Source organism: Eucalyptus grandis, chromosome 3 (genome assembly GCF_016545825.1).
Source record: "Eucalyptus grandis isolate ANBG69807.140 chromosome 3, ASM1654582v1, whole genome shotgun sequence".
Taxonomy (NCBI): Eukaryota; Viridiplantae; Streptophyta; class Magnoliopsida; order Myrtales; family Myrtaceae; genus Eucalyptus; species Eucalyptus grandis.
Window position 1 is genome coordinate 19,315,491 of NC_052614.1, and position 70,611 is coordinate 19,386,101.

General features: G+C 40.9%; 6 protein-coding genes, 1 long non-coding RNA gene and 1 other non-coding gene across 9 annotated transcripts; 4 read left to right on the plus strand and 4 right to left on the minus strand.

The window, feature by feature from the left end:
- Positions 1-3,137: 3,137 nt before the first annotated feature.
- Positions 3,138-4,810, plus strand: LOC104420227. 2 transcript variants are annotated; one of them, XR_005549348.1, is made up of 4 exons: positions 3,138-3,447; positions 4,010-4,297; positions 4,430-4,565; positions 4,644-4,810. It is a non-coding gene; the product is annotated as an uncharacterized LOC104420227 (long non-coding RNA). The 2 variants fall into 2 exon arrangements; XR_005549347.1 differs by having other exon boundaries at positions 3,142-3,447; positions 4,010-4,210; positions 4,644-4,804.
- Positions 4,811-7,474: 2,664 nt separating this feature from the next.
- LOC104416368 lies at positions 7,475-14,443 on the minus strand. The gene is made up of 10 exons (XR_005549720.1): positions 13,357-14,443; positions 11,319-11,405; positions 11,107-11,238; positions 10,176-10,307; positions 8,864-8,929; positions 8,670-8,780; positions 8,436-8,528; positions 8,239-8,272; positions 7,999-8,069; positions 7,475-7,900 (listed from the first exon to the last, which is right to left on the minus strand). It is a non-coding gene; the product is annotated as a protein FREE1 (transcript).
- A 1,669-nt stretch (positions 14,444-16,112) lies between these two features.
- Positions 16,113-20,034, minus strand: LOC104456645 (prostaglandin E synthase 2). The gene is made up of 6 exons (XM_010071496.3): positions 19,551-20,034; positions 18,810-18,944; positions 18,563-18,638; positions 18,321-18,415; positions 16,640-16,807; positions 16,113-16,545 (listed from the first exon to the last, which is right to left on the minus strand). The coding sequence occupies exons 1-6, from the start codon at positions 20,032-20,034 to the stop codon at positions 16,355-16,357; spliced, it is 1,149 nt and encodes a 382-aa protein (XP_010069798.2). The 3' UTR covers positions 16,113-16,354.
- A 2,076-nt stretch (positions 20,035-22,110) lies between these two features.
- Positions 22,111-24,144, plus strand: LOC120291712. The gene is made up of 3 exons (XM_039309407.1): positions 22,111-22,524; positions 22,901-23,239; positions 23,638-24,144. Exons 1-3 carry the CDS (start codon positions 22,111-22,113, stop codon positions 24,142-24,144), a joined length of 1,260 nt encoding a protein of 419 aa, XP_039165341.1.
- Positions 24,145-29,027: 4,883 nt separating this feature from the next.
- Positions 29,028-32,827, minus strand: LOC104456644 (prostaglandin E synthase 2). The gene is made up of 6 exons (XM_010071495.3): positions 32,459-32,827; positions 31,713-31,847; positions 31,466-31,541; positions 31,224-31,318; positions 29,569-29,736; positions 29,028-29,474 (listed from the first exon to the last, which is right to left on the minus strand). Exons 1-6 carry the CDS (start codon positions 32,808-32,810, stop codon positions 29,308-29,310), a joined length of 993 nt encoding a protein of 330 aa, XP_010069797.2. The 5' UTR covers positions 32,811-32,827; the 3' UTR covers positions 29,028-29,307.
- A 1,808-nt stretch (positions 32,828-34,635) lies between these two features.
- On the plus strand, positions 34,636-37,152 carry LOC104456646. The gene is made up of 3 exons (XM_010071498.3): positions 34,636-34,955; positions 36,026-36,428; positions 36,566-37,152. The coding sequence occupies exons 1-3, from the start codon at positions 34,872-34,874 to the stop codon at positions 37,066-37,068; spliced, it is 990 nt and encodes a 329-aa protein (XP_010069800.2). The 5' UTR covers positions 34,636-34,871; the 3' UTR covers positions 37,069-37,152.
- A 341-nt stretch (positions 37,153-37,493) lies between these two features.
- Positions 37,494-49,310, plus strand: LOC104456647 (vacuolar protein sorting-associated protein 35B). Its single transcript, XM_010071499.3, is given in 23 exon segments — positions 37,494-37,778; positions 37,929-38,025; positions 38,223-38,264; positions 38,267-38,345; positions 39,434-39,619; positions 40,309-40,396; positions 40,579-40,641; positions 40,724-40,813; positions 40,938-41,060; positions 41,942-42,016; positions 42,092-42,151; positions 43,186-43,302; positions 43,438-43,677; positions 43,748-43,813; positions 43,967-44,056; positions 44,669-44,758; positions 46,166-46,255; positions 46,780-46,848; positions 47,819-47,899; positions 48,014-48,121; positions 48,206-48,309; positions 48,586-48,699; positions 48,773-49,310. Coding segments are annotated over 23 exon segments (2,376 nt in total). The 5' UTR covers positions 37,494-37,685; the 3' UTR covers positions 48,984-49,310.
- Positions 49,311-49,440: 130 nt separating this feature from the next.
- Positions 49,441-55,571, minus strand: LOC104456649 (ABC transporter B family member 13). The gene is given in 15 exon segments (XM_010071501.3): positions 49,441-50,053; positions 50,055-50,939; positions 51,137-51,378; positions 51,551-51,805; positions 51,808-51,900; positions 51,903-52,028; positions 52,031-52,072; positions 52,075-52,309; positions 52,899-53,122; positions 53,237-53,550; positions 53,649-53,908; positions 54,127-54,327; positions 54,424-54,599; positions 54,703-54,757; positions 54,956-55,571. Coding segments are annotated over 15 exon segments (3,756 nt in total). The 5' UTR covers positions 55,262-55,571; the 3' UTR covers positions 49,441-49,711.
- Between the last annotated feature and the right edge of the window lie 15,040 nt (positions 55,572-70,611).

A 70,611-nucleotide genomic window follows, 5' to 3' on the forward strand; every position in this document is an offset into this window, starting at 1 on the left:
GAAAAGAAAAAATTTAATAAAAATGAATTAAATGAAAAAAAAAATTAAAAATTACTACGTCGCGCCGGTCAACCAAAATTTATCGGATGGACTGAATTGGTACCAATGTAGAACTAAATTGGTCTGATTGAAAAGTTTAAGATTGAATTGGTACCAATACAATATGTTTATGACTTTTTAGTACTTTTCCGTAGGACGTGTCATCAAATTGCTGGAGTAAGTCCAAGTTCATAAGCTCTTCATTTAGCACGAATCAACAAAAAAAAAAAAAAAAAAACTTTTGGGATAAGTACAAAACAAATCCTAAACGTTTTACCCACTATCTCATAGTCAATTGATTTTTAAATTTTTTCATAAATATTCAATTGGCCGTCATCTTTCTGCCGATGCCATTTTTTTCCTAGAAAATGGAATCTACTCAATATACATGAAATTGACTACACTTTTTACTACTGAGTAAGAAGTACGACACTAGATTTTTTTAATTATAAGACTCAAATGAAGATTGAACCTCAAAAATTCATTTAAAATGAGGAAAAATTGGAGATTTACGAAAAGTAATAAAGATAATTTAAGAGAAAATTCCAAATAAGGATGCGAAGTGCTCTCATTTTCTCAAATAAGGGCAAGGAGTTGATTTTAATTTAAATAAATGCTTGAAGTGGCTATATTGATCCCAAAGAAGAGCCGTTATAGCTGTTTCAAATAAGGGCTTGGTCTCATTGGCTTGTTGATCAGAAATTTTATTGCGGCCAAAGTGATATTTTTGTCTAAACACAAGTTAAATTTAAATTAAATTAGATGAAAAAATTTTAAAATAATAAAACTTAAAGGAAAATGGAAAAACACAAGTGGGTGTCGCCGCCCCATCGCCGGTGGGGCGGCAGAAAGGCTGGTGCCTAGGCGAGGTCGGCGACCCTCACCGACCAAAGGTGAGGACCAGCACGCCCTCACTAGAAGTGGGAGAGGGCTGCCCTCTCTCAGATTTGGGCGAGGGTCATCAAGGCTAAGGCTAGGGTGAGGGTGAGCAACCCTCGCCTAGATCTAGGAGTGAGTCCCCATCCTCTCGTACTTTCGATGAGGGCTAGCGGCCCTCGTCTTTAGTTGGTGAGGGTTGTCGGCCCTCGCCCAGGCACCAACGACCCCACCGGCCTTTGTCATCGCCCCATCGACAATGGAGCAGCTCCCTCCCGTTTTTTGTTTTCCTTTTTTTTAAAAAAAAAGGTAAAAGATTAAAAAAATTCTTTGACACTATTATAGGCGCTTCAAGTCTTTATTTCAAATATTGTCTACTTCAGACCCTCATTTGAGAAAATGATAACAGTTTATGTATTGATTTGAAATAACGTTCACTTCAAGCCTTTATTTAAAATTTTAACATAAATTATTGGATTTAGTAAAGAAGAGATTAAATTGATATAACTTATTTTTAGTGTACTTCTCAATATCGATATTGTCTTGTAACCTATTTTTGACTTGGTTATCATATACACAAACAAGTGAAAAAATCAATTCTAACTAACTTGATTAAAATCATCGTACTGTAAATCTAATACAATATACTTTATGCCAATTTGAATTTTAATATAACTCATTTATAGTTTTTCATCTTATTTCCTGTTATCGATATGCTTGATGTAAATAGGGAAAGAGATATGAAACATAAATAAGATCAAATTCCTTAAAATAAGCTACTTGTTCTTGAGGATAATAAGCTTTTCTATTAAATAAAAGCAAGACACATGGAACTGAACTTCAATCTCTAAAGCTCAATCCATCACGTCTGAAACGTGAGGAGGAAGAGCAGAGCACGCAGACGCGGCTAAGGGATAGGGCGGAAGGTGGAGGAGGCGGTGATCAATTCCTCTGCCCATAACCACGAATAATCGTTTGGGAGAGTCACCAACACGGAGAGGAGGAATCAGTTTTGAGGAAAGATAACATTTTTCGGGGTGAGGAAGGATATTTGTTGGGAAAGAAAGATCTATGAAATGTAGGCCAGAGAGTTTTAGTACCGATTACGTTTTGGTTTATGACAATGAGTATCTATAAGTGTTTCGAACTTATTGAGCAGTTTTGGTACCAATATAGTATCAAGTCGCATCTAGATCATTCAGTTGAGATGCCATCGCCTGTTCGATGAAATGTTTATGAGAATTCTAGGACTCAGACGAAAATGACTTATTCAGCAGCTGTAGTATCCATATGGAATTGAGTCGTTGCCTCTACATCATTCAGTTAAGACGCCCATTCACCTATTCGATGAAATGTTTGAGGATTTAGAGGGAGTTAACCTCGTTCTTGTGTAATCTGAAAGTAAAGTGATTTAGGTTCAATGATCTTATCTGGTCTTCAAGCCATTCACGTCTAAGTCCTAGTGATTTCTCAATATCTGAATCTGTTTCTGAACTCTTGGTTCGTTGTTTTTGTGTTTTATGTTCCAATGCCTGTAAATGATCGTTAAAGGTGAGAGCTTGGCTAGAGTTGAGGTCACACTTACTAATGCTTCGTAAAAACGTTCTAGTTAATCTCCACGTGGCCATCTTACTTCATACCCTCAGTTTCCGTTCATTTCAGAAGTCGTAGTAAAGGAGGTAAAGTTCAGTGAACGGTCAAAGGTAATAGTTAAAGGCATAAGTCTTGTGATGAATATAGGGGTTCGATTTTTAAGTATATATGTTCAATACTTCAGTGTTATGGTGTGATAAGCTCCAATTGTTAATGTGCTGGTAAGGTGACTTTTGATTTTGTATATTCTCGATTGGTACAGAGGAAAAGTAGTGGTCATTAAAAATGAAGATTCATTACAATTATATAATTAATAATAGAAACATTACAATTATATAATTAATAATAGAAACAAACTTGAATAGAACTTGAAATCGACCCTAAAACTCGGATAGGTAGGTTTTAGGTTTCAGTATACAGAACAGGTTCTAAATTCCAAAATATAAGAAAACTCTTTCGAGTAAGGGCCTGCATGGTTGGATTTTATTTCGTTAAGGAATGAAATTTCTGTTCTTTTGTTCTCGGAACAAAAAAAGGAACAAACGCGTTTGTGTGCGTTTCTTTCCTTTTTATTCTTTTCGTTAGAACAAAAAGAACAAAAGCAAGAAACAAGAAAACTTGTTTCTTGTTTCTGGAACACAAATCGGAAACAAAAAAGGAACAAAATTGTGTTCCTTTTTTATTTCTGATTTGTGCTCGAACAGGCCTCCTCTCCCCCCCGCGACGAGCTTCCTCCTGCGACCTGCGACAAGCGACGAGCGACGGGCGAAGAGCTTCTCCTCCGGCGACGTGCGACGAGCGACGAGCTTCTCCTCCTCCGACCTGCGACGAGCGTCTCCCCCTGCGACGAGCGCCTCCTCCTGCGAGCAGAGAAATCCATCGTCTTCTCCGGCGCCTGTCTCCGACGAGCGCCTCCTCCAGCCGCTGCTCCTTCACCAGGTAAACGTCGTCACTGCTCCTCCTTCACTGATTGTCTTCACTTCGGCGAGAGCTCGAGTGTTAGGGCTCGCTCGAGGAATCGCTTGCCCAGATCTGCGAGCCGCTTGCTCGAGCGAGTCTCGCAGATCTGGGCGAGCGTTGCTCCCCAGATCTGCGACAGCAGCTCGTCTGCTCGCTCGAGATCTGGGCGAGCGAGCAGAGCAGCGAGCTTCGCTGCTGCTTCGCTCCTGCTCGGGCTCGGCTCGAGCGAGCAGAGCAGCGAGCGTCGCTGCTGCTCGGGCTCGGCTCGAGCGAGCAGAGCAGCGAGCTTCGCTGCTGCTCGGGCTCGGCGACGCCAGAGCAGAGCAGCGAGCTTCGCTGCTGGTCGGGCTCGGCGACGCCAGAGCAGAGCAGCGAGCTTCGCTGCTCCTCGGGCTCGGCGACGCCAGAGCAGAGCAGCGAGCTTCGCTGCTGCTCGGGCTCGGCGACGCCAGAGCCTCCATATTTTAACAAGTAAGGGTTTTTTGTTTAGCCTTTTGTGCACTATTACTATGATTGGTTTTCTGATTGATGGATTTTGCAGGTTCGTTTGTGCTTAGATCGCCAGGATTATGTCTGTGCACAGCACATATCCTTTCCAGGAAGATCAGCCCCAGAATGTTTGATGCAATTCCTTCCGAAGAGAAAAAAAAGCCTAAAGAAGGTGAAAGCATTGTGGAAGAAGCACTAGCTGATATTTCATCACTTCTGGAGTTGAAATGGATATGCTATGACTCATGATATGGTAAATTGGTGTTCTGCTTTTTCTAGTGATGTGCCCACTATCTTTTAACTGATGTTTTTTGCCGATCAAGTGCCACCTAGTGTTCAGGTCGTGGTTCAAACCACGGCACATTCTCTTGTTCCTTTCTAGTTTTAGTGCAAACTCTGACGTTCCAGATGTAATTGATAGATTTGTACTCGCATCTCAGTTTACCCTGCATTTATGTGGTTAACGATGTAGGTATAGGTATTGCTTGCCCAACAATGATTAACTTGAGATATGTCGATGCTACAAGGCAATAGTTGAGATTCCATCAGTGAAAGGAAACCCAGAGCAGTGGACATTGGTGAAGGGAAACCCGGAGCAGTGTACACTGGTGAGGCTCTTTCATTGTTAAGTCTTCACTGTGTGTTTCAAGGATTAGCTGTTGATTCTGCGATTTAATTTACTGTAGATTCCAGGGAAAATCTGCTGGTGCTTGGTTCTATCACCACATGATCCTATGCGTCAAGCCTTCTTAGTGCCTCTTTAGAGGATACAAATCTCTCAGAAAATTCCAATTGAGGTACCATCTATGAATTGTTGTGGGTAATTGGCTGTACATCTTGAAATATCACAGTAATGTGCTGTAGAATTGGTTGACCATGCCTTCAATATTTGAACGCAGTTGCTTCAAACAATTGAAGTTGGAGGTTATCCGATGGCCTCGCTTTTTGGAGTACTTTCAAAGATGAATTTGAGAATGAGAAAAACATGCTTTGGAAGGTCCACCTGTTGAGAAGGCGGCGAAGTTCTTAGACAGAGAATCGTTGAACTTGGTACTTGCGTAACTGTCATTTTCTTCTTTTCGGATCATCATTCGGATGTGACTCAATCTATTTTCTGCAGAATATTATCTTCATTTCAAAGTATTACTCGAGGATTACCTCGAAGAGACTTGCAGAAATGTTATGCCTCGGATCTAGGCTCGATTGTGTTGAACATTTTGTTTATATTCTATATCAATGTCAATCTTTTTGAATTGTTGCCTAGACCCCTCATTTAGCTTTGGTCAACCTACGCCTTCAATCCCCGATTGGGGCATGCTTACTCGGACTTGGATATAAGTTCCGAATTAGTGAAAAAGAGTTTGGTGCATTGAAAGCCGAGGGCTTGTCATGAATTTCTGACCCGACAAATATGGGTACTCTCAGCTTAGTCGATTTCTTCTAATATATTTGTTGGGGCTATAAGTGTCATTGTCGGCATCATGAAACCATTTCTTGTCCCACGGAGCCTGAAATTCTAATGCGCTTTTGAAGGGTGGAGGAGCTCGCTATATTGCTAGTATCAACACTCACCACTGCATGTGTTACAAAAGTATATCTCGCTACTAGAGCTTTCTTAATGTGTTTAGAAATTCTGCATAGATGATTCACTTGAGGAAAAGAGCTCTGTTTTTTTTGGGTTGTGTTACCACTGTTGTATGATTCACTCAAGGAGAAGAGCTCAGTTTTTTGGGGTTCTGTTGTCACTATTGTAGAGGGCTTTAATCAAAATCACATGCCTCAACTAATTAAATCAAGCTTGGATGATAGACGATATGATGATATTTATACAAGCTTGGATGATATCCTATCGGCATGGCCTGTTAATTCTATATTATCAATTTAGGAAGCCGAGAAGCATCTCTCCTACATGGTTGTTTCCAACTCCTTGGTGGCAAAGATAGACCGGTCAATGGGACTCATCTGGAACAGATGACAAAAGACAGCAATGACATCTTGAACTTGTGGGCAAAAATTTTGGGAAAGCTGCTTGATCTTGTCGAGAAAAGTTGTCACCAAATGTACAAGGAAACTATGGCTTGTATGGCTATTTTGAGAGCTTGAAGATGCTCTTGATTGAATGGATGATCTCTCTCCCCTTGAGCCCCCTCCTCCCTCCCTCCCTCCCCCAAAAAAAAGAGAAGCTGAATGATGCTATTTCACATTGTGGTCTCAAGTGGGACCGAAGATGTTCATCATAGAACTCTCGCGTAGCTGGCTTCAATTTGATTGCATATTTTGCATAGGGGACCGAGATCTAGGCCTTGTTCCGACTAAAATGATATACTGAACACTGCATATGAATGTATTCTGTCTTTTCATGCTTCCTCTTTCCCCTCTCCTTTTAATAGAAGATATGTAGGCTTTCAAGGTCCAAAACTGGTACCAACGAAATAGGTAAGGCCACAAGATCGGCACTCATTCAGATTGAAATAAGCGCCTCATTACTAAATTCTGTTTTGCATTACGAATTTTGCCGGGCGCTTATGAGGCTAATGCATGCTATTTGTCATTTCCTTCAAGGGACAACGTTTTTCTTGAAGTCGATACTTCAATAGGGGGAGGGGCCTTTGTTCTCTGCAGTTCTAGCTCTTGCATTCTTTGTCATGGAAGCTGAAAATATTGGGAAGAGGAAACGATTGAGGCGACCCTTGGTCTATTTCGGCAATAGGCAATCTACATACATTGGGAGTTTTGTTTGTTCATCGAGAAAAAGCTGTAGGAACATCTTTAGCTTTAGCTGTGGAAGTAGTAATGCCCAATTACTGGAACAGCAATTTTGTACATAACCAAACGTGTTTTACTTTTCTATTCCAAACATAATTTTTTAACAATTACCAAACGTGTTTTACATTCTTTTTCTATTCCGTAAAACGAAATTTTATACGATTCTGCAAACGCGTTTTTTGTTCGAAATTGTTCCTGAACAAACACTTTTTTATTTCGTTTCCTAACAATTTTTAAACGAAACGCAAACAAACGCGCCCTAAGTTCCAAATGGAACTTGTATTGAACCTAGAACCACTCTTAACACTCCCTATTTTCATCACTCTAATAGGTATTCCCTATTTTCATTCCAGGCATAATTCCATGATTAGAAAGAGCTAGAGTGCTCATTTTAGAGGACGAGCATTCCCTATTAGACTTTGTCCAATTTCTTGGACCATTTGAATACCCTGTAGCGGAACGGAGTCGACTTTTCACTAAGGGGGGGAAGCGCACAGATTATCGTCCTCGGTGTCTCGCTCACAACCACCAAGAAAATCCTCAGACAGTGTGGGACGATGAATACCTTTCTATAGTATATAAAAACACCTGACCCATGGCATAAATGAACATGATTAAACTGCATCCCAACACAATTAAGCCACTTTATTGCAACTTATCCATTGGATCTTGATGATTATGAGGTATGTTACAGGGTACGCCCAAGCAAACGGTAGCTATAATTCAAACTACAAAGAAGATACTTGCAAGAAGAAAAATGCAAATAAGTCACAGGATTAACATGATCAAATATTTTTTACATCGAAAGGTAACTTGCAACAAGCCACTGGCATGCGATATGCATACCACAATACCCGCACCAACAATTCTGCAGTTCATCCATGTACAAAAGTCACTATCACACTCAGCACCAACTCAAATCTCAATTTACAGTAATATATCGTGAACTACCAACATTGGCTCAAATTCTCCAAAGAAAGCAAAGGAATTTACTAAATAGGTCACTAATCTCATTGTAGCCATCCAAAGCCCTTTTCCACATGCTAAACAATTCAAAGAAGTTATAATGCAGAAGCCTCATCGCCCAAACAGGGTGGCACTAGTGGGCACTCACGAGGAAGGGATGCTGACATACTCCACATTCAATAGTCTCAGAACCAGAGGTTGGAACCTGGACCTGCAATTATTCCAGAGCACACCCCTTTTAATATCGAAGTATTTAACAATAGGACCAACATAACACATCCGAGCTGTTGTTGGTGAAGGGTCTCATACCTGCAAATGAACAGTGCATATGGGACAGGCAACTTCCTTCATCCTCCTTCCAGAACCATCAGACTGGGAGCCTGTAAAAAGACAGTTCCTCTGTCAACACTAGACAGAAGCTCAACTAACAACGAGCCAAAAAAGGGTACTTTCATGACAGAATCCATCAGGTACATTAAAAGAACGGATCCTCTGAAAAGAAACAGCTGCGTTGAGAACACATGTATCCAGTTAAGATTAGAGAATTACCCGCTGATCCTTTGCGATTCCTCTCCATTTCCTCCTGTCACATACAAATAATGTCAGAAAGTTATAGCGTGACAACACACTTTCTTCAAAAGAGCCTCACAAAAGATTGCGCAAAGTTGTCCGAAGACTTTGCCACAAAGAAATTACAGGGAACATGTCTACCTGAAGCTATCTATGCAAAGGATCAGAAAGACTACCTGAAGCTTTCTTGCAAGGTCCTCATGACTCTGAAATCCCACCGGTTTACTGGATGCTTCCTTCGCATTGCTCAGTCGCTGAGTAACTTCAGCCTACAAAACCCCAATGTTTAGAGTGACAAGGTATGAGGAATGTAATATGCCAGCCTATTGCAAGTTGTAACAGGTCTCAGGCCCATGCACATACTAAGATACATGTGGGGTACATTCACTTCAAAGAAACTAGAAATATACCAAACAACGGTCACAAACGCGAACTGGTTGAGCATTTTCTTCAGCAGTTAGGGCAATCCTACCATGGGTACATTTATCGCAGAAAATATCTCCACAATTCCTGCAGTGGTGCTGAATCCAAAAAAAAACCAGACATGAGGGAAAACAATACATATGAACACTGAAGAGACTAGTAGTGATATAAAAGTATGTACCCTGCGAATAAAAGCACTAAAATCCGATCCACAAGCTGTACACTTTGAAACTGCTTCATCGGGAACCTAATAAGGAAAAACCAAGGAATGTGAGTAGCTTTTATGGCAAACAAGGCTGATGTGAGATTCTAAGGAAACCAATGATTTGATACTTCCATGCTTTTGATAGTAACTTCTCATTCTTCTCACTAAGATTGAGAATAAATGCATACAAAACGCCTGATAAAACACGATATAATACTATTTCAAAAGGTGATAACTTTTTACACAAAAAGGATTTACTGAGAGACATCAGCATTTAGTGACTATGATTAATTCAAAAACGACACACTTGACATGTTTTGATCCATATTTTCACTTTATGTTGATGACATAAATGACCAACACAAATACAAAAAGAAAAACACTATTTTGATGGCATGGCACAAGTTGCTAGCCAAGTTTGGTCTGCACAAGATCTCTATGTAGCTAGTCTAAGCCCTCATAAAGAGGGAGATCCAGGATACAAAAGGATGTCAACATCTATAATTGTCAGATCTTCCATGAAATGGACAATAAAATAGGGATGATGAAGTGCAAAATCTTGTAGAGCACACTCTGGAAAATACTCACGCCAAATGGATTTCAAGGCATCAAATATGCATAAGCAATTTGAAGATGTTTGGAGCATGTGTGATTGCTCGAGAATTGATATAGCTCGAAATGGAAATCCTTAAAAAAGCTGGAGGGGCCACATAAAATAAGACGATAAAAAACCTCCTTAAAAGTCCATTTCAAAGACTACCACTAGATGCTTCGAAACAAAGGCAATTTTATGGTTAGGCCACAAGAGAACCAATCAAACAGGTGTGCAAAGACGTAAGGTAAGCATATCTGTACAGAGACTCTAGCAAAGCTGGAAGAATTCTAAATAGTTTAAAATTTCCATCCCATTTGCCTAATGGAGCTTCCAAGTTCATGTAAATGCATGCGTTCAAGTCCACATGAAGCAAGTTTGTTTCTTCAATAGAGTTCCACAAATCTAGACAGATCAGGATCTCCAAACAATCCTGTTTTCCCAAAAGCCTACTTGCAAACCATTGCAGCAAAAATTAAACCAAAGCTTAAACAGAAGCTGCCACCGACTGAAGGAACTTTTACCTCAGCATCAGGGAAAATGCCACAAGCAACAAAAAAAACTAACGCATGCTTGCTCAAATAGCCAATGCAACAAAATAACATCAATTCCATCAGCATACGCCCTGGGGGAAGAGAAGGGGTTGGTGGGGGAGTGGGGGGGATGAAGAAGATAAAAATGAATTTTGCATTATACCCAGTGATCCTTCTCCTCATTGCCAGGCTTCATCAAATTCATCCAGTCAGCAATACCTTTCTTCCTATCTGCAGGCTGTTCACTTGTCTTTACAGGATCAGAAGGCCTGGTCCTTCCACCCATTTCCTTTAACTGGAGCATGTAAAACATTTACTTTCAGTCCAGAAAGCACATAAACCATCAGCTGAACTATGAAGCTATTTAAAGTTATATAAAATATATATATATATATATATGGAGCTATTTAAGGTCCACAACCGACCAAAAAAAAAAAAAAATTAACTATGGAGCTATTTTCTATTGATGGTCCAGTGCAGGGATATGGATCATTAAATGAATTCATCTCTTTGCAAGTATGGGCAACGTGTGGTCTAACAGTTCAAGCGCACAAGTGCATCTCAATCCTTGGACCCCGGTCAAAGATTCAAATCCACAAAGACTATGGTTCAGCCAATGAACGGCTGGTGTGAACAATGTACATCCAATAGTAAGTCCCTGGATGAAAACTCTAAAACATCCAATGCCAGTTTAGCCACAGAAAATTTAGTAGTCTAAATCTGACCAGACCTAAGACCAGTTCCAGTCAAACCAGCCAGTCCAGTGAGGTTTCAAAGTTTAGAAATGAGTGAAGGCCTGACTTGCATTTCTGCAAGGCCTTGCAAATCCCACTAATATGCATGTGAAAGGAAGGACTTTGGCCTTGCGCCAGTATGCACATGAAAGCAAGGAAAAAGGCAGGAAATACTCAATATCTAAGCAACGGTGATAGAGTGTGAGAATTCATTCATAAGCAGCTACAAATTATAACATATTAACATAACAGGGTAAAAAGTCTTCTTCACACACACATTGGACAAGCGTTGTCAGCCCACTAATTTATCCATCCACCACATCATGCACATAATTGGTAAATGCAGATGTAGCATTCTACCTGAACAGTCGCAGCTGTCACCGTATCAAGGAGTGTGTTAGTTGTGTAACGATTTGATTGTAATCTAATACGTCTGGGTTCAATATCCACAGAACTCTTTGACCAAAATGAAAATATAGATGAATCTGTCACCTGCGTGGCACAATGCATCCATAGGTCAACATTAAGTTATAAACTGTAAAAGAACGTGTAAAAGAGGACAATCAACTCACTTCACATCTGGTGATGGTCTCTAAAGGGTATATCCTCAAAGTCCGACTTGTTGAAGGATCAAGCATACGAATTCCATCCAAACCTATCTGAAAGACAATACGTAATATCAAGAATCAGTTGCAATAGAATCAACCACCAAATGACTGAAGGATAAAAGCAAGAAAGAGACAAAATGATCTACTGTATTGGTCACAGCTCTTGTTTACTATAGGTATCTTACAACAAAACAAAGAGATGTTTAAGATCTTTGAATTAATATTAAGAACGTGATAAGGAGATACTATGAATAGTAACGAAATCAGTGAGTTCAATTATGGGTGTTCTCCACCTCATATTTCCCCCCAGCTGCGCGGGAACGAAACACAGAGTGCACGTACACCATGATTTATCAATGCCAAAGGGAATCATATTGATTTACTAATAGGTGTTCTATTCCTCCTCTTGCAATAATTGGCACTCAGCAAGAGGGTGAAAGTAACTATTGATGAGATTGAGAAATCAATGAACAGCTTGTATGATAAATTTGAAAAATAAGTTCTCAGAATTTAGACACTGAATATGTTTGATTTGTATGGATTTTAAGTTATTTTTTTCCAAATCCTGCAGTGCTTATAATTCGATTTTTATTTTATGCAAAACACGACATCTTTCAAAAAAATGCAAATATCGACATGTATACACCTATAAAATGTTAAATTTTCAAATTAGTAGTAAAGAAAATTTTTAAAGCAAACAAAACAAGTACTTAACAAAAGATTGTTTAATATAAGCTTTGGAAGATAAACATTGCATCTTGTTAGTTTCTCAGCAAAAAGGAGTTGCAGATGTGATAATAGGCTTTGGCAATATAATTGGTAAAGTTCTAACTCCCACAAAAGTTTTTCCATCAGACAAATTAAGTAACTGCTTCCTTACTTCATCTTGAGTGAAATTTTTGCTTAAATGAATCTGTCTAGTCAAAATTAGTCAGTATTACCAGACTATTTTAATCTTATTAAGTGTCAAAGTTTTCAGTTATCGGCATTTAATTAAGCTGTCAAAGAGGACCTAACTATTTGGGCTAATATGGGTACTAAACAAGAAACCTTCAAGGTATACCAATTTTCACCATTCCTCTTTTAGCTAGTCTAGGTTGTTTACTAACGTTTTCTACAGCAAATGCAGTCAGTGTCCTTCCCCCATTATATAATTTGGTCAGTAATAGTTACATTATTGATTGATTTTATGGTGACTTATGTAATTTTTATTATATTAGTCTTTTGAAGGCATCTACAAACAGTGATTGCTAACATCGCATTTATCTCTAACATCTACAATCCTCATAATCCACCATTTTATGATAAATCCACATAACACATCTATCAAGCAATTATTTCGTCAAACAGTGATCTTCAAGACATTTAAAGATCAAAAGGGCATATCTTCAACTTCTTAAGACATGAGCTAATGGAAAAAAAGAAATTAGCATTAGCATCTAAGGCAGGCAATCCTTTTACTTGCTTCAGTAATAAGCAATAAGCAAAGAGTATAACAGGAACTGGAATAACGAAGACAGTACAAAACTACAACCTTGCATCTCTTACAAGCTATTAGTGTAAAATGTGCTAAAGTTTTCCAGAACAACAACAGGTGTTGCCCGATAAAGGAAAGCTCTTTGCTTTTTATTTTAAAATCATTATGGCGGTTTAGCCAAAACATCAGTTACTTCAGTTCACTTGCAATGTAAAATCACAGTGAAAACTATCATAATATTACAACTCGATCAGTCAAGAGATGTAATATATTCAGTTGCATCAGATGATTTGTACCCATACATTGCAGATTTATTTTTTTGTAATGAAACACTTTGATGCTCAAACGGTCTATCTGTCCTAGAACACCCCCAAAGAATCTTAGGTTAGCCTCTGATTTAAGACGAACTAGGCATTAAACGAGTCAAATTCAGTAGCGCTGAAATAATAACGATGAACTTACTACTCCGCACGCTATAAACTTCTAAAGGTAGAAATTAAGGAAAATGAACAAGCAAAGACAAACCTGACAGAGAACATCCATTGTACTTTGAGAACCACTTTCAGGCAAGAGCTTCACCCTAAACTTCTGGACCCCACTCTTTACATCCTGCTGCGTCTCCGCCTTGGGCACTGCTCTTACAATCTTCGGTGAGCTGACTGAAGACTCCTTCCCAGAGGGAAAACTGATTGGTCTTCCATAATCATCGAACGCAGACCAGGTCGATGATTTCGAAGAAGTGCCTCGAGCACCATATGGCTCGACTTTCCCTCCTTCGTAAGCAAACACACCATCTCCATACGCGTCCTCCCGCCTCGAACCCGAACCATACTGCGAAACATCCGATTGCTTCCTGTAGAAATCCGACCCGTAATCGGACATGCTACGACCGTATCCCCCGCCATACCTATCATCGAGGAACGATCCCCCCCTGATCGTACTTCACGGAATTATCATACGTCGGCTCATACGGTGGGTTGTACGGGGCCGACGAGGCGTAGATGGACGAGTACGTCGAATTCGTGCTCTGATTGGGGACCGAGCTAGGGTTCAGGGCGGGGGCGCGATCGAGGTCTGCGGAGGGTAGCTCGCGGCGGCCTGAAGCTGATCGTAGGGCCCGGGCGGGGAGGCGCGGGCGCGGGGGCGGGCGGAGGGGGCGGGGGCGGCGCGTAATAAGACTGCTGCGGCGGCGGCTGCGGCGGGGGCGGCTGGTAGGGGCGTGAGAATCGAAGGGAGGGAAGGAGGAGGGGCCTGCGGGGTAGAAGGGACGAAGGAGGACACCGGCGGCGGGGGCGGCGGGGGCGCTTGGGGGTTGGAGCTGGAGATCGGGGGCGGGGCGTAGGAGGGGGCGGTCGGGGGCGATCGGATCGGGGGCGGGGGCGCCGTAGGGGGTAGGCGGGGTAATCGGAGGGGGAGTAGCCGGAGGAGAAGGGGGCGCGGAGGCGAAGGACATCGGCGGCGGATCAGCGGCGGCGGCGGGGTTGGGGTTCGGCGGGAGGTGAGGGTAGTGGAAGTACGGGGCGGAGGAGTAGTCGCCTTGCTGCATGATGAGGGGCAGAGAGATTGGATTGGATTGGATTTTCGGTCGAAGAAGATGGAGGAGGAAAGATGATTCCGGTTGCTTAGGATCGCGGAAACGAGAGGAGAGAGAAAAGAGGGAGGGGTTCGTTCTGTGGGGAGAGGAGAGATCGGGTGGAGCCCGGCACACGCCGAGTTATGGTGAGCCCGCGTTGGTTGAGTGGTTGCTCCACGAGGTCAAGGTCAAGATGGGAATTTCGGGGTTCCGGGGCGGTGGGGAGGGCGTGGACACGCGTGCCGACAGGAGAGGCCGGTGGCGGTGGGGTCCATAGCGCCGGTCTTTCCACGGCCGTCTCGTCTGGCGTCCGATGGTGTGGCTCGGTTGACTTTTGATGAAATTTTTTGTAGAGGCGGTTCCCGATTCGATTCTTAGGGGCTGGATCGGCTGATCTTAAGGTCGGGACCAGACTGAACCAATAATTTGGTCTAGTTCCAATCCGATATAATGAAATTGATTGCTTATTTTTTCTTATTACTTTTTTTCCATTAAATTTTTTCTCATCATTTGAAACCAAATTGAGGTGGTGTTTAGCTTACATTTTATTAATTTTTTTAAAGAAACAATAAAATAAAATAAAAAATATACTTAGTCGGTTCGGTTTGGTCTAATCACCTGGAAATGAATCATCTAGATACTAATTCCACTTTTAGAAACCGACACTTAAACAAAACCGACTAATCGATTCATTCGGGAATTCTATTTTATTTTATTTTTGTCCGAGGAATTCTATTTTACACACCTCTAATTTTACCACTCCGTTTGGCGATTAACACAATGGGTTTGGTATGTAAATTTGGAATATTAAGTAATAAAAATCTTCAAATGTTGGATATGCTAAAAGGCAATAATTTTATGAATTTTTTGTAAAACTTTACTAACCATAAGTATAAAAACTAAAATTTTGAAAAATAATTACCATTGAGGATATGTTTTGTAATTATCTTTTTTTCTATTCTTTTATTTCTCAGAATAAAAAAAATAGAAATTGTCAGTTAATTATTCTATTTTATTGGAATAGAAAAGTAGCCAACAAATAGATATAGAATAGAAACAAAAGGAAAAAACAAATATATTTATTTGTTCCCAAGAATAGAAATGAATAAACTATTTTTGAACAAAAATTGTTTCTAAAGATAAAAAAGTTATCAAATTACATCCTACTAAGGCTTTCCGTTAAAGAGAGTCGTGATCATGAAAGCAAGTTCGAAGAGGAAAAAGCAAAATAAAATTGCACTAAATTCAGATTTCTTATTATCTTTCACTGAAATTTGCCAGTGAGAAAATATTCAACCGTGCGAGACTAAAATTGCTAGATGTGAAGGGCCGGTTCTAACTTGTCATTTGTAAGAACTTATCGGAGAATTATAACTATCAAGTATAATCACTAAATATAAGTACCTTCGCTCATGACAATTTGAGGATTTTATTATATTATCGTTTTATTGGGTGCAGAAAATGCAGAAAAGTGAATACGAATGATCCCTGGAGTTGGTTGGCCCGTTGACTGTTTAGGAACCAAAGGATCCAATCAAGGGTCGAAATCCCAAACAACTCGGTTAGAAGATGCATACACTCTGCTATCATTTTCTCGACAAGGGTCTGACTTCAATGTCTCACCACATGCCATGGCGACTTCTGTGATCCTTAGAAAGCTTCTCCACAGTCGAGCAGCAGCAGAGGGCGAGCCGCGGAGCATAGACCGCAAAACAAGCATCAGGTCACCAGTGCACATACATTCGTAGAACACTAACCACCGCTTGCAGATTTTATCACCGGCTTAGAGTGCAATCAGTGCATACAATTCATTGAAGTGCGTGTCAAAATGGCGAAAACAACTTATTGGCACGGTACTCTATCGACGCTATAAGAACAGAAAAAAAGAAGGGGGGGTGTTCTTTATGAGACTCAGGGCGTTGCCGACTCCACAACATCATTTGCCTTGCTCTAAATTTTTTCCCTAGACTCCTGCCACGACTGAGTCATTGCTCTAGTAGAATTCCCCACGGCATGCTGCATTCTGTCATACCATTCACCTATCCGAGTATGCTCAACCATATCTTTCCCAGATTGGAGGTGCCGGATCGGCCTCAGCACGCCAAAAACAGCAAGATCAGCTAAATTAGGCTCTGCGCCACCTGTTGCAGATAACGACCAGAAAAGAGAGTCAAGTCTTGCAGCATTCTTCTCACTGCTTCTGACCAACCAATGAGCAGAACCATTCGAGCTTACCACAAAATGGCCTCCCCTTAAGAGCATCCACCCATGTTTCAGCAGCTTCATACAAGGCTGCGCGTTCGTCTGTAATGTTGTGTCTCTTCTTCAACTTCTTCGACACCATATACATAGCTGCAGCTCCGCTGTACTTGGCAATTAACCTCTCCATGAAGCTGAAGTTGCCTATAATTGTGGATCCTCATCATACTATAATCATAATTTATTGAAGTATATAGAGCAAGTTCGATACTCAATAAGTAGATATTCATCACGATTAGCAGGAGAAATACACCAAGGAGTACAGAAAGGTGCACTGTAAACTGTTTGTTTAGAATAAGAAACATCACCAAAAGAAATGGTGCAAATCAAACTAGTATTTATTGAAATTATAGGACACAAGAAATTCACAAGATCAGAGAGAAAAAGAATTGACAAACTAAAACAGGCAACAATAGAAATGATGAAAGTAGAGTATGGATCTCATAAAAGCTTAGAATACACTAGAAATAGATGAAACTAGAGTATAGATATTGGATCCAGTAAGCGCTTAGCAAAGACTAAAGATTATGAAAACTAGTGCACTTCAACTACAGGTCCTAGAGCCAAACCCAACCCGACCAATGAATTACAGTGAGTCTAGTACTAAACATGATTAAAAGAAATGAAAGATCGCGATCAACTGCAACATTAGCTCAACCACAAAAGGTTAGATCAGTCATATGATGGAAGGAAGACCATGTGGATGATGACTGAGTCTTTGTAGTGCCTTTGCATGCCTAATGTTATATCATGAATCAGTCGCAGACTTTTGCCACAGTGTATAACTCTTAGTATCCCAATTGTCTACACATTTTACTGGGTTGTATGTGTCAAAAGATGTGGGCATTCAGAAAATCTAAACTTGTTTATCTTTAAAAAAAGAAACTTCACAGATTCGCAGAAAGCTCTGGATATGCTCAAAACAGCTATGATCTGGGAATAAAGGATGGTTTCTGGATTCAAAACCCTCCTATGCTCAAAACAGCCATGATCTAAGAATTAAGGATGCTGTAAAATTGATGTCCTACAATAGACAACAAGTGTGATACCATATCACTGCAGAAATAAATGAAAACTTGAGCCACTGGACCAAGCTCCCTACGGGGTTGATTGGAGTTTACTTGCTTTTTCCTCAAACAAACACCTTGACTCATTGTCAACTCCTGCTGCTATACCAAAATAAACCATTCCAGAAAAAGGGCACTGCCAAGTCAACTACTGTGAACTAAAGCATAACAACCCACATAGCTTAGCCTCACTACTCATGTCTCAGGAAAAGGTAAACATTGATCAACAATGATCATGCTCTTCGGAAAAATAGATGCTTGAGCACATCCATAGGTTGAGCTTCCAATTGTTTACTTGCTAGCTACCAGTAAAGTGCACAATGCTTTCACACAGCTTGTAGACAGCTCTTTCACTTGTAAAGCAATAGCAAGTACAGTTAAGTAATAAAATAACAGTGCCAGCAAATTTTTCCACACTAATTGGTTCTTTTTGTTGGAATTGGAACAAGAACAGTTAGCAACTAAATGGTGTAAAAATAAATAAATAAATAAATAAAGGAGGGGGGAGCATTCAGCAAGCTGCTTCCTCAAAAGACACAGATATGTTGCCAAAAACAACTCAGGAACACCAATGCATATGTTGTCCTTACCATGGGTAGTAATATAGTCGAATGACTCCAGGGCCTCTGAAGGAGTTCTGTATATATTTGGTGATAAAACATGAACCAAATGATTATCAACCCACCTACATCCAGTCATATTACACACCAATGGTGAGTCGGTACATTGCGTGAAACATAACAGGGAGATGTCCAAGGTAACTTGGACGAAAGGAAATGAAGTCACAGAATCCCCAGAAACAAAAAGAGAATGGCAGAGAAGTTAATTGTACCCACGCCACTTCCTCTCCTCCTCATTTTCCGCCAACTCATCAGGATGAATTTTTTCGAACAACTGATCAATAATAGCTGCACACACCAAAATGGGTCATTGCAGAGTGTAAATGAAAATCAAAAGACCTCCAAAAACTTGAGCGTTCAGCAGAATAGGCTTGAATGCTCCAAAGTTAGATATCGCTAATCACATCAACATGAAAGAACAAGCAAGAGATAAAAAGGATAAGGGAAATGACCAACAACCTGAAGAGTCATTCATCTGCTTTCCATCTACCATCAGTATAGGCACCTTCTTGTAATCAGACCATTTGATCTCTTTCTTGTTGATGGGGTTGACCTCCACAACTTTGTACGGTATTTTGTAGTAATCCAAGAACGCTGAAGGAAAAGAAAAAAGAAAAAATCAAACAACATCATAATGAAGTTAATGATGCTCAAATGCGAGATTAATTATTTGACAACAACTGACATACTAACAATCGTGAGAGATACCGTAATATCGGCAGCACAAGCAAAGCCACACTTCAGCATCTTAAATTCGCTCACTTTAGTTTGGTTTTCCTGGTTAATAACTATTTTCCCGCATATTCTGTAGATACTGGTTATGCGATCCGATTAACTTCATCGTTATCATTTTACATTTCCCCAAGCCTCAACTTCCCTTTGTGATGATAAGAGGAAAAAAGGAATGCTACAAATACAAAGAAACCACTGTGAGCGAACAAAATCTCGAGGACACTCTGATTCGAACCAGAGAAAGGGATCCGCAAAAGCGTACATCCCCAAGATGCATCTCTCAGTGCATACACTCCACTAGACTGAACTCTCTTTCAGCAAAACTTCGCATGCTCAGCCTTCGAGGGCCAAAGAACACCGATTACTTCCCTCGCAAACAAGAAGCGGCACCTACAGAAACGGCGAAGCGCTTGACTCGCTGAACGATTCTAGCTTCTTAAGAGATTCTAGAGAAGCCCGGTAGCTAACCTTTAACTTTGTTGCAGAAAGGGCAAGCCTCGTACTGGTAGAGGATGACGTCGCCGGGGAGAAACCTCGCCCCTCGCGAGCCCTCTTCCCGAGCCGCAGACGACGCCGCGGCGGCGGCGGAGGACAAGAGCCTGGCCCCCGCGGCGCCATTGGCAACGGAGGGGATCGACGGCCAGCGCCGGGCGGTCAGTACCTCGGAGAGCCACGGGAGCTCGTGCCCGCCCGGGGATTGCGGAGCGCGGCTCGAAGGAGGCGGTGCTGGGAGGCGCCGGCGGAGGCTGCTCCGACGGCCGCGGCGGCGCGGGTCAAAGCGGCGGCTCCTCTGATCGACCTCGTCGTCATCGTTCGAATTCCGGAACCGGTTTGAAAGTGCGGCAGGGAAGAGTCCACACGCCGTAGAAGGTTCTCCACGGAACTGGCGCGTGACGGAAAATGCTACGGTGACGCGTGTTGCTGCAATCTGGTACGTTTGGCACCGATACATTGAATATCACGGTACCTTAGGAAAAGAAATTTACATAAACGACCTCAAAATTTTGATGAAAAGTACAATTTTTTAAAATTTTATTTGTTTAATATAATTTATGAATATTAGGAGATATCATCTTTAAAATTTAATATTTATGATGCAATCCATAAACTTTCAGTATATATTCAATCTAGTCCAAAACTAAAAATGTTTAATAATGACCTTTCATTAATTCAAGTTAAAAGATAATATCGAACATTTTTATATAATTCAAAAAGTATATTAAATATATGCTAAAAGTTTGTGGACTTGTTAAATAAAATAAAAGTCTATAACTGACATTGAATATTAGTTTAAAATTCAATAACATGCATTGAACAAATAAAAACTTATAAACACATTGATCCAAAATTAAGGGACCATTTGTACAAATATCCAAGTACTGAAGCAACATATAGCTTTTTCTTCTTCTTTTTGGTAAGTAACATATGGCTAAATCACATGGTGCAAATTAAGAATATAAAAGAAAAATCTATACAAGTAAGTACACCTATGCTCAAGCTTACGAGACATCAAAAGAGCACCGCATTTATTTTGTTAATTTAAGCAATTAAATTCGATTTTTTAGGTGCCTTATATTCGAACAAGATTCGAAATCAGTCTCGACATTTTAATCTAACCTTATCCTTTGGAACTTTTCCAATAATGAGAGGTGGTCATGAGCCTGAAAACCCGCTTGACTCGTGTAAGCCTAATCAATCAGCTGGGAGGATTAATTTGGAGAGCCTGGACGAGTAATCTCTTTGGCGGAATGGAGTTCCACTTGTCCACTTCGATCCGTCAAAGGATATTTTAAGGCATTAGTAATCTTCGACAATGGGCGGGCCCAACTAAGAAATCGTCAGGCCCAATGCAAGGCCCGACCCGGCGGCGCTCGGGTCTCTTTCTTCGGGAGGCCGCCGATGGTAAGGGCATTATCGGCACATCACAGCCACGCAGCCTTAAGTCGGTCAACCTCCGCTATAAATACGACCCCTGCTCCCTGCATAAGGCGGTACAGAAATCAGAATCTGTTGGGGGCTAGAGTTTTCTTCTTCCTCTCTCCCGCGTTCTCGTTTTCTCCATCTTCCTCCTCCTGTCGCGCGCGCCTGCAGGCGGAATCCGTCCTCTGCTCGGTTTGCCTTTGGGTTTTGCTCCGGCTCCCATGATTGGCGGGGATCTGTTTGGCGAACAAAATCCAATTGCAGAGAGAGGACACTAATAAAAATATTAGCATAACTTAAGTCCCCGAACTTAAGTATCTAATTGCATAGAAATCGAGGAAAAATACACTTTTTTAGTATCTAATTACGTAGAAATCGAGGAAAAATACACATTGTAAAAAGTTCCTAATGAATAATAAGGTGTAATGGTAGGGTTATCTGTAAGTTCGAACTCCACACCCAATCTCTTCGGAAGGGAACTCGTACTCTTAAACTTGATATTTTCTTTCTTTCATTTGGGTCTTGATAAGGTTAGGTCGCAACGTAAAGATGTTCATTGACTTCTCATTGCCCGTTTCTCCCCTCCATTTGGGTCTTGACAAGGTCAGGTCGCGACATAACTTCATTGGCTTCTCATCGCCCGTCTTACCAAGAGCAATATTGAGGGTTAGCTACATTGATCGATAGAGATCCAATATCAATAGGAGATAACCTGGTACAGAAATGGAAATGGAATTTGAAATCCACGCTGTCACTTCTTAATGGCCAAGGCGAAATCGGTTGTAAGTTGCGGATGAACTTCTGACCACGACCAGCTCGTTGACTACCCAAAAATAAACCAACCAAACTTAGCCCTGAATTCGTGCCTGCACGTCAACTACAAAGAATGCAATGCAATTCTCTCTCTCTTCTTTTGATTCGCCCCTTACAACTTCCAAACCAAATCAAAACCAAAGCCAAAACAATCCAGAAAAAAACTATTATATTCTATCTCAGAGAGGGGAGAAGAAACCTTCCTCTCTCCTCCTCCTCCTCCTCCTCCTTGGAGGGTCAAAAAGAAAGACGAGAAATCCTTCGAGCGAAAAGTATATAGATAAAGAGACAATCAATGTACGCGACGACGACGTCCTCTTGGTCGTCGCTGTCGATGAGGAAGATGTGCCCCAACTTTGACAGGGAGGACGGCCTTGACACCGTCCTGGAGGTGCCCATCCCAGAGGAGATGTTCACCAGCATGGGTAGCAATGCCGTGCTGAGATGGCAGAACCTCCGCGCTCTGATGAAGGCCCAGTCCTCGTCCTCATCCGCCATCGATTATTGCAACAAGTCCTCCTCCTCCTCCTCTTCTTCTGGTTCGTATGCTTCGTCTTCTTCGTCGTCAGAATCGCCGCAACAGCAGCGTCTGTCATCCGGGTCGAGGAACGAGTTCATGGCTCTGCTCAAGCTCGTCGGGTCGCCTCTCATTCCTTTCCAGGTCCAGTCAGATCAGGCTCTAACCCGACCCCTCAAGGGTTGCACCATCGTAAGCCTACTCCTAACCTCCTGTCATCACTAACTTTCCCGCCAAAAACAAGAAGAAGAAGAACGATTCTTAGTTCTCTTTCAGATGATTAATTCGTCATTGTGCTTGGAAAGCAATATTTTGCCCTCCGTTCGACTTTGGTCGCTGCAAAAGTTTACGCACCAGAAGATCCTGTATCGATGGGTCAGGAAATCACGTTTGATTTATTTGCAAATTATCACGTTCTTTTCTTTCATTTTTGCCCTTGAGAAAAAGTCTTTTCATGATAGGGTATTCGTGGCTTGCATGTGTAATTGTTTGATATCTTCTCCTTTATTTTCCTACTGTTTTGAGAATGAAATTAAAGTAAATCTCTCTGTGGCATTATGATAAACAGGAAGCCTCGACCGCGCAGTACATAATTCAGCAGTACTTGGCGGCCACAGGAGGGCAAGGGGCATTGAACGCTGTGCACAGCATGTACGCGGTGGGGCAGGTGAAGATGGCGGCGTCTGAGATGCGGCAGGGCGATGGCAGCGTACACGCCACCGGGAGTAATGAGGTCGGCGGGTTCGTGCTGTGGCAGAAGAACCCCGATCTCTGGTTCCTCGAGCTGGTGGTTGCGGGACTCAAGGTGAGCGCGGGCAGCAACGGCAAAGTCGCTTGGAACCAGTCTTCCTCTCAGCCTTGCCATGCCAATCGCGGTCCTCCTAGACCCCTTCGCCGCTTCTTTCAGGTATCCTTTTTATGATTACTCTTAAAACTTCTGGCTTTAGAAATCAGTATTCTCGGTAAAACGTGTGTCGGGCTCGGGTAGCTTCACGGTTCGAAATCTTGGTAAAAATTGACTACATTTGTGAGATATGAGCGTTCTCATAGAAACAAAGCAGGAAGAAGTCATTTTTGAAACAAGGAATGATTGGAGATCCTTTTAGCAGAACCAGAAAGGATCAGATTTTCCAGGGAAAGAACTTCAAATCAAATGCCGTAAAATAAAAAATAATCAACAATTGTCATCATCGATGGTGAATTTATTGGAGTTGGGGGATCGTATTAACAATCAATTTGTTCAGTTTTATTGGTCCCTTTTTGGAGTCTGATCTAAATTTTCTAAATTTCATTACTTATCATTAGGGCTTGGACCCAAGATCGACGGCCAACCTATTCCTGGATGCAGTATGCATTGGGGAGAAGACGATCAACGGTGAAGACTGCTTTGCTCTAAAGATCGAGGCGGCCCAAAATATCCTCAAAGCACAGAGCTCGCCAAACACCGAGCTCGCCCATCACAAGGTGTGGGGCTACTTCAGCCAGAGGACCGGCCTCTTGGTCCACTTCGAGGACACCAAGTTAGTAAGGATGAAGTCGATAAGGGGGAACGACAGTGTTTTCTGGGAAACCACAATGGAGTCGACCATCGAGGACTACAGAAACGTCGATGGGATCAACATCGCTCATGGCGGGAAGACTTCGGTGACCATGTTCAGGTATGGAGCTGCGCAGAATCACAAGCGGAAGATCGAGGAGACTTGGAGGATCGAGGAGGTAGACTTCAACATATGTGGGTTGTCCATGGATTGCTTTTTACCACCTGCAGATTTGAAGAGGGAACAAGAAGGTGGAGATCAGGGAATGTCATGAGTCAAGCTGCTGCTTATTGAATTGAATTACATAGCAAATACGTGGACAAAGAACAAAAGAAAGGCAATGTAAATACAGGAAAGAGACTATGAATTAAGAGGATCGGTGAAGCTTTGTCTTTTCTTCAAGGCTCCGTTCGCTTACTTTCAAGAATGTTTTCCGAAGTTTTCAATGTTCAATTCATGAAAAATAAGGAAAACGCATTCTTTCACTACTCATTTTAATTATTTATTATTTTCTATTTTCCTTTTTTTCTTTTCCTTTTTTGATTGAATTTTTAATTATATTTTATTTTTGTCCTTTTCTTTTTCTTCTTCTTCAACCAATTGCTAGCTACAACATAGGTTGGCGACCAATCATAGGATAGCTCGAATGGCCCCAGAGGACAGCAAGGCTCGAGCATAGCTTGAGAACAGGAGGCTCAAGCCTTGCCAAATCAACGGCACTCGATCATCATTAGAGGGGCAATAAGGCTCTAGCCTTATAGATCGGCAATGCTCAAGCATCATTAGAGGCTGGCGAGCTCATCCCTCAGCTTGCTAGCCATCGCCTTGGCTGGCAACTTCTTTATGAAAGGGAAAAAGAAAAAAATAATTAAAATTTTGAATTTTTAAAAGAAAATAAAATAAAAAATAAAAAATAAATGATCAAAAGGAGTGCATAGAGGAAAATTAAATCAAATACCGAATGGCAAAGATAATTTTCACTTCATTTTCAGGTTTGAGTCGAACGACTAAATATGTTGTTATTTTCCTGAAAAATAAGTTTTTGAAAAATATTTTCTAGAAACAACACATTTTCATGAAATTAACAAAGCCTTAATTGCTTGCACAATGCCGGTTGAATATCCTTGAACCGAGTCAAGGCTACTAGCTGCTTAATGGGGAAAATTATATTTAAAAAAAAAACATTAATCTATTCAGTACTAAATCTTTCAATTGACTTTTCATGTTTTGTCAATTGCATTCATCTAGTTGGAAATCGCTAACATATATATTAGCCATCCTACGTGTATATAGCACGGCTGATATTGATAGAGAGAATTCTTAATAATATTTCAATGCTTTTTCGATTTTTTTTCTATTTTCTTTTCTTATTTTTTCAACTGTGACTAGGGAGGGCTGCCTAGACGGAAACAGTAAAAAGAAAAAGAGAATTAAAAGAAAAAAATGCAGTGACTTCCAACCATTAACAAAACGTAAAAATGTATAAAACTTAATTGATATAATTAAAAAATTAGGATTAAATTAATAAAAATTATAATAGGGTTTAAAAAAATTTGGTAATTTTCGCTTGTTAAGGTAATAGTCCGCAGCTGGATATTAGGGTTTACTATTGTTATTAACAAATCAGAAACTTCAGAAAATTCTTGCATTACAGGTCATAGGACTCCACAAAAATTGACTTCATCGTTTCCACAATTTTTGTCCCCATTCACCCTCCGCAAAGCTGCACATCATTTTGAATGCTGTGTTAATTTTTACGTGATGAAACACGAGATTTCGATAACAACGTTGTCCACGGCTATATATCGCACCGAAAGCGCTTCAAAAATTCCAAGAACAGAAAGGAAACGAGTTCCCTTGAAAATAAGTTACAAGTTTGACACAGCTAAAATGACTAAACTACAGAGTGCACAAAATGGCTGGAGCAGATTAAATTAGTGCCGCAGCTGTTGCTCTAAAAGGAAGAACAAAAAGGGTCAGCCATAAAAATCTGACGAAGACTTTTCAACCATTCAATCAAACATGTATTTACGTCCAACCCATGAAACCCAACTACTCTTCGACCGTTTGGATCTCGCCCATAATGATCCAATTACTGACAACAATAATAAATCCTAAAACTGAAGGGCTGGCCTTCTTCCCTTTCTTCCCCCTCTTCGTCGGGACCTCTTAAGGAATCGAGCTGCCCTAGATCATCAGAATTCACATCTCCGGAACCACTGACAAGAGGTGCCTTCCCATCATTCCGACTTTGAAAGGCAATTTCAAGCACGTCTGCTGGTAACAATTCCTTGTAGTTCAGGAATTTTGTCGATGAACTCATGATCGGGATCAAAGGATCCAAGATTCTCAATCAAGAGCATCTCGGCCTCCGATCGTGACCTGCTTCAAGCAATATTCCAGGAAACTTGTCTCTACAGAAAAATAATGATGATGATTGCATTATACTCGAGTGGAAGTAGATATCTGCAAAAATCAAGTAAATGATATTTTGCTACAATAACACGATCAAATGCACTAAGGTCCTTTTTTTATTTTGAAGCTTCATGCTCTTTACTAAGTTATATTACTGGTAAAGAAAATGTTGCATAGGCTGGAAATTGAGCAGTCATTACAATGGTTCATTCACGCTCTTGCTGACAATCTTTTGTTTCATTTGCTACCACTTATCGTATTATGAATGGTCCACAGTATGACCAAATTAAACTTTAAAGGAATACTGTAGAAAGTGTGGGGAAGTACCTTTAATCCCAATAAGCCACGGCCTCTGCAAGAGGCATTCAAAAGTTGAATATCAGTAGGAGTCAATTTTCCGGCGGCAGGGGCGGCGGCGGCGCTTGGGGGTTGGAGCTGGAGATTTCGGGGCTCTGGGGCGGTGGGGTAGGGCGTGGACACGCGTGCCGACAGGAGAGGCCGGTGGCGGTGGGGTCCAGAGCCCCGGTCTTTCCACGGCCGTCTGGTCTGGCGTCCGATGGTGTGGCTCGGTTGACTTTTGATGAAACTTTACGTGGAGGTGGTCGGTTACTGCTCCGACTCTCAAAAATCGGAATTAGGGATTGGACCAGCTGATCTTAATTTCGGGGACTGGACTAAACCAATAGTTTAGTCTAGTTCCAATCCGATACGATAGAACCAATGACTTATTTTTTCCTACTAACTTTTTTTCATTAACCTTTTTTTTTCATTATTTGGAACCGAATCAAGATAGTGTTTAACTCACATTTTATTAATATTTTGAAGAAATAAAAATTAAAAAAGTATACTTAGTCAGTTTGGTTCAGTCCAATCATCGGGAACCAAACCATCTAGACATCAATTCCACTTTTAGGAACCAAAACCGAACCGACACTCGAACAAAATCTACTAATCCGATTTAGTTTGAGCAGTCAATTTTGTACGCTCCTAATTTTACGACTCCTTTTGGCAATTAAAATAATTGGTTTGGTATGTAAATCCGAAATAGTAAGTAACAAAAATCTTCAAATGTTGGATATGCTAAAAGGCAATAATTTTAAGAATTTTTTGTAAAAAATTATTGACCATAAGTATAAAAACTAAAATTTTGAAGATAATTACCATTGAGGATATGTTTTGTAATTATCTTGATTTTTTTATTTTTCTGTTCTTTTGTTTCTCAAAACAAAACAAAACAAAATAATAGAAATTGTCAGCTAATTATTCTATTTTGCTGGAATGGAAAAGTTGCCAACGAATATATATGGAACAGAAACAAAAGGTTAAAAAAAAGTTTATTTTTTTGTTCTCAAGAACAGAAATGGATAAAATTATTTCTAGACAAAAAAATTTCTTAGAGATAGAAAAGTTATCAAATGCACCCTAATAAAGCTTTCCATTAAAGAGTATCGCAATCATGAAAGCAAGTTCGAAGAGAAAAAAACAAAAAAGAATTGCACTAAATTCAGATTTTTATAATCTTTCATTGAAATTTGCTAGTGCAAAAATATTCAACCGTTCGAGACTAAAATTGCTAGATGTGAAGGGGCGGTTCTAATTTGTCATTTGTCAAAACTTATCGGAGAATTACAACTATCAAGTATAATCACCAAAATCCCGTTTGGTTCGGTTTTCTCAAGAGATTATGAGCTCTCAATGTCCCTTGAGGAAATTATTAGGCATTTGGCAAGCATTTTTGGAAGTACATTAACCAAATGTTAGTATTAAAAATGTTGAAAGTCCAAAACAGTTTCGCACTGTATTGAACTTTCGACACTTTCGAATACAAGTCCACTCTTACTGCTCATTTGCTGACTTTTTTTTTCTTTTTTTTTGGTGCAATTGTTCATCTTATGGAGGTCCACTCTTACTGCTCATTTGCTGACTTTTTTTTTCTTTTTTTTGGTGCAATTGTTCATCTTATGGAGGTCCACTCTTACTGCTCATTTGCTGACTTTTTTTCTTTTTTTGGTGCAATTGTTCATCTTATGGAGGCCAGATCTAGTGAAGGCCAACCTTAGGTGAGGCTGTCGAAGGCTATATCTAGTGGAGGCCGACCTCAAGGGAGGCTACCAGAGGCCAACCAACCGCCGATGACCAAATCTAGCCACCGGATAGCCTCATCGGAGGTAGGCCAACGATTGACCAATTGTCAAACGATGACAATGCTTCATTAGATTTTATTTTACTTTTTTTTTTTAAATTAATAAAAGTCCTTTGTAAATATAGAATTTACCAAACAGTATTTAATTTATTAAACCAAATAGTATTTACACCAAAGTCACTTTCCAATACACTTTAAAGTTATAATTTGCCGAACACTAAAGCATTTCGGAAAACTCCTCCCCATTGCATTTTTCCAATGGGCCCTAAATATAAGTACCTTCGCTAATGACAATTTGAGGCATTTTACTATATTATCATTTTATTAGGTGCAGAAAAAGCAGAAAATTGAATGTCAATGATCCCTGGAGTTGGCTGGCCTGTTGACTGTTGAGGAACTTACCAAAGGATCCAGTCAAGGGTCAAAATCCCGAGCAACTCGGTTAGAAGATGCACAGACTCTGCTATCATTTTATCGGCCAGGGTTCGACTTCAATGTCTCAACACATGCCGTGCCGACTTCTGTGAAGCTTAGAAAGCTTCTCCACGGTCAAGCAGCAGCAGAGGGCGAGCCTCATAACATAGACCGCAAAACAAGCATCAGGTCACCAGTGCACATACATTCGTAGAACACTAACCACCGCTTGCAGATTTTATCACCGGCTTAGAGTGCAATCAGTGCATACAATTCATTGAAGTGCGTGTCAAAATGGCGAAAACAACTTATTGACACGGTACTCTATCAATGCTATAAGAACAGCAGATATGGCTCAAAATGCCGACAGAAAAAAAAGAAGGGGGGTGTTTCTTATGAGACTCAGGGCATTGCCGACTCAACAACATCGTCCGCCTTGCTCTAAATTTTTTCCCTAGACTCCTGTCACAACTGAGTCATTGCTCTCGTAGAATTCCCCACGGCATGCTGCATTCTGTCATACCATTCACCTATCCGAGTATGCTCAACCATATCTTTCCCAGATTGGAGGTGCCGGATCGGCCTCAGCACACCAAAAACAGCGAGATCGGCTAAATTAGGCTCTGCACCACCTGTTGCAGATAACCACCAGAAAAGAGAGTCAAGTCTTGCAGCATTCTTCTCACTGCTTCTGACCAACCAATGAGCAGAACCGATCGAGCTTACCACAAAATGGCCTCCCTTTAAGAGCATCCACCCATGTTTCAGCAGCTTCATACAAGGCTGCGCGTTCATCTGTAATTTTGTGTCTCTTCTTCAACTTCTTCGACACCATATACATAGCTGCAGCTCCACTGTACTTGGCAATTAACCTCTCCATGAAGCTGAAGTTGCCTATAATTGTGGATCCTCATCATACTATAATCATAATTCATTGACGTATATAGAGCAAGTATGGTACTCAATAAGTAGATATTCATCACAATTAGCAGGAGAAATACACCGAGGAGTACAGAAAAGGTGCACTCTAAACTGTTTGTTTAGAATAAAAAACATCACCAAAAGAAATTGTGCAAATCAAACTAGTATTTATTGAAATTATAGCACACGAGAAATTCACAAGATTAGAGAGAAAAAGAATTGACAAACTAAAACAGGCAACAATAGAAATGATGAAAGGAGAGAATGGATCTCATAAAAGCTTAGAATACACTAGAAATAGATGAAACTAGAGTATAGATATTGGATCCACTAAGCGCTTAGCAAAGACTTAAGAATATGAAAACTAGTGCACTTCAACTACGGGTCCTAGAGCCAAACCCTAGCCGACCAATGAATTACAGTGAGTCTAGTACTAAACATGATTAAAAGAAATAAAAGATCACGATCAACAGCAACATTAGCCCAACCACAAAAGGTTAGATCAGTCACACGATGGAAGGAAGACCACATGGATGTTGATTGAATCTTTGTGGTGCCTTTGCATGTCTAATGTTATATCATGAATCAGTTGCAAACTTTTGCCACAGCGTATAACTCTTTAGTATCATAATTGTCTACGCATTTTACTAGGTTGTATGTGTCAAAAGATGTGGGCATTCAGAAAATCTAGACTTGTTTATCTTCAAAAAAAGAAACTTCACAGATTCGCAGAAAGCTCTGGTTGTGCTCAAAACAGCTATGATCTGGGAATAAAAGATGGTTTCTGGATTCAAAACCCTACTATGCTCAAAACAGCTATGATGTAAGAATTAAGGATGCTTTAGAATTGATGTCCTAGGATAGACAACAAGTGTGATACCATATCACTGCGGAAATAAACAAAAACTTGAGCTGGTGGACCAAGCTCCCTATGGGGTTGACCAGAGTTTACTTGCTTTTTCCTTAAACAAACAGCTTGACTCATTGTCAACTCTTGCTGCTATACCAAAATAAACCTTTCCAGAAAAAGGGCACTGCCAAGTCAACTACTGTGAACTAACGCATAACAACACACCTAGCTTAGCCTCACTGCTCATGTCTCAGTAAAAGGTAAACAATGATCAATGATGATCATGCTCTTTCGAAAAATAGATGCTTAAGCACATCCATAGGTTGAGCTTCCATTGTCTACTTGCTAGCTACCGGTAAAATGCACAATGCTTTCGCACAGCTTGTAGACAGCTCTTTCACTTGTAAAGCAATAGAAAGTACAGCTAAGTATTAAAGTAACACTGCCAGCAAATTTTTCCATGCTAATTGCTTCTTTTTGTTGGAATTGGAACAAGCTATCAACAGTTAGCAACTAAATGGGGTAAAAATTCCAAAAAAGAAAAAGAAAAAAAGACACAGATATGTTGCCAAAAACAACTCAGGAACACCAATGCATATGTTGTCCTTACCATGGGTAGTAATATAGTCGAATGACTCAAGGGCCTCTGAAGGAGTTCTGTATATATTTGGTGATAAAACATGAACCAAATGATTATCAACCCACCTACATCCAGTTGTATTACACACCAATGGTGAGTCAGTGACATTGTGTGAAACATAACAGGAGATGTCTAAGATAGCTTGGATGAAAGGAAATGAAGTCACAGAAACCCCAGAAACAAAAAGAAAATGGCAGAGAAGTTAATTGTACCCACGCCACTTCCTCTCCTCCTCATTTTCCGCCAAGTCATCAGGATGAATTTTTCCGAACAACTGATCGATGATAGCTGCACACACCAAAATCGGTCATTGCAGAGTGTGACTGAAAATCAAAAGACCTTCAAAAACTTGCGTGTTCGGCAGAATAGGCTTAAATACTCCAAAGTTAGATATCATTAATCGCATCAACATGAAAGAACAAGCAAGAGATAAAAAGGATAAGGGGAATGACCAACAACCTGAAGAGTCATTCATCGGATTTCCATCTACCATCAGTATAGGCACCTTCTTGTAATCAGACCATTTGATCTCTTTCTTGCTGATGGGGTTGACCTCCACAACTTTGTACGGTATTTTGTAGTAATCCAAGAATGCTGAAGGAAAAGAAAAGAAAATCAAACAACATCATAATGAAATTAATGATACCCACACACGAGATTAATAATGGACAACAACTGACGTACTAACAATCATGAGAGATGCCGTAATACCAGCAGCACAAGCGAAGGCACACTTCAGCATTTTAAATTCTCTCACTTTAGTTTGGTTTTCCTGGCCAAGAACTATCTTCCTACATATTCTGTAGATACTGGTTACGGTGTCCAATGAGATCCGATTAACTTCATCGTTATCATTTTACATTTCCCCAAGCCTCAACTTCCCTTTGTGATGACAAGAGGAAAAAAGGAATGCTACAAATACAAAGAAACCGCTGTGAGCGAACAAAATCTGGAGGACACTCTGATTCGAACCAGAGAGAGGGATCAGCCAAAGCGTACATCCCCAAGATGCCTCTCTCAGTGCATACACACCACTAGACTAAATCTCTTACAGCAAAACTTCGCATGCTCAGCCTTCGAGGGCCAAAGAACACCGATTACTTCCCACGCAAACAAGAAGCAGCACGTACCGAAACGGCGAAAAGCTTCCCTCGCTGAACTATTCTAGCTTCTTAAGAGATTCTAGAGAAAGCCCGGTAGCTAACCTTTAACTTTGTTGCAGAAAGGGCAAGCCTCGTACTGGTAGAGGACGACGTCACCGGGGAGAAACCTCGCCCCTTGCGAGCCCTCTTCCCGAGCCGGAGACGTCGCCGCGGCGGCGGCGGCGGCCGAGGACACGAGCCTGGCCCCCGTGGCGCCATTGGACGCGGAGGGGATCGACGGCCAGCGCCGGCCGCTCAGTACCTCGGAGAGCCACGGGGAACTCGTGCCCGCCCGGAGATCGCGGACCGCGGCTCGAAGGAGGCGGTGGTGCTGGGAGGCGCTGGCGGCGGCTGCTCCGCCGGCCGCGGCGGCGCGGGTCAAAGCGGCGGCTCCTCTGATCGACCTCGTCGTCATCGTCCGAATTCCGGAACCGGGAGGAACTTTTCAGTGCAAGAGTAATGGCGAAGCGGCAGGGAAGGGCACGTTTAGGATTCTTTTCCGTAATTAGATTCCGATCAAAACTGTTTTTTTTTTTTCATTATGTTGAAACTGATTCAAAATTTCTGATTTTCGAATAGAATTGTCTTAATACCGTACTCATTAATTCTATTTCAAATCAATTTTTAAAATTTTAAATTAATTTTTTTCTCATCTTTTTTTTTTTTTTTGGCCAATCGTTAGATCGGCGACCACACGAAGCGTCGTCAACCCTCGTTAGCCGAGCCTCGCTAGTGCCGGGCGAGGCTTGTCTAGCCTCGCCGAGGCTCGACCTCGCCCAACCCGAGGCCGAGCCTTGTCGGTGGCTGGGCTTGCCTCCCAAGCTCGCCAAACCTCGCCCGATCTCGGCGAGCCTTCGGCAGCGACGATGGTGGACGGTGAGCGGCGGCAAAGGACGGTAGACGGTGGTCGCGAGATGGCCGAAAGGGAAAGTTCTTGATTTTGATTCTCAAATTTATTTTGGGACAAGAATCAACCTTTTTTTTTTTTTTTTGTCCTTGATTCTATTCCCAACTGTTAGAAACAAAAATTTTACCAAACGCCATTTCTAAACCCAAGCGATTATGGAAACAAATAATCAGAATTTGATCTTATTTGGATGGTTACAAAAGAGGGCCGAAGAGTCTGCCCCATAGAAGGTTCTCTCGTGTTGCTATAAGCTATCTGTTTGGCACCAATACATTGAATATCACACTTTATTAGGAAAGGAAGGTTACATAAAAGACCTCAAAATTTTGATGAAAAGTACAATTTTTCAAAATTTAATTTGTTTAATATAATTTATAAATATTGGCACATCATGCAACGTCGTCTTTAAAAATCTAATTTATATGATGTAGTCTATAAACTTTTAGTACATATCCAATTTAGTCCAAAAGTAAAAATGTTTAATAACATCATTTCATTAATTCAAATTAAGAAATAATATCGAACATGTTTATATAATACAAGAAGTAGATTAAATATATGCTAAAGTTTGTGGACCTATTAAATAAAATAAAAATCTTCACCTGACATTGTATATTAGTTTAAAATTCAATAACATGCATTGAACAAATTAAAAATTCTTGAACACATTACACATTGATCTAAAATTAAGGAATCATTTATACAATTATCTAAATACTAAAGCAACATATAGTTTTTTTTTTTTTGCTGGTCAATAACATATGGCTAAATTACATGGTGCAAATTAAGAATATAAAAGAAAAACCTATACGAGTAAGTACACCTATGCTTGAGATTATGAGAGATCAAAAGAGCACCGCATTTATTTTGTTAATTTAAGCAATTAGATTCGATTTTTCAATGACCTTATATTCGAACAAGAGTCGAAATCAGTCTCGACATTTTAATCTAACCTCATCCTTTGGAACTTTTCCAATAATGAGAGGTGGTCATGAGCCTGAAAACCCGTTAGACTCGCGTAAGCCTAATCAATCAGCTGGAAGGATTAATTTGGAGAGCCTGGACGAGTAATCTCTTCGCGGAATGGAGTTCCACTTGTCCACTTCGATCGGTCAAGGATATTTAAGAGGCATTAATAATCATCTCTGATAATGGGCGGGCCCAACTAAGAAATCGTCAGGCCCAACGTAAGGCCCGACCCGGCGGCGCCGGTGGGGAAGACTAAGCCGAGACGGAACCATAACAAAAGGGCATTATCGGTACATCACAGCCACGCAACCTTAAGTCGGTCGACCTCCGCTATAAATACGACCCCTGCCTTCCAGCAAAAGGCTGTACAGATATCAGAATCTTTTGGGGGCTAGGGTTTTTTTCTTCTTCCTCTCTCCCGCGTTCTCGTCTTCTCCATCTTCCTCCTTCCGTCGCAAGCGCGCGCCTGCAGGCGGGATTCCGTCCTCTACTCCTCCTCTCCGATTCGAATCGGGGTTTCGATCCGACCGCGTGCCTCGCGATCCTCTCTCGTGTGGGCGACCTCTCTCGTGTGGGCGAAAGGCGAAGTCTTTTGGAACGATGTCTCGTTGCTTTCCCTACACGCCTCGCGAGGGATGCGTGAAGAGAGGGACGCTGAGGGAGACTTTGATGGGGTCTCTTAAGGTTGGTTGAGCAAACTTCTCGGTTTTGTCTCGCAATTTCTCGGTTTTGTCTACGGCCTTGGTTTTGCTCCGGCCGTGATTGGCGGGGGTCTGGGTAGCGATTTGTACATGTGATGTGAGGTTTGCCTGGATCTTGAGGTTGCCGCCGGGTGGAAGGTTGTGTTGCGCGTAGTGGTAGACGCTGGTTGCCTGTGTATTTTCTGGATCTTGTAATTATGGGGTTCTATGTTTTGTACATGATGGGGGCAAGAAGTGAAAAGAGCAAACTTTGTCCATATTCTGTGTTTAGTGTTATAGTGAGGCAATGCTTTCTGACGTACCCAGCTTGGGTGCCATTCTTGTAAAGATTTAAAGATTGTAGTTCCTGCCTGGTGCCTTTGTTTGGTATTTGTTGCACGAGTAATTTGAACTTAAATACTAAATAGTTTGATGCACCTACGAAATATGCGAAATATGCGGACTTGCACCTATTCAAATATGCGAAATATGCGGACTTGCACCTATTCTTTTGTTGGGTTAATTTCAGTGATTTGGACTAAAACTTATGACCAAAAAAAACACTAAAACCGTTTTGTGAGATGTCTTATCGTGCATCTAATCTTTAATCCTGCTAATGATTAACAATAAACTGGGTGTATGGCTTGTTTTAAATGGCGACATCCGTTTCATGTATTCTCCAAGTTATTTCCTGAGATTGACGAGCACACTCAATCTTGTCTGTTTATTTTTGGCATCCTTGTATAGATTTCCGAAATTGGTTTATTATCGATCGGATTTGATGGTGCCGAAAAATTGTCATATTGGCTGCTGATGCTAGCCTTTTTAGATGTTCACTAGCAACAGGTAGAAATAATGTTATCTACCTCTGCCTATGTTGTTTTTTCTGCTGGTTGGGGGAGGGTGAGTGGATTGATTGGACCTGAATGTGTCGGTTCTTTCATGTGGAAAGAACAAGAAAACTTGTCTTATTGCGACCAATGCTTTATGATAATGCTTGGTCGTGCTTGCTTCTTGGTTTCCTGGTCCCCTGGTTTCCTGTCTCTGTGCTAAATGTCTTCTGGTGCTTTAAAGCTCCAGAAGGAAAAGCAGAAGGTGGCTGAGACAAAAAGAAGTAAGCCAAACAAGAGGGAAAAGGAGGAGACCGAAAACCCCATGAAACCCTTTGCTGGTAATGTTGGTAATGTTAGCAAGGTAAAGAGACTATTTCATGAGAAACCACCGACACCGGCAGGAGTGAGGAAGAGAAAAGTTTTTGATTCAGACTCCCCTCCAGTGAGTAAAGACTCCAAATTGGGGAAGAGAAAAGTTTTTGATTCAGACTCCCCTCCCATGAGTAAAGATTACTCTGAGCAAGGGGAGAAGAGTTCAATTACAGAAGAGCATGAGCAACCAGTTGGTTACCTATCTGATGGGAGCAAGAGCAGCAGCAACAAGAGTAGACAAGATGCCTCGACTTCTAGCATTGAACGGCGTGGTAAAGTTTTGTTCATTTGCATTTGTTTGGTTCTGGTGTTTGGTCACTTTGTTCATTTGCATTTGTTTGGTTCTGGTGTTTGGTCTTGGTGATTATATTTGACGTATCTATTTTTTTGACATTATTTGACATTATAGGCAACATTCTGAGAATCCGGTTGAAACGAACAGCAGCACCTGAGAGTCCATTTGTTGGACAACCTGAGTGCACTACATCCGGAAGAACAGATTTTCCTTCTAAGCAGCATTTGCATGAGACGAGTCATGCGCCTTGTCAAATAAACATCCCTTCGGCTACTGCGAAGGAGGAAGCGAAGGAGACTTTATTGGTGAAGCCAGAAGTCTCTCCTCAATTAGATACAGCATTTCAGACTGTCCCTTCATCGGCCAGAAATGAATTGTCAGAGCTTGAATCCACATATGAAACTCTGATAGAGCATTGGGTGCCCCTTCCTTTGGATCACGGACTTGGTGAACCTGATGATGAGGACTGGCTTTTCAAGACGAAATGCGTAGAGGGTAAATCTCCGAAGCGGCCTAAAGTAGGGGACGACACAGCAATTTCTTTTACTTGGCCGCTGCAAGCCCATTATTTACCTGAGGCCGAGATTTACGCCTTGCCTTATACTGTTCCATTTTAATTCTTTTTTTCCGTTCAAATTACTTTGTAAAGCGGCACAGATGTACATAAGTTGAGCAAAACGAAAGAGAAATTTTGAGCAAAATGAAAGAGAAATTTTGTCCCTTTACCTTATCTAGTAGTATGGAAATTGTCACTCTTTGATTCAAAGATGATGAGAAATGGCGCTTGGATAAACCTGAGGTCCGTCGTACGATCTCGTGGACCCTGCTCAAAAACCGAACTGTGCTGAATGTCGACCCTGCTCAAAAACCGAACTGTGCTGAATGTCGCTGCTGTTGGACGACAATGATTCATGATGTGATGAATGGAAGTGATTTGCGTTTCATATGCAACTGGAAATGTGGGCGTTGAAAAACGGTTATTATGTTGGTTGGTAGATCTCGACATCACATTCTCGAAGTCTTACCGACTCGTTTTGTAGGCCCGCCGCGCGGCGAATCATTTCGTAGCGCAGGAAAAATTGGCTTCTGCTAATTCGGGAGTGGTGACCGATCAGGGTAGCGTACGGCTCCCGGCATCATTCGTTCTTCTTCCCGTTTGCCCGTGATTAAGCACGAACAGCTCCTTCTCCGTCTCTCTCTTCCTTCTGGGGTCCAATCTCTCGGACCGGCGTCGATGGTGCTGGAAAGACCCGAGGACGAGGAGAAATGGCTGGCCGAAGGGATCGCCGCCATCCAGCAGAACGCCTTCTACATGCATCGCGCCCTGGTACTCTCTCGCCGCCCCGTCTCCGAACTCCTCCTCCCCCTTCCCCTCCGATCGCCGCCGCCGCCGCCGCCGCCGCCGTCGCGTCGGGGTGTCGTTTAAAAACCTGGCTTTCTGATCTCGCTGTTCTCGCTCGATCCTTTCTCGTTTCAGGACGCCAACAACCTGAGAGAAGCTCTCAAGTACTCGGCCCTGATGCTGTCCGAGCTCCGGACTTCGAATCTCTCTCCCCACAAGTATTACGATCTCTGTACGTCCTCTCTCGATCTCTCTGTCCCCCTCCCTGGACTTGCTGGCGTGGAGTGATTCTGTTGCTATCGAAATTGCTCTCTTTCGATGTGGTTCGGTAGATTCTGAACTTGGAAGGCGATTGAGCAAGGTGTGCTCGTTTGGTTTGGTTTCGTTTTGTCGGTGATTTAGCCGTTTTTCGGTTTGGTTGACCACTAGATATGAGAGCTTTCGATGAACTGAGGGGGCTGGAGATGTTCTTCAGGACGAGGGCAGGCACGGCGTTTCCATAGTCGATTTGTATGAGCTCGTGCAGCATGCTGGCAACATATTGCCCCGACTGTAAGTGACAGGAATGTGCATAAACGCCATTTGGTTGGCAAAGCTTTTTGATTATGGCCTCATTCTTCTCTTCTGCTTTTCCATTCTTTTTGGGCGGAACTTCTTTCTTTTGGTTATTTGTGTCTTCTCAGCTTTGCTATAACGTGTTTGTTTTGATTTGCTGACCATACGAATTTAATCCATGATCTTCATAACTGAATTTAGCTGTTACAGCATGGTAGCTTCTGGTGTGTGGTTTAACCTTCTCTACCCCTGCAATCCATCTACAAACCCTTTTTATGAGTAGCCATGATGTATTAAGTCAGGTGATTATTGGAAGTTGTTAAGTGTGAGAAAAAAGCATTAGCTCATACTGTCCTTTGCATGAGCTGGAGTAGTCCCAATTTGATAGAGAGATCGATTATCGGCCGATATATAAGTGAGCCCCACCCTGAAAGGCCACCACCTCTACCTCTAGTGCTCCTTGGGGGCTTGGCCCACATGAATCGGGCTGAGTCGTTATAAACAATATCTGAGCAGTGCACCAGCCGAAAGTGTGGGATTACCCTACCTGAAATTTATAGTGGTACATAAGTGCGCAACCCACCACCAAAAGGCACTACCTTTAATACTTCGTGGATTGGTAGCCAGAAAAAATAAAGTCTGGATGTTTGTAATATGCATGAAGGTGGCATTGACATTCTATTTCACACAATGACCATGTGGATCAGAGAACTATGTCTGAGTGCGATTTGTTTCGCACCATGTACGCAAATCAATCTATTCATAGCATGTATGTTAATCAATCACACTTCACTGTATTGCCAGAGAAGAATGCCAATCAAGATTCTCATATGAAATGACCCTTAATTCCAGGAGTTGATGTTGCCTCATCCAATGCACTTGTTACATCTGCAGTAACTTTTTCTTTATTATGACGCTTCGTTTCTAACTCCATGGGAATGTATCTTTTTTCTCGATGACATTTCTGTAGCTGTATTACTATCTTCATCTTGTTATGTGTATCCTTCACTCACACTTAGATCACATAATTGTTTCCCTGCCAATGTCTTCTGAGTGCATTTTGAGCTTTTATCTTGGAATTTCAGCTATCTCCTATGTACTGTGGGATCTGTGTACATCAAGTCCAAGGAAGCACCTGCCAAGGATATCCTTAAAGATCTTGTTGAGATGTGCCGTGGTGTTCAGCATCCAATACGGGGCCTGTTTTTAAGAAGTTACCTATCTCAAGTCAGTAGAGATAAGTTACCTGACATTGGTTCTGAATATGAAGGGTATGAGTACTTGTTCTATGCTTTTCCACTTCACATTCAAGTTCATTAATAGGACCAGCCTTCTCTTCCTGGATACAGATCTGCATGCGAGACAGGCTGACATTATGATGAGGCTTGTACTCTAATAGGCAAATATATTGGTATCTGCTCGCTTAATGAAAAAGTCACAAAATACATGTTAATCACGGATGCTCTATTTCTTATTTCTGTCCCTTGTTGGTTCTGTTCAAGGTGGAGATTGACTCTTCAAGAAAGTACGAAGAGACAAAGAATCATGTCTGAGTTTGTACTTGTAGTGAAATTTCACTAAGATGCAAACTTTTTCTTCCTTCCTTCCTTTCTTCTTCCCATCAGGATAATGTGGTCAGATTTGATGCATTCTCTCTGTATACTGTGTTTGGCAAGCTTGTAGTTCAATAGTACTTCTTCTACATACATTGAGTTGTTTATCGGTAATTAAATCCTCTTATAGATCCAAACTATAGAATACATCTAGTGCTGAGGTATTGTGGCTCTATTAGTTTTGCCTCATAGTTATATCTTTTCTGGGAACGTCAGTTGCTTCATATATCCTTATGTGGTATATAGTGGTATATAGTAACAAATTGGACATGATTGGTGATTGGCTACAAGTCAATCGTCTTGATCAGTTGGCCTCTTGATTTATCAGCTTTCATGTCAACCTGCAGAGGTGGCGACACTGTTATGGATGCTGTTGAATTTGTGCTGCAAAATTTTACTGAAATGAATAAGCTTTGGGTTCGCATGCAGCATCAGGTGAACCTTGCTCATCCTTATGATATACTTCAATGACATTTATGGTGCCATGGTCTCTGCAATTACATGCTACAAGTGAATCATGAAATTATAATTTTTTTGGCATGTAGGTTTTATGGTGCTTGTCTGTCATTCATTGTCTTTGGTGATCCTGGGTTGAGGCATTCAATTTGACATTCTAGTCGCAGGGTCCTGGTCGGATTAGAGAGAAGCAGGAAAAAGAAAGGAGTGAGCTTCGTGATCTTGTAATAACCTGACATTGTCTCCATCCAAGGTTCAGCTCTGTTATATTAAGACACATAAATTAACCATGACTAATTTTCGCAGGTAGGGAAAAACCTCCATGTTCTTAGTCAGATAGAGGGTGTGGATCTTGAAATATACAAAGAAACTGTTCTTCCTGGGGTCTTGGAGCAGGTATCATGATTGATTATAGGCATTGACTATTATTTTCATTCTGGTTACTGACTTTGAATTTTGTTTCTTCCAAAGCTTGGATCATAGTCTTTGATAATATCATGATAAAATTGTCTTTGAACAGGTTGTCAACTGTAAAGATGATCTTGCCCAGTATTATCTGATGGAATGCCTGATCCAGGTCTTCCCAGATGTATACCATTTGCAGACCCTTGAGGCGTTATTGGGTTCTTGCTCTCAGCTTCAGGTGGGCAGCTCTTTGTATACTTACCTTATTGATTTTATTAGCATGTTTGTTGCTATGAATAGAACACAGCATCTTGCCATCACCACCGCTGCTGCTATGATGACATTGCTTCTACCACCTTTTCCCTTATCCATCTGTATTGACTCTATTTCTCGCAAAATTGAACTTAAATGAAGATTACTTATGTATTTGAAAACGAGTTTACTGTTGCGAGACTGGCATAGAGTTCCTGGTCGATTATTTCAGTGTAGCAGTCATACTATTACAGTTTCCATGAGACTTGCCTGAACATCCAGATCTTTTAGCCAGTAAAAACAACTATTGCATAGGAAGATCAAAGTATCACTAAATTGGATGGGAAGCTTGCCAGCTTTGCAATTGGGGGCTAGTTCTATCAGAACTTTGAATTCACTGATGAGTATCAGAACTTCCTTTCAACTGGCTCTATGGCAGTGCGAAATTGTCAGTATCAATTTACATGCTCATTTTAAGATACAAAAAAAATTTCCTTTCAAACTGGCTCTTTATTACTGCCAAATTGCAAATATTATTTACAGCTCATCTTAAGATATAAAACAGTGGATCTTGGAAAAACGATGGCTTATTTATTTGTTCTCTAAAAGAAAGAGAAACTTGACCTCTCCTGTGGTCATCCTGCACTGAGCAGTATACTTTCAAGTTTTTCCTTTCCTTTCCTTTCCAACTGATATTATGCAGGGCTGTGTGGTAGAGCTTCTCATAAGTAGGTATTTGTCATCTTCAAGAACCCATTAGTACGATATAATTAATGCTGCTAGTCGTCGAAGAAAGATAAACTGATAGATCCCGTAGAGATTTGAACTTTTATTCTTTCATTCATCTGACTTAGTTTTGGTACTCAGCCAACTGTTGATGTCAAGATGCTGCTGTCTCAGTTGATGGATAGATTGTCAAATTATGCTGCCTCAAGCCCAGATGTAAGTTAGCTTAACAAAAGCTTGTGCAGATCTTCTTTCCCCAACTTTATTGACATTTTCTTCGGTTATTGTCAGGTATTACCAGAATTTCTGCAAGTGGAGGCATTTGCTAAGTTGAGCAGTGCCATTTGGAAGGTGAAAAGCTAAGTTTGTGTCCTGAAGGAAATTCAGGCATCAGTTTCTTGTAAAGATCCCAAAATTCAATTCATGATAGTTCTTTTAGCTGTTCTGAGCTTACACCAAGCTGCAGAATCTTCCCAAATTTTAGGTAGTCATATGGAAAATATAGATCTGGATTTCAAAGGACATTAAGACTTTATGAGAGTAGCTGAACAATTAATCACAAAAACAAATTTAGGGATATAGTGCCAGTGGCCGTTAAAAAATTCACCCAAACTTAATGCTCTTTCTTTTGCAAACTATCCCTTAAGTATTCGTTTTGACAATAGTTGGTCTTCATCCTCATTTAGGTGAATTTGAGTAGTGTGTTTTGGATGGCTACTTCCTGGTTGGAACCCAAGATTTGCAGTTATATTTTACTTAAATTTCTTGAACTTCTCCCATTATATGCTTCACATGGAAGAAACACTATCAGCATGTACTTAATATGAGGTCTAGGGTAGGGACCAGTTGATTCTAAATGATTATTGAGGGAATTAGATGTTCTAATGTATAAAATTTGGGACTAAAATTGAAGTGGAAGTTGATAAATGGGGAGGCAAACAAAAACAGAGAGATTCGAGCAAAGGACCTATTTTGATACTATGCAAAATATAAGGGATGACAGTAAATTGATTTGAAAGCTTAGGCTATTACATGAAAGCATTCTTTTTTATACTTAAATGAGGTAACTATAGGAAAGAATTTATCCTAGTAAGGATGTATTCTAGAACATGTAACTGCTAATTGCATGTACTTGTTTGAGTTTGACAAGAATGCATTGAAACAGCGAACAAATATGTGGAGACGAAGGATTCATATTGCTTGAGAGCACTAGATTACAACTTTAAAAGTCTGAGTAACCATATAATCCAAGCTTATAGGAAATACCTAGAGCAAACCAAATCTAGGTCTTCTCTATTTCCTTCAATGATTTTATGTCTTCGTGGAAAAATTTTGGAACTTAAAGTATGTAGGATCCAGGTTAACGAGTTACAATCTAATGGCAGGTTATAGATGCCCACACTGAGATGCCAGTTGTTGGAGCAATTTCTTTGTATGTTTCTCTTCTCACATTTACTCTCCGTGTACACCCTGATCGGCTTGATTATGTGGATCAAGTTCTGGTATGTGCTCTTCTGATACTTATTGGACTGATTTCAGTGACAATGGATCATGTCTTGAGATCATAATTCGTGTCACCATCAATTTAGAGAGGTATGTGGGCATGATCTATCAATTCTGTGAAAACTGTTGTGCAGGGAGCATGTGTTAAGAAGCTCTCTGGCAAACCAAAGCTTGAAGACAGAAGAGCAACAAAACAAATCGTTGCACTCCTGAGTGCTCCAATAGAGAAATACAATGATGTTGTCAGAGCCTTGACACTTCCTAATTATCCACGCGTCATGGAATACCTTGATAGTTTGACAAACAAACAAATGGCATTGGTTATAATTCAAAGCATCATGAAGAATAACACCTGCATCAAGGAGGCTGATAAGGTCTGTATCACCCTTTCGCTTTGTATTTCGTATTATGAATTTGTGACTAAATTCTGACTTTGGTTTGTAGGTTGAGGTGTTGTTTGAATTAATCGAAGGACTTGTTAAAGATGTGGAGGGAATAGCTGAGGATGAGGTACTGATAAGTATGTTATCATATTTTTATTTGCAAATTGTGTCAATAGGTATTGTTAAATAATGTTATTTGACATATATCTTTGTTTGTTCAACATTACTTCACTTCATGCTCTTTCCTGCTCACTTTTATCATATCAAACATTTACTGTAGCTTGATGAGGAAGACTTCAACGAAGAGCAAAATTCTGTTGCTCGCCTTATACATATGCTATATAACGATGACCCAGAAGAAATGCTTAAGGTAAATCATGTTCTGATGCATGTTTTATGCTAATTCTCTATGGTAATAATGACTTAGAGAGAAGAGTTATCTGTTATTGGTGTCTGCATATGTGCTTTTATGAAGAGGATGGGGATTTGACAGGAAGGGAGAATACTTGTCTTGTTTGTTAAGGACAAATGACATCACCTGGGAAATTTAAAAAAGTGGTCTGATCACGTCGCATGTGTACATCTTGGACTTGGAAAAGTTAGATTGTCTCATATCTGTTTGTGAATTACTGCCGTATATCTGTTAAGAGTTCCAGTTCAGGAACAATATTTTTTAACATTTCTATGGAAAAATTTCTTTCTGACTGATGAAGAAATCCTTTTGATAGTGTTTTACAGAGTTATGATGGTTAGCTTTATCATAGGGAGAAATGTGGTCTGGGTATCTTGAGTAGAGATTAGAACTGATCCTGATTAATGGGTTATTTAATTAAGTTTCATATGTTATTTATAATGTAACCAATACTTTTTAACTTCAAGCAACAATGGGTATCATCCAGTGTCCTCTGCTTTTATCATTGCTTAATGTTTCTTTGACCATGAAACAGCTGGTAATTGATTCCATAATTTTTCTAATTTGCAGATTATATGTGCGGTGCAAAAGCACATTATGGGTGGAGGTCCAAATCGCCTGCCTTTTACAGTTCCTCCGCTTGTTTTTTCTGCCCTCAGGGTATGCTTTATTTCCCCCTCTTGACTGACCTGTTGAAAACTTTTAATTGATTATCCACATGGAAAGTAGACAATGAGATCCGAAATGGATGAAAAGTTGTGGAAATAGAATCATCTGAGAATTGGTATGGTATGTTTCTTTATTCCTGCCCCCTTTCCATTTACTTTGTTGTTGGATTGCCCGTCAGTTAGACATTTATATTTATGTGAAGAAGGGGCTCCTCCAAAATAAGTAGCTTATATTAGTCACATTTGGGTTCTCTAACTGCTGATTTTCATCTCCTCTTTTAGCAGGTATTTGATGTGCATAAATTACTTATTAGAGGTCTAGAATTCAGTGTTTGATGGAGGAACAACTGGGTAATGGTATCACTACATCTGAAGCATAATTTACTAATTAGAGTCTAGATAATCTGTGTTTAAGATGAACTAGCAAACTGAATGCTGGTAAATAGACCTGCTTAGCTTCAGCCTTCAGCACTAACTTTTGAATCTGAGTTATTTTTGGTCTCTCATTTAACAACCTAAAGACAATGCATCCGTTAGGCAAAAGTTTCCAGGTTGCCATGAATTAATACTGCATTATGCATCCATTAGAGCTCTTTTATGATGAATATATCAGGAATTGTGAGGTAGAGTTTACTTTTGGCAGCATCATCTATTCCAATATAAAAAGGAGATGCATCATAGATGCTTAAACAAAACGTGTACGTGGCTCCCATTACTTTATCATATAAGGGGAGTTGCTACAACAGTCACAATCAAAAGCTTGATAAAGCCGATTGCTTGGAGTCATTACTTTATTGATGATTTACTCTTTCCATTTGTTAAAATTCCTTTCTCCCCTTTTGTCCCCTACCCACCTTCAGACAATATGAGCTCAGATTTTCTTTGCTTAAATATTCTCAACCGGCTGGATAGTTTGCTACGATAAATCCTATTATTTCTTTAGTTTTGTGACTGTACTCTGGCATCAATCTGAATATTCTGAACTGGAAGTGAATCAAGGCGACAGTTTTTTGTCAGCTTGCATTTCATGTAATCGGTGTTTTCCCCCTGTTGTATCCATGTAAGCGTGAGTTGGATTATGAGAAATATCTGTACTCTGGAGAGATATGAATATGATTTTTAAACCTGCTTGCTTGTATTTTCACTTTGTGATTCTGGAGAGGGGAGCATATACAAGGATAAATACTGCAACTTTTGAAGAATGTAAGCTTAAAATATTTATACTTACTAATTCTGTAAGAATGGAACAAATGATAACCCAAAGAGACTTATCCGGAGTAGTTGGCCATCTTCAGAGATTTAGGTCCAGCAGTTAGTCTTCAATTTTCACCTGGAAGTGTGTAGTTTGATCTTGAAAACTATATATTAACTGCGTGGGACATTGTGTTGCAATCTACAGTTGGTCAGGCAATTGCAAAGTCAAGATGGTGAAGTTGTGGGAGAAGAATTGCCTGCAACTCCTAGAAAACTTTTCCAGCTTTTGAGCCAGGTGTAGTTATTTAAGTTTGTTACTGCAACTCTTTGTAGGTCAAGTTACCTTGTTTTGCACATGGACTTTTTCATCTTTCCATTCTCTGTTTTTTGGCAATTTTAATATTTTAGTACTGAATGATTAAAACTCGAACAACCCCATACCTGGTCTCCTGCTTAGTATGAATTCGCATCCTAGGAGCCCATGCCCCCACTGTTCTAATTTTCACAACTCTGCTCTTCTTGCTTGCCCTGGCATAGTCGGGGAGGAACCAACCCCCCCCAAACCCAAAAAACACAAAAACCTTTCTAAGGATTGGTCAGCCTTCCCAGCTTGTTCCATATGACTTGTAGTGGTTTCGACCTCAGATGATCCATTGATAGCTCATTCTTCTTTACCACAAAATTGGACATTGTTGGGCAAAGTCTTTACTGGAACCATTTTCTAACATTATTATTGTTACCTTGCCTGCAGTTTTTTTTTTCTTTATTCTGCTAATTTTTTTGCAATTTTTTTCTCACCTATCATCACTTTTGTTTCAGATAATTGAGGCTCTTTCATCTGTACCATCACCTGAACTTGCACTAAGGTTATATCTGCAATGTGCAGAGGTATGCTATGACCTTCTCCTTTCCCCGTCCTCTTCTACCAAATGATGTGTAGTATGATTAAGTTCCTCATCAAGGTAGAAGAAAGAATTCCTTGCTTTTATTTTTGCTCAGAACTGAAAAGCTTTAATGCTTTAAACATCATATGCATTAGATTTTTCAGAAAGATATAGGTGACCCTAATTTTGATGACTTTCAAGAGAATTTATTCTATTTCTGAAATTACTGCAATGGGGATCACTTTTGTCGACATTACCTGACTGAAGATTTTAAAAGTGTTAGTGACCTGATTCAAGATAGAGCCAACATTGAATAACCGCTTTCGCGAGATACCCCAAAATTCTGTTTTTTTTCAAGTAATAAGCCTTTATCTAATTTGAGCCCTTGTCAGTGTCTAAATGAGTTCCATGTTAGTCTCGCCCTTTCACTTGCTATGTTTAGTCAGGAAAATAATGTCTCAGGCTTTCACATCATATGCATTAGATTTTTCAGAAAGATATAGGTGACCCTAATTTTGATGACTTTTAAGAGAATTTATTCTACTTCTGAAATTACTGCAATGGGGATCACTTTTGTCGACATTACCTGACTGAAGATTTTAAAAGTGTTGATGACCTGATTCAAGATAGAGCCAACATTGAATAACCACTTTCGTGAGATACCCCAAAATTCTGTTTTTTTCAAGTAATAAGCCTTTATCTAATTTGAGCCCTTGTCATTGTCTAAATGAGTTCCATGTTAGTCTCGCCCTTTCACTTGCTATGTTTAGTCAGGAAAATAATGTTTCAGGCTTTCAGATCATGTGCATAGATTTTGTACATCACTCTAATACTCATAATATTTTCCATTACAAAGAGACACTTGTGATTTCCTTATCAGTAATTGTGTGTAGTGGGAAACAAGGCTGTGCTATGTGCAACAATTTTAACTTTCAGTTTGCATTACTTTTTTGGCATTGCATGTGGAATGCTAGGCTGCCGGCGATTGTGATCTTGAACCAGTGGCTTATGAATTTTTTACCCAGGCTTTTGTACTATATGAAGAAGAAGTTGCGGTAATTGCTTTACACTGTTAATATGATTAGTTATGAGATTTCGAGTCTTTGAGTGACAAATGAGGAACTAAGACTGTATGCTTTGGACCCATTTTCTTTTGCAATATTTTTAAGGACTCCAAAGCCCAGGTTACAGCAATACATTTAATTATTGGGAGTCTCCAGCGGATGACTGTATTTGGTGTTGAGAATAGAGATACTTTAACACACAAGGCAACTGGGGTAATAATGCTTGTAGATTTTTCTGCTTCTTTCTCTAATTAAATTATTTATGTTATGGCCTAAATTTTCTCCCATGTCTGTCAGTATTCTGCAAAGCTTCTGAAGAAGCATGACCAGTGCAGAGCAGTTTATGCATGTTCCCACCTTTTCTGGGTCGACAATCACGAAGGCATTAAAGATGGAGAAAGGTGCCCGCTTCCCTACTTTTACCTTTTCACTTTTTTCAGCGTCTGTTGGGGACTTGTTCGTGTTTAAGCAAATAGGAAAAGGAAAAGGAATACTTGTGTCAATATTCTCCTTTGGGGGATTCATTTTTGCTATTGGATCAAGGAAGTTATTCCTTTGCTGGGATGACAGTATAATTTTCTTCATTGTATTTGACCTTCGTTAGTTTTGGGATGTGCTCCTCATTTCAAATGTTTTGCAAGAGCATGAAATTTTGGATATATTTCCTGTAACTGCAGGGTTCTACTTTGTCTTAAACGTGCTTTGAGAATAGCAAATGCAGCGCAACAGATGGCCAGCGTTACACGGGGTAGCGCTGGCCCAGTCACGCTTTTTGTCGAAATCTTGAACAAGTGAGTGAGATTTTAAAAATTTGCGGTCTTCTTTTTGGTTCCTTGGTGCAGTTGATGAGAATTTGTGTTTCAGGTACCTCTACTTTTTCGAGAAAGGCAACCCACAGGTCACAAGCTCTGCAATTCAGAGCCTGGTTGAGCTAATAAAGAACGAGATGCAAAGCGATTCCACAACCCAGGATCCAGCTTCAGATACATTCTTTGTCAGCACAGTTCGGTACATCCAATATCAAAAAGAGAAGGGAGGCATGATGGGCGAGAAGTACGAGCCAATTAAGGTGTGATCTCCAGTTGAATCGTAGATGATATATTCAAAACACAATGCGGGCACGCGTGTGATTCTTTTGGCCGGGGCACATGTTTTTGGGGAAGAAGAAGCCTGACCAGAGTTTTGGCATGGACTCTTCAAGAAAAGAGGTGGCTTGGTTTGCTTCGACATAGATTATGATGGTCGGGGAAAAATAAGTTATTTGGTTCAGATCAACAAGTGGTTTACTGTAATTCGAATGTGAATGAGATAAACACGCCTCTCTTGTACAGCTATTCTTTTGTTCTTTTAGACCTTTTCGTTCCCCGTGAGGCAAGATTTCTTTGTGTTTTCGCTTGAGTTACATTACATGCATACCCATTTTCCCTTCTTGCTTTGACGAAAAACCAAACACGTTACCTCCAAGAAAACAATAAATAAATAACGACGACAGCTATAAACAATCGAGATTTTGTGCTGTTGGTAGTGCTGGCTAGCGTATAAAAAGCGATATGCTTTTGAGTTTTATTGAACAAATCAAGAAAATTACTTAACCAATTACACTGCCAATAAAGCTATAATGTAATCAGGTTTTTTGACCTGTGCATGCATCTTCTTATGCCCTGGACAAATTACTCAGGACTTCTACTCAGAGGCTAAACAATTCTTAATGAGAGACGTATTCAAGCTCACCAGTAGGTTTTGGCTACTATCTTATCTGTTAGGCTTCAATAACTCGATAATCGTTGCCTCGCCACATGCTGGCTAAGAAATTGCTTCCAGGTTCTTCTCCTCCTGTTGCAGGCTGACCAATTTCTTGTAGGGTCCACTGGGTTTCGCAATGAGCTGGTCGTGACGGCCTATTTCTGCTACCCTGCCATTTTGCAGCACGGCGATTCTATTGGCGTCTCGGATGGTCGTCAGCCTGTGCGCCACTAAGATCGTCGTCCGGCCTTTCATGAGCTTATCAAGAGCGTCTTGGACCAACTTCTCCGACGACGTGTCCAAAGCACTCGTCGCTTCGTCCAGGAGGAGGATTGAAGGGTCCTTCAGGATTGCCCTTGCTATGGCCACCCTCTGCTTCTGTCCTCCCGACAATTGCACTCCCCCTATTGCCGACGTTTGTTTGGTACCCTTCCGGCATCGTGCTGATAAACTCATGGGCATTCGCCGCTTTGGCCGCTTCCATCACCTCTATTTCCGAAGCTTCTGAATTTCCGTACTTTATGTTCTCATATATCGTCGTGGCGAATAATGCCGGTTCCTGCTGGACCAAACCTATCCTTAACCTTAGCTGTCTCAAGTTCAGGGATTTTATATCACAGCCATCTATAAGAACTGATCCAGAGGTGGGGTCATAAAATCTCATCACTAGGGAGATCACCGTACTCTTTCCCGACCCACTTTGTCCCACCACCGCAAGACTCTTCCCCGCCGAAACTTTCAAATTCAAATCTTCGAAGATGCGTACATCCGGCCTGGCCGGATACCTAAAACTGACGCTCCTGAATTCTATATTTCCTCGGACCGTGAGCACCATTTTCGACATGTGGCTGTAAGGATGTATGGCAGTCTGCCTCTTGAGGACACGGAAAACTGACCCTAGCGCTTGCTTGCCCTTCACAATGTCTGGCGTGAGAGCCAGGGTCTCTGCAACGGCTAGTGCAGTAACTATCAAAACCATGAAGGATTTGATGATGTCTCCAAAGTTGGATTCCCTGTGCTTGATTAGAACGGAAGCATACCAAAGGCCGAGTGAGTAGGAACAGAATGCAAAGAACTGTGATATGCCAAAGCCGAACCCCGATATGTGCCCTCGGATAAGTGCTTGCCGGTTTGGTTGGGCTAATTCAGAAGCAAACTGATCTGAGATCCGGTCTTCAGCACCAAACGCAGCGACGGTGCGAATGTTTGCAATTGCTTCACGTGCCAATGAAGTGGCCCGAGAATAGGCAGTGCTGTAGTCTCCTCCGAATCCCTTAAGAAATAATTGCTGCATTTTTTTGGGGGGCCATGCAAGGACACACTCAAGAAGTTATTTTGAGCACTCAACAGTCTTGAAAGCAAAACATCAGTTGGCGGAATGGGATGAGCTGAATTCGGTCGACAAGTTCATTTTGGCCTATTTGACAGATGATGAATTCACGCAAGCAACCTCTATCATTATTTAGGATGGTTTCAGAAATTTACCTCAGTTATTGATGCTCCAACAAGGAGAGGGAAGGAAGCAATGACAACAGCTGCTATCCGCCAGCTTAATTTGAAGGCAATGACAAATGCCGTCACTGTGAGTGCTACATTCTGCGTAATGGTCGATAGACGGTCGGCCAGTGCACTCCGCACCAGTGTTGCATCTGCTGCTAAAATTGTTGTTAGGGAACCGGTGCTATTCTCATCCAAATCAAACCACCCAATCTCGTTGGTGAGGATAGCTGCATTAAAGGTAATGCATTATTCCAAGATAGTCTTTAATTGAATTGATCTGATGAATGGAAATACTTATGAAGCCTAGTGAAGTTCATTTTTGTATTGATTTGATTATCTGGATCTGAAAGTAAAATTTTCAAATTATTCTACAAATCAAGTTAGCTGAAGCAAAAGAACCTGAGAACATCAATGAGCGAACACGGGTTGTGAGGCGCTCCCCCATCAGTGTGTAGAAGAAATGCTGTATCAAGTAAATCGGCATGGTAATAGCAGCTACTCCGACAAATAAGAGTGCAATCCGATCGACCTCTTGCTTAGCACGATGAGCATCAGGTGAATAAAACGCAGACAAGATGTGGGTGATCCCAATCGCAAATAGAGGAGCTTCCATGCCTGCCAGGACCGCACCAACCGACCCGAGCAATGCAAAGGCCATTCAGGGGCATTCAGTTTTAACAGCTCCAGATTGATACCGAGGGAGCAGTGTCCGTTGGGGGAATGTTTTGGTAAATCCTCTGTGGCAGTGTAGTGTGCTCACTGTTAAAACTTCCTCGGAAGCTAGAATTTGCAGAAGAATCCGAGCGACATAGTGAGCTCGATTGAGTGTCATTTTCAGTTAACTGTAAGCTCACAAGGGTCGCGTACTCGCCTCCTTAGATAACAACTCTGAATGGTTTCCACTTTCAACGACCTGGCCGTTTTCAGGACAACGATACAATCAACATCTCGGACTGTGGATAAGCGGTGTGCAATGATTATTGTTGTCCTGTTCGTCATTATTCTGTCAAGTGCTTCTTGGACAACAAGTTCCGATTCTGCGTCAAGGGCACTGGTCGCCTCATCCAAAAGTAGTATCTTTGGGTTCCGTAGCACAGCTCTTGCAATGGCAATCCTCTGCTTCTGTCCTCCAGAAAGTTGGGTTCCTCCCTCTCCCACCTGAATTAATGTTAGTTGTCATGTATCATTCACTTGAAGCAATTACCAAGTGACAGTCTGGACAGAAAAAAGGGTACTATCCGGTGCCGTGGACTCATCAGATGAAATATACTCCCATATTCTATGGAGGCCAGGCAAATTGGAAAAGTATAGGTAAGCAACTTTCTATGCACATACTTCAGTGACTGCATTTGATGACTGAAGGGAAACTCCATTTATGAGAGGAAGGTTTCTCGTGTTTTTCCCATGTAAAGATGTTTCATTCGTTCCGCTCAAAGGGACTCTGAAGTGGAGCTCCCATAAATAATAATCTTCTGGATGTAAATGTTAGAAAAAAGAGGTAGTTTGATTACTTTCGAGTAGGAGATGGATCGGGTGGTTCTCAGGATTTGACTTGACAGAATAGGTTGCCTCTACAGAGCGAGCAGTGGAAATGACTGAACATTTTAAAAGCAAAAGGGAATATCTTGTCTGTTAAAAGTTAGAACGTGGATAATGGCTGCACCATCAGCAAAGTGAACTTAAATGTTGAAACCTTTAGTCTGCAGCTCTTCCAGAGAGACGAGCTCTGATAATCAGAGGAACGCACCTGAGTGTAATAACAATCGGGAAGCTTTTGGATGAAGGAATGTGCATTTGAAGCTTTAGCAGCTTCTACGAGTTGCTCCGTTTTAGCATCTGCTTTACCAAATAGAATGTTATCGGCTATAGTAGTGGCAAACAGTGCTGGCTCTTGGCTAACCAATCCCATTTGCTCTCTCAGCCATTTTAGTTGAAGAGTCTTGAGATCATGTCCGTCAAGCAGAATTTGGCCTACAAGCATCGTAACCGACAGATTGATTTGATTAGCCATCAGTGATAAAGAGTTTTGACCATATGACGATCAGTGTAAAATTTGGCTTAAACTAACTGCATGATGATAGATACCTGAAGTTGGGTCATAGAACCGTTGTACCAAGGAGATTATGGTACTCTTTCCAGAACCACTCGGACCAACAATCGCTATGCTCTTTCCGGCCCCAATGGTGAAGCTCAAATTCTCAAATACCATGTTGGGACGGGATGGATAAGCAAAGCAGACCTCACGAAATTCAATTTCTCCAGCTACTTCTGACAATTTCGTTCCTTCATCAGATCCCTTAGACGGCTTATTATCCGTTTGTATCATGCTAATGATGTTGGCAACAGCCGCCTGCCCTTTTGCAATGGCAGCAAGGTTTGGGGCAGCTTGACCCAGCGCACTGCAAAGATGAAAGTACTTAATCTTATCAGAAGAAACAATGAACAGTGTACTGAGAAAACTGGAGGCCGGATGTTACCAACGGTGTGCTAGACTTACAAACCACTAAAGATAACGTTTATGATGGTCGTGAATGCTTTCCCTCCATTTGTATGGTGGTGCCGGACGAGAATGCTGGCATACCACAGAAGCAATGCCCAAGCACAGAATAAGAGAGCATATGTAAAGCCGACACCCATTCCTTTGGCAAAACCGCTCTTCTTCCCCAGTTTTAGTGCAACTTTAAGTGACTTAGAATATGCTTGGACTGCTTTGTCCTCCCTACAAAAAGAGTATACCGTTCGAATCTGCGAGATAACCTGATCCATGCAAAGTGGAGTAGAAAGAGTTGCTCCTTCAGTTACTTTAATCAACTTGTGGGGTGAAGTAAGCAGCTAAGTAAAACATAATTTGAGTTTTAGGAGGAGAGGTTGGGTGAAGCGTCTGAAACAGAATTTTTCATTATTTGGATTGAAAAAAGAAGACAATGCTATTGCTTACTAAGAGAAACACATTCATTGGTAAAGCTAGTGTCTACCTCTTCCGCAACCTTCCCTGCTTCAGCATATGCAGCTTCACCTTTCTCTGATAGAGAAGACATGATAATAGTATAAGCTCCTCCGGCAAATGCTATCAACGGAACAACAGCCAAGGTCAGAAGCGTGAGCTGCCACACCGACGTAAATCCGACAGCAAATCCTACGATGAATTGCGAAAGGTAACGCAGAGCATGGCCTGTCTGCAGTGCATAAAAGGAATAAGTTGTGGAAGTGTACCCTTATCGCAACAGGGATTGAGAATACAGATACGAATGCAGATTTCTTTCGTCATATACCTTGTCGCCGATTGCATCTTGTACTAGTATTGCATCGCTTGTAATGTGGTGAAGAATGTTACAGTCCTTAGCTTCTGTATCAAAAAAGTTGATGTCTTTCCTAAGAACTGCCTGCAGATACTTAAGCCGCAAACGAGCTGTTTGCCTCTCCCCGGTTTGCGTCCACAATGCAACACCTAAAGACTTATATGACCAGGAATTAAGCTCAGATAGGGATGGATTATTGGAATTTGTTCGGTTGAAAGAACAAAATTCATCCATAACAAGCTTGATGCATACCTATCCATGCCGATGCGAACACGATGACTCCTAGATACACGAGGTACAGAGCATCCTGCAAAGTTATAAGGATGTCAGATGCATGCGTCTGGCCTTTTGACGATGTATTAGCTTGCAAAAGAAAGCATCAATTTAAACCTGTAAACTCCTAAGAAAACTGGTTACTTTATTCTCTCATAAATCTATTCGAAAGCATGGCTGATCGCACTGGTCTCTACTCCGAGGAGAATGAAGCCAGACTGCCACGCGTTACCTCAGAAACGCGCGAAGACAATCCGTGGGGATCGGAAGACAGCTTGCCGAGAGAATCGATCATCCGGCCAAACAGAACGAAGAACACAGGGAGCGCGGCACCGTGGATGCACGCACCGGCGCTTCCGAAGAACATCAAAACGCAATCAATCTTGTCGGCAGCCACAAACAAGCCGAAGAAGGAAGTGCTCGGCTTCTCCTTCTCCTTCTCCTTCTCCTGCTCCTTAGTTGGTTCCGGCAGCGTCGGAATCCGATCATCACGAACCGGGTCATTTGCAGGCTCGCGCTCAAGCTCAGGTGCTTTCATGATCGCTCAACGACGACGACAGCGGGCACAGAGGATTTGAAATGCAGAGCTTCAGGAGACGAGAGCAGAGCATGAGAAAGAGCTCACTTTCGTGGTCATGGGCGGCTCGTGCGAGGAGGGGAGGGGGTGAAACGTCACAGGTCAGATTTCCCGCCAATAAATGCAGACAGGAAATAGTTGGCCAACCAAAAACCCGGCTTCATTACTACCTGCAGCTTCGAGAGAGAGACAGACAGATAGACAGAGAGGATGAGAATGTAGAAGACGAAGAGCGATTGGCTGGCGAGAGAGTGTCATACCCATGAAGCTTCGATCAGTTGGGTTTTGCCGCTTCTGCACAGAGCTTTTCCGGCTATGGAGGTCCCTCGTATTCAGTGTGGTCCCTCTGTCTTTTTCCAGGGGACATGTGCCCGATCGAAACCATCGACTACGATGTTGCGGGCTTTCAGCAGACCCACATGATATCATGTTCACATACATGTCAAAACTTCTCTAGAATCACTACTTCATGGGCTCAACTAGGAATCTATATAGATGTATAATTTCCCTAAGAAGTGAAAGTCCGGTGCATGGCATGATTGAAATCGGAGTTCAGTGGCCGGTTTGATTAAAAGTGCTGAATGTGGATCGTCTTAGCCATCGGATCACAAAGCCATGAACCCGTTCTGCTCGGTGTATATGTCTTGATAGAGTTGCAATTGAAGCAATGTACCACGAACATGTACTAACAAACTTTATCGTTTTGAATTATACAATTGACTTGATTTTGGATAGAATGGGTCATTTAGACGATATTGGTTTCAAATCCTCCATTCTAGAGGGAGAGGTTCGAAATGACACGAGGCGTGCAATTGTACATCTCTCTCATTGTGTATTAATGGAGAGTATACTTACGTTTCAAGGCATGTTGCATCTATGTCATGTAAAACGAGGCAACCCCAGATCACCGTGGTATGGTGATGGACAGAAGTAGAACCAAGCCCAACCAGCAATTTGCATACATGGATTGGAGGCTCAGGAATTCTCGTCGGTCCATTTAGGCGCCATGGAAAATGTGAGCCAAGCGTAGTCAAGTTAGCTAGTGTCATTTATTACGGATGCATCATTGTGAGCTGTAGGACAGCTAAGTCTTGTGGCATTGACGACTCATCCACCGAAGGTAATTACTTCGGGTCAGCGTCTCGACTGACCGTACAATTTGTCATGAATTTGGGTTTGGTCAGAATTTATTTGTAGAAACTTAGGTGACTATGATATTGGCCTTTTCAGGCTAGCCCTTTTCCCATTCCAATGTGAAAACTCAATTAGTAAAAAGGACGAAATTCTAGGAAATAGGCAATTTCACGGCGATTTGTCACATGACGTACGGAAGAACAAGATTGTTCTTAGCAAAGGAGGGAGGGGAAGTTAGGATACGTAGAACCAAACGTCTAAAGGTGGCCTGACCGATCCCTCGTCCCTATGGAATGTTACTGGATCAGTCCGAACTGAGAACATAAGGGAGGTGGCTTGATCAATCCCTTGTCCCAATCGAATGTTATCGAGTTTGTCCGAATTGAGAACATGAGGGAGGATCCGAAGTGGGTACTTCAATGTGGGATCGAAACAGCATCTCTATACACGCATCAACTCGTGGGGCGAGATGCAAGAGGTGAGGGGTCAAACTCCTCGCCTCGTAGATCCCAAGTGGGTACTTTGCCACAGGGCTTAGAGCCCAGTGGTTTATTACCACATTATTATTCAAATGTGCTGTTGAGGTTTAAGTTTCGTCATGGATAAATTACCTCCAATTAGACCTGTCAAAATGGATCATAAACCTATTTTTTAGCCTATGTTTGATTGATTGAATTGTTAGATGGGATAGTTATATTCACTAAATGAATTATAAATTGGTTTAGAATGATAAATCCTAATATAATATAGGTGTTAAAGGGGTTCGCAACTTATTTAAACTTAGCTCTTTTCTGTGACTTTCTTCACTCCTTTTTGTCCTTACCCGATTTCACACTAGCTCACTCATTTCTCTAAATTCAGTTTGGACATGAGTTTTCTTATATTTAGTTAAATATAAAAATATTTTAGTAACATGAATCAAATCATGTATAAGTTATTCAATCTACATGTAATTAATTTGAATCGAATAATTTTCTATCGGACTCAAACTTAATCCGACTTATGGATCTGCCTCCAATTAATGGAAATATGTCCACATCCTACGACTTCAGGTTTTTAGCCACAGTTGATGCCATTATTTTGCCGACTGTTTTAGCTCCAAAAGCGGTGCACGAGCGGAGTTATCCTTGGATAGGGAGTCGTGTCTTGATAAGATTTTGTAGATGGAGATGCAGACCAATTTCATGAGTATCAATCCAACCGCTTCTCTTCCACGTTGCTGTTATTGAAAGGTGGAGGAATTTATTGAAGTCATTATAGCAAAATCTGCCCTAGCCCTGCCACGTCGACCTGAAAATTACATACAAATGATGCTCACGATTTCGACAAACATACTAATCATGTGGAAATATCTTGGATGGTTTTTAGTGATATTTTTTGGCCAATTTTTCATTATCTTTCTTTGGTTAAGTGAAATGTATTTCTACATAGCTGACTACAAAGAGATGTTTCAATTGTTGTATATCTCAAAAACATCAAGATGTTGCAACCATCTATCGCTTATTACGAAAGGTGGGTTTGGTGTTGAACAACAACCACATTAATTATGGGATCGCACTACACGTCTCTAATTATCTTGGAAAAGAATCGGAACTGCCTTTTGGAGCCTCGATCCAAACATGCATCTTTTGCGAAACAGATGAAAGATGTGCCAAGTTTAGGTTGGCGCGGCACTAGTAATAGGGCAGAAGACGAATGAAACTAAGTGCAAACAAAACGTCTGGGCGACCTATTTGGACTATGGATTGCAGTCTCAACTGGATTGAGAGGCTATTAAGGTATTTCAGAGGTCCATATTGACCTTGTTGGACAATTCATGGTTTCCTCGAACAACCGAAGAACGCAGGGGGAAACCATGTCACTTTCAGGATCCATTGATTTCACACTTAGATCAAACCAACTTCAGCGTTTTGCACTTCACGAAGGAAGAGGTCCAGCCACAAGTCCGTACCTACTTCTCACTTACAAGTTACAACTATCAACTGGTCCCAGTAGCCCGTGATTTATCCTACTGTTCACGATCTCGAAAACGCATGAAAAAGAGTAACAGGATCTGTCAAAAGTGTTGCTGAATGTCTCGGGGTGGTATGGTTGTCGACCGGGTCAATATAAAGTACAGACACAACGTGTATTTCTGGCCAATTTTAGACAGGTGACCCCTTTTAAGCAAGAATGCTTAAACGCGTCATGTGCAAATCGACCTTTTGAGAAAGGGTTGAATCGTGAACAAAAAGTTTTGTCATTCGTGTCTGAACGGATTGCTTGTTTATGACATGAACATAATCAAGCTCAATCCAAATATGTTCAACTATATGTCAAGGTGCTCATCTCGCTAACCTTATTGTTTGCAGTGGAATAGAAGAGAGTGGTGGGTAGTGGAATTGGAAGAAAATATATGTCGGGCCATTGACAAGGGAAGAAATTGAGCAGTTGGAGGATCGATTTGGCCATGGAATCCATCGAAGTGCAGATTGATGCTCCCTAATGAGGGTGCTTCTAGGAATCACTTCGGTAAAGGATCACTAATTTAGTTGTGACTAACATTTAGATCGAACGATCATGCATAGTTATCTAAAGACTGTAGTAATGTCCATTCAAACTTAATGGCACTCTAACTTCAAAGAAAGAAACTTAGCGGCACTCACGTCTAGTTCTGAGGTTTGTTAAATTTCTCAAACATTCAGAATAGAGCCAGAGAGATTTTTACAAGCCAAGTGCAGAGTATCAACGGAGCTTAATTTGCAGACGGAAGATGGAATCTCTCCATGGAGTGATTTTCCGGTGGCACGAAAGATGAGTAAAGGGAGCCTTTCGAGTAGTACGTTGTCATTAAGGTTAACCAGTGACGAACTCTCCAGGGATATTGATATATACTTCCCTTAACGAGGTTACCAGAAATATCAAAATGCTATAATGTTTTTTCCCCTGATCCCAATACCATTTCGATATCTGACAACCGATGCTGTTTTTGGAGAGATCTAATTCTCTTAAGCTTTTTTAAAGAGTTCAGAGAAAAAGAAAGCTTGGTCAAGTTGCAGGAAGAAAATGCCGAAGTCTCGAGATCTAGAAATGTACAATTCAATTCCCCGGTCACATAGGGTATTTTGCCCGAGTTGCTTGTATACAAGAAGGGTTGAGCATTCAAGAGACTTGCTCCAATTGGACTTCAGAGAAGAAACCGTGATGTCAATGAACTTCAAATTGACATCAAGGAGGTCTATCAAGTGGAATCCATCGTGCAGAAGTTCCCCTTGTAAATCGCTCATGGACACATTGGAAAACATCGAGGAGGATAAATTCATGAAGGAACAAAGACGAAACATTAGAAATGTCTACTAAATCAAGTCTAAGTTCTCTAAACTCTGGCAAATTATGAACAAGCATTTCGAAATCTGTTTTTCCAATGTTAAGACGGTGTGTCACATATGTACTATCAATGTTTGAAGAAAGATCAAGTAAAACAAGTTTAGAAAAGTAAGAAATTTCAATAGGATTTAGACCTGAAAAATTGGAACAAGAGAGATTGAGACGTCTCAATTCAGTATACGCCCTTAGTTCAGGTAAAGTAGTGAGGCACGAAAATTGTTAACAGCTAGGTTGAGGCTCCGAAGCTGGTGAAGTGTGAAAAGTGAGTTATCAGAATGGTGGGAGCCCTGAAAACAGCTGAGTGAAGGATCGAAGCCGGTAACATTACCCGTTACATCATTGCAAGCGACACCATCCCACAAGCGACAATCCAAACTGTTCTTCCTATTATCTTGGCTAATATTTGGATGAACTTGGCACTATATCTGCACCGCACCCGCCGCGGAGCTGGGTAAGTTGCAGATTTCTTAAATTCCGATAGCCAAAATGGGAATTTTGTTCAGCACGTGGTTAATTTGAATAATTAATAATAAATTTGAAAAACCATTGTTAAAGTAAAACGCAACCGATAACTTCTTTTTCGACCAACTAAAATACAGATCAAATAACAAGGTTACCAATTGCCATCATCAAACCCATTAATATATTATCATCTTTTTATTATTATTCTACAAGTGGCCCCTTTCATTAATTAGCTGTTAACGAATTGCTTAGATACTTTACGATACTGTCCCAACGGTTTCAACTTATGAACAAAATATCTACTTTACCAATATAAATTTCTAGTAGATTACCAAACATCATTTTGATTTCACGAGTACCCTTTGTTCATTTGTCGGTGTTGGGAATGATTAATCCCCAAAACCGGATTCGACACTCAATGGAACCCCTAAATCAATGCGGAAGACGAAGCCCGGGAAAACACGTATCACCGATCGTAAAGCACACCACGGATTCGAGCGTACCTTGTTAGCCACAGATTAGACATCAATGCTGAAGATCGAGAAGAAATTCTGGTCCTGTTCGATCCGATGGCGCCTTGAAGGGAAGAAGAACGTGCCGTTTACCTTACTATTCTTTTTGTCTTTTTGGAGAGAGAGCGAGGGAGAGAACGTACGTACATTCAGCCAAGCGTTGTCTTCTCTCTCTCTCTCCTCCCTTTTATACCTTCCCCTTCCACGGGCCCTATTCCCGTGGGCCGGGCCTTTTGGGCCCAGCATGGGCGGATGGGCCCTAAGCCCAATATCAATTAAAACCATCATCTCCCACTCGCACATGGTGAGCCGAACAGAATTCTCTTTACCTCTCTTCAACATTCATACCGGTGAATAATCCGTGCGACCAACATACTTTGAGAGCTCGTTGCCATACATCTGTTAGGAATATATAGCAGCTCATAATGGGCATCACACTCCGAGTAGATTTAGTATGCAGTACCCTAGATCGATTGATCACATTTGTATCTCTCTTGATCTCTTTCAAACAATGATATATATATATTGTATTCACAATTATGATTATCACAAAGACAGTCATAATTGGTTAACCGGTGAATACAAAACTACAATGTGATTCTCCAAAATCGGTCTTCCTCTTTCCTTCAAACTCTCAATTTCAGTTCAGCTTGCTTTTCTAGAAATGTCCCATTAGATCGAATCAAACTCATGACCATTGGCAACATCCTAAGATAGCAAACACTAAATAGAAATCTTGAGAATAAGTAAGAGTCATGAGAGGACTAAAAATTGAGGAACTCTATTCCTCAAGAGTCTCACACGACATAAAAAGTTGAGATCAAACTTTTGCCACTCTTATTGGTCGTCTTATGCATACGTAGTATGAAATACGTATTACGGTATTAACTCCTTTCCCATGGAGCGTATGTCTACACCTTTCAATACCGTATAGATGATAGTTCAAACATATCCAATGTCTAACTTGAGTTCACGTATCTACTCATTCACAAAATTCATCAGAACTTACATCTGGCATCATAGATAGATTAAAGTAAAATATGTGGGGTATTTTACTTTCGGACATAGTAAGTATTATGTCCTCATCTTAACACCCAGTTAAGGCGACATACGTGTTTTAAGCTTGAGCTCTCGATTATCACCTAGATAATAAACTTAAAAACAGTCTCATCTCTATTTATCACATAGCAAATAGAGGCGATTACCCGTGTGAGTGGGCTAATCTTTTATCTGTCCGACATACTTCTTAACTTAAAAATAATGCACTAAGCTTTAAGATGCATAAAGATCACATAAAGATTCATAGGCATTAATGATGAAAAACACAAATTCATCAAATGTGAACACTTAGGGAAATTACAATATTTAGTACATCAGTCTCTACGCAGTCCTAGAGATTTCATATGGCCACTAAACACATCTCTAGGTACTGGCTTTGTCATAGGATCTGCTACCATTCTATGCGTAGTATGTACTCTAAGTTCACATCTTTTCGTGCAATCATATCCATGACAAAATTATACTTTGTATATATATGTTTGGTCTTACCATAATATTTTGGATCTTTGGTGTACGCTTTTGCTGCTTGGCTATCATAATTAACCAACAATTAATCTGCAGCACTTCCAATAACACCTAAATGATCCAAAAAATCTCTTAAGCCAAACATCTTCTTATACTGTTGTTGATAATGCCACAAACTCAATTCCCATCGTGGACAAGGCTATACACTTTTGTTTCTTACTACTCCAACACATGGTGCCATTATTCGGTAAGAGAACAAACCTAGAGGTAGATTTCCTTTTATTTAAATCTCATCCCCAATCAACATCAGAATAGCCTTAGAGTCGCAGATCCTTTCCATAATAACTCAGCGTATAATCAGCAGTCCCTTTAGATACCTTAGTATTCTTTTAACGGCTTTCCAACGTGCTTGACCTGGATTGGATTGGTATCTGCTCACATTCCAACTACATAACATATGTCGGGTCTTGTACACATCATAGCATACATCAAGCTCCCAACAGCACTAGCATAAGGAACATGTTTCATTTGTTCCTTCTCTTGTGGAGTCCTTGGACACAGTCTATGGCTCAATCCTTCACCTTTTGCAATAGGAGTGTCTATGGGTTTATAATCCCATATCCTTCAATTCAAAATTGGAAGACAACCAACTTTTGACAGTATTAACAAACTCCATATTATTTCCGGCAATTAGTATATCGTCAATATATAATGATATGATCACAAATTGATCTTAGGATCTTTTGATATATACACAATGATCCTTATCTATCATTGTAAAGTCATATGCCATTTTGGCATTATGAAAACGTATATATCATTGTCTTGACAACTGCTTAAGGCCATATATCGACCCCTAAAGTCGACATACCTTTTCTTCTTGGCCTTTCACTATGAAACCAACAGGTTGTTCCATATTTATTTATTCCTCTAATTCTCCATTGAGGAAAGCGGTCTTTACATCCATTTGATGTAACTCAAGATCCAGACTAGCCACTATTGCCAGAATAATGCGAATCGAGGTAAATCTCAATACAGGAGAAAATGTATCTTCATAATCAATATCTTCCTGTTGATTATACCTCTTCGCCACAAGGTGAGCCTTATGCCTTTCTATCGAGCCATCAGTCTTTCGCTTTATTTTGAGAACCCACTTGTTCCCAATAGCTTTGCGTCCTTTTGGAAGATCAACCGTTCCCGGACTTGGTTTGACTTCATTGACTCCATCTCCTCTTTTATTGCATTAATCCATTTTTCCTTACTAGGGCAATTCAGAGCCTCATTAATATTTCTTGGCTCATACTCATCTTGTGGAGCAACCATAAAAGTTTTCCTTTCAATGTCAAAACATCAATGGGGAATACTTTGGCGACTTGTTCACCGTATGGGACATTGTACACTTAGCACATCATTCCCCATTATGCTCCCACTTGGATTAGGTAATGATGATGTCGTCACATCGGTGGTTGCAATTGAGAATGAGTTGAATTCAATTCATCACATCTCATATTACTCCCACTTGGATGAACTCCATTAATATCATTATCTTGATCCAAGGTTTCAAATAGGAAGTAATCTTCCCCTATTTCGCCCCTCTAAGGAAATTCATCCACTAAGAATGTGACATCCCGTGATTCAAAATTCAGTTATTCTCCCACTTTCCTGCTCACCTATAAACACATACCCTTTCGAGTGTTCGGAGTATCTCATTAAAATACTCTACTTTTATAGGGACTCAATTTCCCAAACTTGTGAGAGGACATATGAGTATAGGTAGCATAACCCCATGGCTTAAGTAAACTTAAGTCCGGTTTCTACCTATCCATAACTCATATGGAGTGGAACTAACTAATTTGGAAGGCACCCGGTTAAGTATTTAGGCAGCAGTTAACAACGCATCACTCCATAAAAGTGATATGTAAGTTAGCATACGCCATCATGGACCTAACCATTTCCAGTAGGGTTCTATTTCTTCTCTCGCAACACCATTTTGTTGAGGAGTATATGGAATAGACAACTATATTTCTATTCCTTTTCACCACATAATTTTCTGAACTCATCGGATAAATATTATCGACCTCGATCGGATCTAAATGCTTTTATTTTCTTGTCTAATTGATTTTCTGTTAGGTTCATAAACCTTTTGAAACAACTTATGCTTCAGATTCATGAGAAATCAAATAGACACATCCGAATCGAGTATAATCATCTATTAAAAGTGATGAAGTAAACAGTCCCATGCCTTCCTCTCATATTCACTGAACCACAAACGTCATAATGGATTAAATGCAGAGGAACGTTAGCTCTTTTACCTTTTCCAAATGGTTTTCTTGTCGTTTTTCCCTTCTAGGCAATGCTTACATATGGACAAATCGACTTATTCAATATTGCCCAACAAGCCCTCTTTGGCTAGTCTATTCATATGTTGTTGGCCAATATGACCAAGTCTAGCATGCCACACATTCACATCATTATCACATGAAGTAAAAGACGTGAAACAAGGGAATAACATATTGACATCACCACAGTCAACATTTAGTACAATAAAACCATTCGGTAAGTGACCACAACCATAGTAGTTTGTATCTAAACACAAATCTACACCTCTATTATGGAAGTTCATATAAAAACCAAGCTTGACAACCACCAAAACAGATACTTAAATTTCGACGAATCTTTAGAGCATATAGAACATCAAGATGCGTCCACCATGCATGTTCAATTAGCAGGTGCCAATCCCTTTAACTTCAGCTCTGGAGTTATTTCCAATATAGATCCACTTAGTTCCAATTGGTATCGTTGGAATTCCATGAAGGATCCTCATCCTTTGCTACATGGTGCATCGCTCCTGAATCTACATTCCACAAAGGATTGGATTCAGCCTATAATGCAGAACTTGACACATAAGCAAAGTTCTCAAATGTACAAGAGGTGTATGCCTTCTTTGGCTCACGACAGTCGCAAGTATAGTGACCTTTCTTGTCACAGTTGTAACATTTCACCCTTGACATTTTCTTCACTTGAGGACGTTTTCCTCTCTTGTGTTGGTTAACTCTTGATTTTTTGCAATAAGGACTTGATCCTTTACATTCTCACATATTGAACGAATCAATACGTTTGCGCTTCTAGCACAAAACCCTTTCTAGCTAGAACCAGATTGAAAATATCTATTTTCGGCTCACATGCCGTCAAGCGGTCCTCTACCAGCTCAAGGTGGCGCACGGCATCCTCAAGATCTTCTATAACATGGTCAAGAGCTTCTAGTGCTTCTTGCTTTTCCAGCACATATTGAATCTTCATATTCAATATTTCACAATTGTAGCCGTTCATATCGGCAATTACATTCTTAGTTGCTGAACCATCGTTACGAACACATCGGACATACATGCACGAATAATTAATGCCTATCATTTATGCATCCCTATTTGCACAGACCCATCATATCAATAAATAATTTCAAGTAAGGTTTCCAGAATCAAAAGGTCACTACGTTTCCAATCATCCTCCAAAAATCCTAACTTAAAATTATCATTAATATGATTGTCATATGCAAAATCAATTCTATGAAGCTACAAAAACTTCTAAACTACCCACAGCTAATTACCCACAGCAATCAGCAATTAACAGAAAGCAAATAAAATCTAAACATCGAATAAAATAACAATGCTTTCACATGATACAACTAACATATCGGTTGCTACATCAACAACAATCAAGTAGTAAACATTACATAATTAATCAAAGAAATAAATAGGGAATGTCCTTCTAATCTATCAGTCAAAACATCGAGAAAAATCGAAGGTACATTTGCCAACCATGGAAAAACTTTTGGAGAGCTCTCATGTCGCCACCAAGGCGCATTCACTCTGCGCCATGTGGTGCTCAATCTAAGGGTTGAAGTTTTGGCCAACTCAATCCTATAGTACTCTCTTACAAAAGCTTCCACTAACCCCCTGTAATCCGGGACCACGTTGATCTCCCATAGCCGATCTAACACTGCTTGCCATTCAGGTGGAAGAGTGTTCATCAAAGCCGGCACCTTCTCAAAGTCCGGCATAAGGTAACCATTCCAGATGATTTCCTGTATCATCTGATTGACCTTGACCATATGTGATACTAAATCACCATCAAGCCACCGATAATCAACTAACTCTTTCATCATCCTTTTCAGTCTAGCTCTTCCTTCGTCCGTTCTTGGGATTGCGGGTATCCGTGCATAACGCATCATAGTTCACGCAACAAATGCGAGAACTAAAATGGATCACTTATAATCCATAATAAACAAAATGGAAAATACATAAATTTCCATGATTCATGCAACAAATGCAAAATGAAAATGGATTACCTACAACCCACACAGACATAAATGAAAAAAGAAACAAATTCCTTTTTTTTTTTTTTTTTTTTTTTTTCGGGTCAACGGTCAAAGTCAACGGTCAACGGTCGTCGGTCAACGGTCGGTCAACGGTCACGGGTTGGGTCAACGGGCGCGTGGGTCGGAGGACCGGTCGGATCGGATCGGACGGATCGGGCCGGTCGAACCGGCCATGCCGGTCGGACGAACCGACCGCACGTGCCGCGCGCGTGCGTTGGCTGACGTCACGCACACGTCACCTAGCACGTGCCTTGCGCGTGAGGTGCGGCGTCACGCGGGCGTCGGCCGCACGTGCGCGGCATGCGCCAGGCTGATCGGGTCGGGTCGGTCACCGTCGGTCGGGTCGCCGGCCGGCCAACCGTCGTCGGCGATGACGTCATCGGTGACGTCATTCGAAGCGGTTACCGACCATTGGATGACGTCAGCACGCGTCGGTCCGCGGACCGGCACGTGCCGTTTCGCCGGTCGCCGGCGCGCACGTGCCGGTTCGTCACCGGCGCGTGTTGCGCACGCGTTGGCCATAGCCATCGCTTCGGGCGCGTGGTGCCCCGCGCGCGCGGCTTGTGGCCGCGCGTGTGGGCGCGTGCGGCATCTTCCGGCGACGCACGACATGTCGCCGAACTCGTCTCGACGTCGCCTTTCACCCAGTGCCTTCAGAATTTGATTCTGACTTACTGAAACTCAGAAAAATGGCCGAACAATGCTCGGGTGTCGGGATTTCTCGCCCCGATCCGTACGGCCGAAATTTTTTTTGCGAAAAATCAATCAAAAAACATCAAATTGATCGGGAAAAACGTGAACTAGGGCTCTGATACCAATGTTGGGAATGACTGATCCCCGAAAACCGGATTCGACACTCAATGGAACCCCTAAATCAATGCGGAAGACGAAGCCTGGGAAAACACGTATCACCGATCGTAAAGCACACCACGGATTCGAGCGTACCTTGTTAGCCACATATTAGACACCAATGCTGAAGATCGAGAAGAAATTCTGGTCTGTTCGATCCGATGGCGCCTTGAAGGGAAGAAAGAACGTGCCGTTTGCCTTACTTGTTCTTTTTGTCTTTTGGAGAGAGAGCGAGGGAGAGAACGTACGTACATTCAGCCAAGCGTTGTCTTCTCTCTCTCTCTCCTCCCTTTTATACCTTCCCCTTCCACGGGCCCTATTCCCGTGGGCCGGGCCTTTTGGGCCCAGCATGGGCGGACGGGCCCTAAGCCCAATATCAATTAAAACCATCAGTCAGTAAACCGCTAACAAAATAATTGATTTACCAAGCTGAAATACATTAGAAATTATGACCAGTCGTTTGTTTTTACTGGTGAGCGTGTTTTTCATTAGTAGACTACAAATTGCTTACGTACTTTACTAATAACATCGATTAATAGTTATCACTTGTGAACAAAATAATCATTTCACCGTTATTATTTCCTAATGGATTATTACTAGTTTGCAGTTTACAAGTACCAATGTTTTTTCGACAATAACATGCGAAGGAAATAATCAATTTTCCAAGTTTAATTACCCTAGTAGGTCATGAACAATAGTTTTTTATTATTATAGATGAGCACATTTTTGCATTGATAAAGTACAGATTACCTATTTATTTAACTAGCAATGTCAGTTAACAGTTGTAACTTACGAACAAAATAGGTAGTTTACTACTATAAATTCCTAGTCGACTATTAATTTCACTAGTGATTTACTATTTACACCACCATGATTTAGTTATGCATAGTACATTTATATAAATAAATAAATAAAAACGTAATAAGTATCGTTAAATTGACGGTTGTGAATGGCTTCGCAAATCAGGATGGATGACATGACCAGCAGGTCATCAATTGCACAAATTTACCAATACGATTTAAATAAGAAAAAAAAAACGTGGGCACCGGAGATGGTCTTCTTGAGTAATAACTAACCTGCAAGGTCCATTGCCAAGGATTCAAATATTGTGACAACCTCTAATTCATAAATTTGAGGGACAATTCTACATCATGGCTGGACTCACTGCCCGAAATAAGGGTACTCAACTTGCAGTCAGCAGATTTTTCATGGGGTACTCGGGAGAAGCTATAAGTCATTTCGAGTCCCCCAAACTGCATGTCATCGATCTCTCTCAAAGATACAAGTATTTCGACCATTGGGCTGATTCGGACTAAATAGAGCTTACTGATAAGCTAACTATAAGACCGTCAAAAAAATCACACTCGAAATAGTTTAATTTGTATCATCTTTTACCTACCATGACATGCATGGCTATGTCCGGAATGGTAGACAAATTACTTTAAAATTTGGACAGTTAATTGTTAGCGAGGCACTGTCATTTGGTATTGTTTAGTAGAATTATTGGAAATTTAGAGATAATTTGAACATTTCGCTCAACTTTTTTCTATTCCACTTTGACTTACGTTCTCAATCGAAGACAATGTATAATGGCTTCTGCTCCACAACTTTTTTTCATTTAAAGATGTGTGCTTGACAGATCTCATTATCCATCTTCTCAATTAATATGATATACAGTTGCACAAAGAAACAAAAATAGAAAACATTAGAAACAAGCCTCCATAAGGGAAATGGCATTTCAAGCTTATCTAGTGACACATTTATTCAATGAATCTACATTGTGTAGTTTAAAGAAACTACTCCTCAAACAATTTCATTGTTTACGAAATCTAATGGTCTTCTGCTTTGGCTTCTCCATCCACTTAGCTGCTTTTCTCTCTAGCATTCTCACACCTTGCGCAAGCCATTTAGGCTTTCCTGTTTCAACTGCAATGTATGATATGGAAATCCCAATTACGATTCCTGATGAATAGCCTATCCACATCGTTTTCTGTTTGAACCAATTCTCATGCCCTTTACAATTGAAAGTTGACAAGGACGATCCTGGAGAGCATTCTTTTGGAAGTGGAGTTCCACATAAGCATGGATTCCCACAAAATGATTCATTTGAGAAGGTGTCGAATTGGGAGCCACGAGGAATTGGACCGGCGAGTTGGTTGTTCGAAAGGTTTAAGAACATAAGGAGTGATAGATTACTCAGTTCTCCAGGAATTCCCCCACAAAGCTTGTTTGAAGATAAATCAAGCCATTCAAGATTAGTCAAGTTCCCCGAGTAAGAGGGATGGAACCTGTAAGGTGATTATGAGAAAGATTGAGCCCTATGAGAAACTTGAGATGTCCAATAACTCTTGGGATATCCCCTTGGAAAGAGTTGTGTGACAAGTCGATGATTGTGATGATGGACAAGATCTTCAATAGCACTAACTTTTGCCCTTTCATGGTTATGGAAATGGCATTATTATACAAACTCTTTTCAAAAGATTGCGTCATATAAAGTTGTGTTTCATGCCAATTTATGCCATTGCTCATAGCTTTAAGGTTCATAATCAAATTGGCTGGTAAAGGGCCGCCAAAGTTATTGTTGGAGAGGTCCAAAATCTGTAACTTGGGAAAGAGATCAACTCCCATGGGAATATCCAAAAGACCCTTAAAATTATTGGACCTCAAATTAAGAACTTTTAGTTGCGGGAGTGTTCCCAACCATTAGGGAATGTATCCTTAATCCGATTGTTACTAAGATCCAGAATTTCTAGAAATTCACATTTTTCAAGGGATCGGGGCAATTTGCCTTCAAACTGATTTTGACTCAAGTCAAGAGTCATCAAGCCACTTCTCCAAGAAAGTGATTGAGGAATTATGCCTTCAAGGTAATTCATTCCCAAGCTCAAAATTGACAGATGGGTGCTAAAATTTGTTATGCATGGAGGCAAGCTACTCGTTAAGTTATTGTTAGACAAGTTGATCATCTCAAGCTTGGTGGCATTGCATATCAAAGAAGGGATCTTCCCTACAAAATTATTTCTTGCAATGGAGTAGTAAATGGTGACAGGAGATGGAAGTGGAATTGGCCCTCCAAAATTGTTGCTGGC

Coding starts and splice junctions, on each gene's coding strand:
- LOC104456645 (XM_010071496.3), bottom strand. CDS start 20,034: ATGTATCGGTGCCAAACGTACCAGATTGCAGCAACACGCGTCACCGTA. Junction 18,945..19,550: donor TTTCTGCAACAAAGTTAAAG/GTTAGCTACCGG, acceptor CTTTTCCTTCAG/CGTTCTTGGATTACTACAAA. Junction 18,416..18,562: donor GAGGAGAGGAAGTGGCGTGG/GTACAATTAACT, acceptor GACTGGATGTAG/GTGGGTTGATAATCATTTGG.
- LOC120291712 (XM_039309407.1), top strand. CDS start 22,111: ATGTACGCGACGACGACGTCCTCTTGGTCGTCGCTGTCGATGAGGAAG. Junction 22,525..22,900: donor CCCTCAAGGGTTGCACCATC/GTAAGCCTACTC, acceptor TATGATAAACAG/GAAGCCTCGACCGCGCAGTA. Junction 23,240..23,637: donor CCCTTCGCCGCTTCTTTCAG/GTATCCTTTTTA, acceptor ACTTATCATTAG/GGCTTGGACCCAAGATCGAC.
- LOC104456644 (XM_010071495.3), bottom strand. CDS start 32,810: ATGACGACGAGGTCGATCAGAGGAGCCGCCGCTTTGACCCGCGCCGCC. Junction 31,319..31,465: donor GAGGAGAGGAAGTGGCGTGG/GTACAATTAACT, acceptor AACTGGATGTAG/GTGGGTTGATAATCATTTGG. Junction 29,475..29,568: donor TAAAGGGAGGCCATTTTGTG/GTAAGCTCGATC, acceptor TATCTGCAACAG/GTGGTGCAGAGCCTAATTTA.
- LOC104456646 (XM_010071498.3), top strand. CDS start 34,872: ATGTCTCGTTGCTTTCCCTACACGCCTCGCGAGGGATGCGTGAAGAGA. Junction 34,956..36,025: donor CTTTGATGGGGTCTCTTAAG/GTTGGTTGAGCA, acceptor GGTGCTTTAAAG/CTCCAGAAGGAAAAGCAGAA. Junction 36,429..36,565: donor TTCTAGCATTGAACGGCGTG/GTAAAGTTTTGT, acceptor TTGACATTATAG/GCAACATTCTGAGAATCCGG.